The following is a 72,089-nucleotide window of genomic DNA, read 5'->3' on the forward strand; positions in this document are numbered from 1 at the left end:
GATGAACAACTCCCAGCAGCAGCAACAGCACTAGGAGGAAGTGGTTCTTGATCTTTCCCTATTTTATTTTTATCAGAGAAAGTTTGGTCCTCCATTTATGTTATATTGATATATACGTGTGGCTAAGACACACACAAACACAGAAAATATTTTTTTATTTTTGCTGGAGAGTAGTGCACTTTGTGTGTTACACCACCCTTTAAGAAATGAGCCAGCCGGCTCTTTACATATGGGACACAGGCGCACGCTTGGCGCTGCTCCTTTTTTGATGCACATGCAGCCACAGTGCACACAATTCACAAATACAGAAAATATTTTTTTATTTTGTTTGGAGTGTACCTTGAGGGTTACAGCACCCTTTAACAGTCAAGCCAGCCGGCCCTTTACTTATGACACAGGCGCACGCTTGGCGCTGCTCCTTTGTTGATGCATGTGCGGCTACTGCGCACACAATTCACAAACACAGAAAATATTTTTTTATTATGTTTGGAGTGTACTTTGGGGGTTACAGCACCCTTTAACGGTCAAGCCAGCCGGCCCTTTACTTATGACACAGGCGCACGCTTGGCACTACTTTGTTGATGCACATGCGGCTACTGCGCACACAATTCACAAACACAGAAAATATTTTTTTAATTTGTTTGGAGTGTACTTTGGGGGTTACAGCACCCTTTAACAGTCAAGCCAGCCGGCCCTTTACTTATGACACAGGCGCACGCTTGGCACTACTTTGTTGATGCACGTGCGGCTACTGCGCACACAATTCTCAAACACAGAAAATATATTTTTTTTTTTAGCACTTGGGGGGAGCACCCCTGACGGACAGAGCACCCCCTGGACAACACTACAGCACCCCTTTAGGACTGGGACACTGCACAGGACTTTGGAGTGGACACAGCCCCTATGGACAACTGACTGCACAACACAGTCCAGCCAGCCCCTATGGACTTTGAAGTAGTGGACACAGCCCCTATGGACAACAGCAGCACAGCACAACACACCCAGCCCCTATGGACTTTGAAGTAGTGGACACAGCCCCCATGGACAACAGCAGCACAGCACAGCACGCTACTCTGCACTACACTACACTACACAGCCCAGCCAGCCCTAACTCCCACCCTCCCTCTTCACTGTCCACAGTCAAGTGAGAAAATGGCGCCGACGCGGGTACCTTATATAGGATCCAAAACCCGCAAGACCCGGAAGGCGGGATGATGACGTTTTGCCTCGATTTCAGATCCGAATCAGGCGGGAAAAGTCGAGCCTGACTTGGATCGGCCTCGGATCGGGGGGGCTCGGGGGGGTTCGGATTTCAGAAATCCGAACCCGCTCACCCCTAATATATATATATATATATATAATATATATATATTATATATACAGTATATATATATTATATATACAGTGTAGATATTGCTAATTACGCATATGTTTGTGTGTCTGGCAGTATGTATTAGTTTATTGATGAAGCATTGTTATGTTTCTGTGTAGTCATGGTGATGGACACTTTTTCGATGACGGATCACGCTGCGTGATGACGTCATCTTTATGCCGCTGCAAAGGGAGTGCGGTCCCGGACCTGGATATGGCCTCCACATGGTGTTATGAACATGTATAAGGTAGGACACTGTTTGTATGTTCTTTAGCCTGATGACGGTGCCTGTTGAGCACTGAAACGTTGCTGTAGCTGTTTGCTTTGTCCACATTAAAGCGATTTGATTCCAGACCCTGAGTGACGCTCCTTTGGACTATATATATATATATATATATATATATATATATTAGGGGTGAGCGGGTTCGGTTTTACTCGGTTTTACTCGGATCTTTTTATTGGCTATCGCCGAACAAGTGTTTTGGATAGCGAATAAAATCGAGCCGAATTTGCGGTAAAGTGGCGATGAGAACCGAGTAAAACCGAGTAAAACCGAACCCGCTCACCCCTAATATATATATATAAGCCATTTTACTGTGGTCCTTGCTCTCTGCATGAACCCTGAGGAATGATGTATAGAGGTTAGGGAGAATATTGCTAACTTAACCTAAAGTTTGCATAAGAACCAGAAAGTACTTCACACAGAATGATTTCTCACTGTGAAGTAAAATGTGAGGTCATTTGTCACTGTTGTTATTTATGATTAATGCTGTGTGTGGTAATATTCTGGTGACAGTGGACCTTGTCACCAAGGATGAGGGAATAACAGCTCAGTTATGAGTCAGCCAGGTCATCATGTACTGACAATAGGTGTCTCGGTGCCCAGAGATGGGCAGCATTTGATTTATCAAAATGACAGTCTCACTGGGGTCTCCTCCCATTTCTCACCACTTGATCCACAGCTCACACAGCACTTTCGCCCTCTTGCTACACCGCGCTGTCTGTCAGATGGCTAAATGCAAGTTCCTGGGGTTCTGGAGACCATTTAGTTGCCTCCACCAACTGTTTAGAGAGAAACAACTCCCTAGGGCAGGGGTGGGGAACCTTTTTTCTGCCGAGGGCCATTTTGATATATATAACATTATTCGTGGGTCCGTTGCAGTCCACGCCACCTCCGTGTGATGTCACACGAGGGCGGGACCACAACCGCCGGTGATTACAGCAATGCCTGGAGCATCTGAGGAGGCACCAGGAAGTTGTAAGGGCAGTGGTGTGACCATCTGAAGTGTCCTAAGGACACTCCAGGCGGCACTGATACATAGATTCTGTCCGCAGGGTGCCATTATAGGAACCCTGCTATCCAGAAGAGGCTAGCAGAAAAAAGGTCCGAGGGCCAGCCCAATTGATTCCGGGGGCCATGTACGGCCCCCGGGCCTGAGGTTCCCCATCCCTGCCCTAGGGGGCTTGAAATTAAGAATAGCCTGACCAGGGCTGGCTCTAGGGATGTTCGACCAGTGCGGTCAAACAGGGGCGCCACCAATAGAGGGCGTACCCCTCCCCAACATCCCGATTATAGCAGGACAGTACTGTCCCCGCTGTTCCACCCGTGGGCCGAAGCGGCCCGCGGGTGGTCAAATTGTGAGGTTGGGGACTCCCACCACCGCAGCTGTGCAGCAGTGTCGAACATCCATTCAGTAACGGTAGAGGGGCTGGAGGAAGCCCAGCAAGTGAGGCTCCCCCCAGCCTGACGTTATTTGGAGGTGTGCCATGCAGGCACACCTCCTAATAACATCATGCAGGGGTGTGGCCTATGGTAATTAGGCCACTCCCCCATTTTCAGCAGCCATGATGAGGAGCTCTGTATAGGGCCGTCACAGGGTGCTCCGACCCCTGGAGCCGGCCCTGAGCCTGACTATTGGAAAACTTGAAACATTTTACTATTGGGATCATGATCTTAATTGGGGGCTACTTAATGTGATCTTTGCCCTTTGCGTACTAATGTCTTAAAACAGCCTTGAAAACATAATGATTACAAGTCTGGTATTGACTTGGGATCCCCCGTGATAATCCAGCTCCTGCTTTGTTTATCATGTCCTGCCTCTGGCACCATGAACAGTAGGATAATCCGTAAGAGAAAACAGCAGATGAAAGTAGAGACCTTTCCTAGTTGGTCACTGTCTGCAAACCACTGTTTCTCAGCAAAAATGGATATGAGCAATGGCCTATCTTTAACAAAAATGCAATAGCTGTTGCTCTTTACTACTTCTGCTATTACAAATGTAACGCTTTTAGTAAATATAGTACATGTAAAAGAAGATTTATATTTTGTGTTTTGTGAAGTTTGATCCACTAATATAGATATACGTGTATTTATATTTGTATATATTGTAAAGGATGAGACATGCCCCCAGGATAGGTGATTACACACACCCCACATACAGTAGTACATAGGGACATGGAGGATATTCTAGAAGGGACATGTGGAGTAAGGAGACAGAGCCGTGCAGACAAGTTAGAGGGCATACAGTAAGTACCTCTGTAACTGCTGTAACTGAGTGACAAGGAAGTCCCGTCATGGCTAAGGAGGGGTGGCGACTCATGTAGGCCGGCCCACTGAGGGAGAGGCTGATTCTGCTAGACTGACAGGAGGTGGGACAAGAGGCGGGTCAGGAGGCGGGCCTGATGATATAAGCTGACATGGTTCCCTGCTACTGAATCAGCTGTTGGAAACTGAGCAGCTCAAGAGTCTGATGTCGTGGTGGTGGTGAGCCTTAAAACACCCCAGACTTTGGTATACTGCCCATTTCAGTGTCTACAATTATATATATGAAAGACAGTGATGTAACTGATGAATGAGGAGGAAAGTGAAGCCCTCGTAGTACCACATATCTACTATCATCATTAACACTTATTTGTAATAATATTAAAGCAATAATATGGCTACAGGGAAAATTACACACAGAGAGTTAAGCTATGGAAAAGTGAGATTTAACTGAAACTGTACAAGAGACCTAAAGTGGATCAATTGTTAGGTTCAAAGTTTTGCACTAGCCATACCCATGTCCCGGAGTTGTGCTTCAAGTAAAAGATATTTACTAGGCATCATAATTGATCGCCTGTGAATCAAGGTTTTTTGCACTGGTTATCAGTCCCTTTAATGATTATAAAGACACAGGATAGAAAGTATTTAGCCAGGAACATCTATATCTACCTTACTTGGATGTCTACAGGATTTATATTTTAAAGCAGAACTACAGGAACTACCATGTTCAATCTCTCTTTATGAACTAGACAATAGGACACTGTCCGACAGACCATAGACTAACGGATAATAACTATTTATAGACTCCATTTTAATTGAATTTAGCATTGCATAATCTTCAACTGTATTTATTTGGGTGGTATTTGCTCATGATTTAAGTGAAATACTTCTTTATGGTTTAATGAACCACTTGCTACCGTGTTTCCCCGATAATAAGACCTACCCCAAAAATAAGCCCTACCCTTAATTTTGTAACCCGGTCCAAATTAAGCCCTTCCCCGAAAATAAGACCTACCTGAATCTCATTTTGAGCTGGGAACGCTGCAGAGACCAGTGTTCCCAGTCATGCAGTGCGTGGGTGACATCATGACGTCAACCGCGCGCTGAGGATCCTGTGCGGCCGCGCCTGCTGGATCATGTTAGATCCAGTCAGCGCGCAACTGAGAGCGACATCCCGGATGGTGGCGAGTCAGGTAAGTGCACTGCAATAAGGGACACTGCTACAGGGGGGGGGGTTGCATAAGCGGCACTTCTACAAGGGGGCCTGCAAGGGGGGGCATGCATAAGCGGCACTTCTACAAGGGGGCCTGCAAGGGGGTAGCCTGCATAAGGGGCACTTGTACAAGGGGGCCTGCAAGGGAGGGCCTGCATAAGGGGCACTTCTACAAGGGGGCCTGCATAAGGGGCACTGCTGTCAATGTTAATTAATATAAGACCTACCCCGAAAATAATCCCTATGGTGTTTTTTTGAACAAAAAAAAATAAGACAGTGTCTTATCGGGGAAACATGGTACATGATTTAAAAAGAAAAGTGTTACAGATTTGTTTTAATCTGTAGAATTATATGTATAGAATTGAATGTATTGTTATCTATCTATGTTACAACTACCTTTGTTATTATATTGAATTTTTATGAAATATACTAGATAAATGGTGAATACTTTATTGTGTGGTAACTTACCTATTACCAGGAACCTCGATGACTGGCATCTGTGAAGTAGAAACAGAAACTTACAGTATAAGCTTTGCATGTGTGGTAAGTAGGGGTGAGCGGGTTCGGATTTCTGAAATCCAAACCCCCCCGAGCCCCCCCGATCCGAGGCCGATCCGAGTCAGGCTCGACTTTTCCCGCCTGACTCGGATCTGAAATCGAGGCAAAACGTCATCATCCCGCCTTCCGGGTCTCGCGGGTTTTGGATCCTATATAAGGTACCCGCGTCTGCGCCATTTTCTCACTCGGCTGTGGACAGTGAAGAGGGAGGGTGGGAGTTAGGGCTGGCTGGGCTGTGTAGTGTAGTGCAGTGTAGTGTTGTGCTGCGCTGTGCTGCTGTTGTCCATAAGGGCTGTGTCCACTCCTCCAAAGTCCATAGGGGCTGGCTGTGTTGTGCTGTGCTGCTGTTGTCCATAGGGGCTGTGTCCACTCCTCCAAAGTCCATACGGGCTGGCTGTGTTGTGCTGTGCTGCTGTTGTCCATAGGGGCTGTGTCCACTCCTCCAAAGTCCATAGGGGCTGGCTGGACTGTGTTGTGCAGTCAGTTGTCCATAGGGGCTGTGTCCACTCCAAAGTCCTGTGCAGAGTCCCAGTCCTAAAGGGGTGCTGTAGTGTTGTCCAGGGGGTGCTCTGTCCATCAGGGGTGCTCCCCCCAAGTGCAAAAAAAATAAAATATTTTCTGTGTTTGTGAATTGTATGCGCAGTAGCCGCACGTGCATCAACAAAGTAGTGCCAAGCATGCGCCTGTGTCATAAGTAAAGGGCCGGCTGGCTTGACCGTTAAAGGCTGCTGTAACCCCCAAAGTACACTCCAAACAAAATAAAAAATATATTTTCTGTGTTTGTGAATTGTGTGCGCAGTAGCCGCACGTGCATCAACAAAGTAGTGCCAAGCGTGCGCCTGTGTCATAAGTAAAGGGCCGGCTGGCTTGACCGTTAAAGGGTGCTGTAACCCCCAAAGTACACTTCAAACAAAATAAAAAAATATTTTCTGTGTTTGTGAATTGTGTGCGCAGTAGCCGCACGTGCATCAACAAAGTAGTGCCAAGCGTGCGCCTGTGTCCCATAAGTAAAGGGCCGGCTGGATTGACCGCTAAAGGGTGCTGTAACCCCCAAAGGGCACTCCAAACAAAATAAAAAAATATATTTTTTTGTGTTTGTGAATTGTGTGCGCAGTAGCCGCACGTGCATCAACAAAGTAGTGCCAAGCGGGCGCCTGTGTCCCATAAATAAAGGGCCGGCTGGATTGACCGCTAAAGGGTGCTGTAAATCTCAAAGGGCACTCCAAACAAAATAATTTTTTTTTTCTGTGTTTGTGAATTGTGTGCACTGTGGCTGCACGTGCATCAACAAAGGAGCAGCGCCAAGCGTGCGCCTGTGTCCCATAAGTAAAAGGCCGGCTGGCTTGTCCGTTAAAGGGTGCTGTAACTCCCAAAGGGCACCCCAAACAAAATAAAAAAAAATATTTTTTTGTGTTTGTGAATTGTGTGCGCAGTAGCCGCACGTGCATCAACAAAGTAGTGCCAAGCGTGCGCCTGTGTCCCATAAATAAAGGGCTGGCTGGATTAACCGCTAAAGGGTGCTGTAACCCCCAAAGGGCACTCCAAACAAAATAAAAAAAATATTTCTGTGTTTGTGAATTGTGTGCACTGTGGCTGCACGTGCATCAACAAAGGAGCAGCACCAAGCGTGCGCCTGTGTCCCATAAGTAAAGGGCCGGCTGGCTCATTTCTTAAAGGGTGGTGTAACCCACAAAGTGCACTACTCTCCAGCAAATATAAAAAAATATTTTCTGTGTTTGTGTGCGCCTTAGCCGCACGTATATAATATATATCAATATATCAATATAACATAAATGGAGCACCAAACTTTCTCCGATAAAAATAAAATAGGGAAAGATCAAGAACCACTTCCTCCTAGTGCTGAAGCTGCTGCCACTAGTCATGACATAGACGATAACATGCCATCAACGTCGTCTGCCAAGGCCGATGCTCAATGTCATAGTAGAGTGCACATACAATCCCAAATGACAAAGTTCAGGAAAATGACCTTGAAAAAAACATTTAAATCATCTGAAGAGAAACGTAAACTTGCCAATATGCCATTTACGACACGGAGTGGCAAGGAACGTCTAAGGTCTTTCTCTATGTTCATGACTAGTGGTTCAGCTTCACATGACGATGGAAGCCCTCCTCCCTCTAAAAAAATCAAACGAGTTAAGCTGGCAAAAGCACAGCGAAGAACTGTGCGTTCTAAGAAGATATCACAAATCCCCAAGGAGAGTCCAAGTGTGGAGGCGGTTGCGATGCCTGACCTTCCCAGCACTGGACGGGAAGAGGTGGCTCTTTCCACCATTTGCACGCCCCCTGCAAGTGCTGAAAGGAGCACCCACAGTCCACTTGCTGATATGCAAATTGAAGATGTCACTGTTGAAGTACAACAGGATGAGGATACTGGTGTAGCTGGCGCTGAGGAGGAAGTTGGCGAGGAGGATTCTGATGTGGTTTGTTTAAATCAGGCTCCGGGGGAGACAGTTGTTGTCCGTGGGATGAAAAAGCCCATCACGGTCATGCCTGGGCAGAAGACCAAACATTCCACCTCTTTGGTCTGGCAATATTTCTATCCAAATCCGGACAACAACTGTCTTGCCATATGTACCATATGTAAAGGTGAAATAAGTTGGGGTAGGGACGTTAACCACCTAGGAACATCCTCCCTTATACGGCACCTGCAGCGCGTTCATAAAAAGTTACTGTCAAGTTCAGAAACTTTGGCTAAGACCGTAAGCAGTCCAGGGACACCTAAATCCCTTTTTCCTGTTTTATCCAAGGAATCGGTGGATGAGGACGACATCTTGCCTCCGTAGAGCCAGTTTGTGCAGGGACAGATTAATTGCCAGCTTGTTTTGTGGGGTCCCAAACGAACCAATCATTTCAGCCACAGTCATGTGGCAGACCCTGGCACTGAAATGATTGGTTTGTTAAGTGTGCATGTCCTATTTATACAACATAAGGGTGGGTGGGAGGGCCCAAGGACAATTCCATCTTGCACCCTTTTTTTTCTTTGCATTATGTACTGTTTGGGGCCTAGTTTTTCAAACTGCCATCCTGTCTGCCACTGCAGTGTCACTCCTAGATAGGCCACGTGTTTGTGCCGCCCACTCGTGTCGCTTAGCATAGTTATCCAGCTACCTCGGTGCAACCTTTTGGCCATAAAAACAATATTGTGAGGTGTGAGGTGTTCAGAATAGACTGGAAATGAGTGGAAATGAAGGTTATTGAGGTTAATAATAGCATAGGAGCAGAAAAACCCACACATTCTGTGATTTTAGCTGTTTTTATGCTTTTTTTAAAAAAAAATACAGATCCAAAACACAAAACCCAGAACCCAAAACACGGAAGGGTGGTTTTGGCAAAACCAATCCAGATCCAAAACACGAAGAAAGATCCAGATCCAAAACCAAAACACGAAAAGTGTCCGGTGCACACCCCTAGTGGTAAGTGATTATCACATATATACACTGTTATACCAATAGTTATCAAGTGGGTGATACCCAAGCAAACCCACTTGGCATACTCTCATAGTATCTAGCTTGGGTGGAGGCACTGCGCATAGACACCCTAGAGTAAATATAGGATCCTGCTTTGTTTATAATGTCCTGCCTCTGGCACCATGAGCAGTGGGTTAATCCGTAAGAGAAAGTAGTAAACAGCAGATGAAAGTAGAGCCCTTTCCTAGTTGGTCACTGTCTGTAAACTACTGTTTCACAGTAAAAATGGATATGAGCAATGGCCTATTTTTAACAAAAATGCAATAGTTGTTGCTCTTTACTACTTCTGCAATTACAAATATCAATTGAAGCAGTCCAGTAATACATCTAAAGTCAGTAGTGTATCTATAATGGTAATGGGTTCCCCCTCCGAAATCTAGGGAGCCCCGCACCACACAGCCTGCGTCCTTTTCAGCTACCTGGTCCACGTCTGCACACTGCATTCTTATGACGATATCTCTGGAAATATGGCGCTAGCGCTATATTTCTAAAGTAACCACAATATAATACCAGACACGCAGATGCGCAAAAGACTCTGGCACAGTCTGCTGTCTATACAAGGCACCCTCCAGTCTTAGAACTCCCCTGTCTAAAATAGTCCACTATCATATCTAAAATAAAATGTTGCTAGAAATGAATATAAGAAATATGTGGTTACACTTCAGATCATACTTGCCTACTTTTGAAAAAGCATTTCAGGGAGATTGTGAAAGCAGCACCTATGAGTGTGGTGGTAAAGTGGGCGTGTACTGGTACATCCGAGAGGTGTCATAAAAAAGTAATAAAACTGACCACCATCCAAATATAAACGAGCCCAACAGCAGTCAGTAAGATCTATTTGTTGATGAAAACACACTGATACTTTTCAGATAATGCATGTAACCATAGGGATCATTGTGCTTTATAACCAATACAGGGAAATGACACTAATGATCCCATTTGAATGTATATATCTATGACTTTTTTTATATAACAGCTACATAATGGGGGTAAGGTGCAATCAGGGAGATTGCTGGACTCTTCCAGGAGACAGGGAGATTGCTACTATTTCAGGGAGTCTCCCTGACAATGAGGGAGAGTTGGCAAGTATGCTTCAGATCCTTCGCAATTCCTGTGCACAAAATAAAATGTATCACAAGCTAAAATTAACATTGTTAAGCTCATATTTGTGACTATATACTGTACACATATTGTAGGCAATGGAACAGGGGGGGCAAGGGGGTGACTTGCCCCTTCCCCCAACGGGCACACTGAGTGCAATGCATTACTGGGAGCTTAGTGAGTCCCATGAGACACCACAAAAGGTCAGAGAGGCATGTGCTGCGCTCTGATTGGTGGAGCTCATCACGTGCTTCTTTGACCTGTGGAGCAGCAGTCTCATGGGAATGATTCATCAGAGCCAGGCAGCAGTTCCTGCTGGGCATGTGTTTGCTGGATGCTAAGTAAAGTTGGCCATACACGGTGCGATATGCATTGTGCAACGTGACGGGGGGGTCCCCACACATGGTGCGATCAGGTGGCCGAGCGCCCGATATGCTGGCTCCCCCACCCGCATAGCTCTGTATGGGATCGCACATCGCATCCCCTGATCGACTGAACCAGCAGTAAGATCTGGGTTACAGACCCCACGGGTGCGCGCACCATCCATTATCATGCCCATACACAGTACGATAGAGCAGCCAAATCGCACCAATCCGTCGGATCGGCTGATTTATCGCACCGTGTATGGGCACCTTAAGATTGGAGCTCCCTGTAATGAAAAGAAGCAGTGAGGTAATTACTATGTTGGATACACATACACCCTGTATGTAACATGTTTGACTTATTAGATGATAAAGTTTAGGGAAAATTTTTTGTATATTTGTTTATTTTTGACTATATTAGCCAACTCACAATATATACTATTGACACATCCTATAGTGTTTGAACTTTTTGCGATTGTTGGTTTTTGGTCAATATAAAGTGAAGTCTGAGCATGTCTTCCATCCTCTGGGTATGTGATACCCCTAAGTTTGGGGTCTCCCATTTCCTTTTTAGGATCTACTTTGCCCAAAAGCACCAGTTTTTTTTTCTTCACTTTACTTATGTTTAGGGGACCATATTAGGTATTCTAATAAATGTATTACAGACTTTAGTGAACTTAGTTTGACCCTGCTCTCCTCAGTCTCTTCTGGGTATGTGCAACCCAGGGGAAAAATCGTTCCTTCAGCCAGCAACCCTTTAGTCCTGGAAAATACCTGGGGACTCATTGGTGGGGCAGGTTGTAGGGCAGAGGGACCAGGGGTTGGGCTGTAGCTGGGGCCCCTGAGCCAGTTAGGAAGCGGGTAGCTGACGTGGGCCAGCCAGCCACTGTTATAAAGGAGGGCATCATGAGGCAGGTGTGAGATCTTGGATGGGAAAGGACAGAGCCACTGCATCAAACATGTAGCCGGGGAAGAGTTGAGTGAATCAGCAGAGGGGGAAGCGGCTGAGGGCACAGGGAGCTGCCACAGTGTAATACTATCCCGGCTGCATTAGCTGACGCAAAAACCCCTCCTCTCCTGCCGGCACCGTGGCTGTCATAGGCTGCTGCTGCTGATACGGCTGCTAGGAAATCCTGCAGTGTTATTGGAAAGTGCTGCTGGGACAGAGCAAAGTTAAGCAGCAGAGTATCAATTACCCCGCTTTGGACACCACCACTGACCCCACGTCTGCTATCTAAGAAAGAGGGATTGAAGTGACAGCTGGGACCTGTACCTGGAGCCAGAGGCCGAGGCGATGCGGACTCCAAGGATACTGCCCACTTTAAAGGAGGCTGCTGCTGACTGGTGAGGGACAGGGCTGCAGCTGAGCTGGGTATGAGGAGCATTGCTGCAGGCCCCAAGGACACTACTGACCAAAGCAAAAGATACTGAGGTGACGGTGATCCCCACTGTGCAGTGGGGAGGAGCGCTGGTGCCGCCGGAGTGATCCCTGCACACCCTCTTTTGTATCCCTGCTCCGGGGAAGGCTGCTGCCATGCTGCCCTGTTGTAGGAAGAGACAGATGCCGGGACAGAGCGGATGGACCATGGAGGAGGACCCCATCGGCTTAGGTCCGTCTGGAGGAGTGCCCGCGGACCAGGAGACCAGCGTCGAGGAGCATCTGCAGGACCGGAGGGAGTGAGTCCATGTCAAGAGGTTGCCCACAGCTGCTGTGACTGGAGGGACCACGGTGAGGAGGAAGATGCTGTCTAGGAGACCGTGAGAGAGCATCCGACAGTAGCAAGCTAAAGAGGGTACAGCCCCTGAAGAGAGCCTGCGAGGACCCCTGTAGGCAAGCAGGGCACCGGAAGAGACAGAGTGCCCGGATCCAGGGATTATATGGTTGTGCCTGGCGACGACTGCCCTGGAGGAGGGAGCAGCAGTGGAGTATCCGGATCCTAGTCCCACTTAGCGTAGCCTGGTGCGGTGATTAACATTAATACAAGGTATCTTAAGGTGTGTACACATGTAACAATTTTTTGAACGATTTGTCATTAACGACATCATTATCATTAAGTCGTTCAAAAAATCGTCCAGATGAGAGTTATAACGATGAACGAAAACTACCAATGCGAGCTCCCATTTGTAGTTGGTAGTTTTCGTTCATCGTCCCTTCTGACTGTCCTACATGATGATTTTCATTAAGGAGTTCATCGTTCATTGTTGTTAAAATCGTTGATAAAATCGTTCATTACACTTCAAAAAATCGTTATATCTATTATAAGGGAAAATCTGAACGAAAATCGTTGATTACAAAATCATTACGTGTGTATGCACCTTTAGCCTCTGCTAGGTGTCCCTTAGGCACTTGAGGGGTGGAGTTAATGGAGTAGAAGTGAATCCTAATTTAATTGAAGTTTTATATTACATTTAAATGCTGTGCAAGTGTCATATCTGTGCTCATGCTGATTGTTAACTGTATTGATGTTGTTGGCAAATGCTCCTCAGTGGGGTTCTGAAGTGTAAACAGTTATCATATTAAAACAGTTTTTGGTGAGATGCTGCGCGCCGTGGCATTCACTGTTTTATATGCTCAGTTGATTTAACTTAGCTTTGTCTGGCTGCCATTGTACATGTACATTCATCTGAAGATTTCACAAGTTAAAAATAGGGATGTGCGCCGGACCATTTTTGTCGGATTTGGTTCCAATTCGTCGTCCGGCTTTGGATTTGCCAAACTGCGGTAACTGGCTTTGGATTTGGATTTTTTTTACAAAAATTTACGAAAAAAGCTAAAATCACATAAATTGGTCTTTTTTTTCTTCTTAGAGTATCATTAACCTCAATAACATTAATTTCCAGTCATTTATAGTCAATTTAGACCACCTCACAGCTTATAATATTGTTTTCAACATTATTGGCCAAAGGTTGCAGTGAGCTGACTGGTTACCAAGCGACAAAGCAGCGGCGCAGTGGCACAGACACCACAATTTAAAGTACATCTATGAAACATTGCCACACAGCAGTGGCAGAAATGAAAAGTAGTGCACCCACCCAGTGGGGTACGGCCAGCAGAATCACAGTACTTGTATACACAGTGGGCTACGGCACAAGGAGTCACAGTGCACAATCTTATTCACATTACACAACACATAGTGTCCCTGATTCACATTACACCATAAAGTAGTGTCTCTTATTTATGTTACGACACACAGTAGTGCCCCTTTTACACAATGCCCACAGTAGTGCCCCTTTTATGCAATGCCCACAGTAGTGACCCTTTTACACAATTCCCACAGTAGTGACCCTTATACACAAAGCCCACAGTAGTAATGCCCCTTATACAATGTCCACAGTAGTAGTGCCACTTATACAATGCCCCCAGCAGTGGTGTCCCTTACACAATGGCCCCAGTAGTGGTGCCCCCTATGCAGTGCCCCCAGTAGTAGTATGCCCCCCATTAGCATGCCCCCAGTAGTATGCCCCCCAGTAGTATGCCCCCCAGTAGCAGTGCCCCCATTAGCAGGCCCCCAGTAGTAGAGCCCCCATTAGCAGGCCCCAAGTAGTATGCCCCCCAGTAGCAGTGACCCCGGTAGTAGTGCCCCAGTAGTAGTGCCCCAGTAGCAGTACCCCCATTAACATGCCCCCAGTAGTAGTGCCCCCATTAACATGCCCCCAGTAGTGGTATGCCCCCCCTTAGCAGCCCCCCAGTAGTAGTATGCCCCCCCTTAGCAGGCCCCCAGTAGTAGTATGCCCCCCCTTAGCAGGCCCCCAGTAGTAGTATGTCCCCCCCCCTTAGCAGGCCCCCAGTAGTAGTATGCCCCCCTGAGCAGGCCCCCAGTAGTAGTATGCCCCCCATTAGCAGGCCCCCAGTAGTAGTATGCCCCCCCTGAGCAGGCCCCCAGTAGTAGTATGCCCCCTATTAGCAGGCCCCCAGTAGTATGCCCCCCCCTTAGCAGGCCCCCAGTAGTAGTAGTGCCCCCATTAGCAGGCCCCCAGTAGTAGTATGCCCCCCTTAGCAGGCCCCCAGTAGTAGTATGCCCCCCCCTTAGCAGGCCCCCAGTAGTAGTATGCCCCCCACTAGCAGGCCCCCAGTAGTAGTAGTGCCCCCCCCCTTAGCAGGCCCCCACTTAGCAGGCCCTCAATAGCAGACCCCCACTTAGCAGGCCCCCAGTAGTAGCATGCCTCCCAGTAATGCCCCCTCACACACACACACATAACAAAAAAAAAACTTACCTGAATCCCCGCTCCTGCCGCCGACCGCTCTGCTCTGCTGTATAACGCGCGGAGGGAGCCGGAAGACGGAGCTCACGAATGAGCTCCAACCGGCTCTCTCAGTGCAGCAGCCAATGAGAGTCTGTGTGACTCTCATTGGCTGCTATTACAAACACACAGCTGCCGCTGGCGGCTGTGTGTTTGATCTGTGTAGGTCTGCCCTACACTAGAGGAGCCCTGACGTCGGATTCTCTCGCGAGAATCCGACATCAGGAGGCTGCGGCTCGGCCTCGAACGGGTATCCGAGTCAGGCAAGGAACACCCGAACAGCGTTCGGGTGGCCTCGGATCCGCCAATGTTCGGAGCGGTTCGGATTCCACAGAATCCGAACGGCTCATCTATAGTTATAAATGCTTCCCTGATTTTATTCTGCAAACTTAATTCGCAAACTATATGCTAGTCTCTATTTCTCTCTAATGCTGGACTGTGTTTGCTTAAAGCCTCAAAAGTGTATTCAAATCCTTATTTTTTGCGTAATGCAACATGGTGTTTATTATAACCAGAAGTGTGGTAGCTGTGCAGAAACTAGTTGTTTTAACTGAGTTTCAAGTGTTGTAACAAGTCACGTATAAGGAAAGCTGAGCTAATATACCAAATGTACTGTTATGTGTCATTATTTTCTTGCATAATAAAATTGTGTTGTACCCTGATAAATATAAAAAGGGCAACACATTGCTTGCCTCTCTGATGATATTCAAACCTGGTCCCTAGTAAAAATGGGACATTACAGGTATAACCAGCCTGGCATAGTGTGTGCAGTGGTGTCTGATAATTCCCGTGTGTGGCATGGATGCAATGTGTACTGCACCTATTGTGCTAAACTTATGCTTTATCAGTAGTTGCATGAATTGGAGGATTGGGAGTCCCTATGTCTCTATTTGAGCAAAGTTTGCGGCGTTTGTTATGTGCAGTATACTGTATTTGTTTTTCATCATTTAATTTTTACTTGTTCTCTACCTACAGATTATTACCAGTAAAAGTGGAAATAATCCTTATATAGCGCAGTTAGCAGTAATATGCAGCAGACTGAGGGCCTGATTCAGAGCCGGATGCTCTGAACGAGCGCCCGCTCTGAATCAGGGCGTGTTTTTTTTTTTGCAAAGCGGCCTTTTGGACGCTCGCATAGCTGTGGGTTACCAACCACAGTTTATGCGAGCATTCATGATGATGGTCGCGATGGTCAAGACCATCGCGACCATCGGGCTTGCAACGAGACCCTTGCGGTAGGGTCTCGCTGCTGCAAGCCCTTGAGTGATTTTGGCTCTATCAGAGCCAAAATCACTCCCACTGACATCACTAGTGATGTCAGTGGGGCCGGACCCAGACGGTAGGCGTTCCCATGGGAACGCCTCCATCTGGCAGCCACGCCCCCGGCACGCCCACCAAAGGGGGCGTGCTGTCACTCACCATCGACAGCACGTCCCCTTTGGTGCAAGACCCATAACGACGGCTACCCCGTCGTTATTCGGGTCTCGCGCATGCGCATGACGGAGGCACCTCCGTCGTGCACATGCGCATTTGGGCAACTCGCGAGCGGGTCTGAATGAGACCCTGAATACACAATTAAGTAAAACACCAATACTTCAATAATGCACAATAAATAGAAGTGTTTTCTATACAGCGCTCATTACTGTCTGAAAATTGGCTGTTACCACCTTGTTTATACTCCACCAGCCAGCCATGGTATGATCAAGGAACTCCCTCATTCTTATGTTATTTGAATGTTTTAATGATTATTATTGATTGCGTGTTTCTGACACATTTGTTTCTTTCTAAAGCTGGCCATACACGCTACAATTATCGGGGCGATCTACCCGATATCCACGGATCGCCCCGATAGTTGTAGTGTGTGGGGGGGTGACTGAGGGTTAAATATTGCTCAGTCTGGCATGCCGGATTGTCCAGCATGCCCGTCCGATGCAATATTTACTGGTAAACTGTCAGCCGCATCGGGCAGTGTATGCCCAGCCGTGGATACAGACAGACATTTCCTGTGTTCCTTCCCATGGAAGGAACAGGGAAATGTCTCCTCCCCCGGGGGCGGAGCGCAGATGTCGGCTAATACACTATGAGAGAAATCTCACAGTGTATGCCGCGGACATCTGCGGCTGGCAGGCTGCCAGATAAGATGTCTGTCGGTCTGACAGACATTTTATCTGGCCGTGTATGCCCAGCTTAATAAATGTGATTGTTCACAAACTTCACCTGGTCCCAATATATTTTTGGGTAATTATCTGGTTTAATTATTTCCATTTAATTGGTTATTATGAACATCTAACAGTAATGAGCGCTGTATAGAATTCACTTCTATTTTTTGTGTACCTACAGAGTATTTGCAATGGTGTTTGTTTATAGTACAGGGAATAGCTGGAGGCATACACTGGGCTCAATCCTATTGTGTGCGAGTAGGGTTCTGCGAGCCGTTCTCACAGCAAACTTGCGTTGCGTGATGGTCTCTGTAAGTCTAGAGTGAGGCTCAGTGCACTGTAGCATAAGCTCCTAAGCCTACACCAAACTGCAACTCCCGGCACCACGTGGTTAACCATCCTCCACCTCTCCTGGTGCCGGTTCAATAAATTGTATGAACAGGGACGTGTTTTTGTCTGCATTTGCTCCAGGTGCTGTGCAGTAGTGTAGTGGTTGTGAATGAGGAGGCAGAGAGAGAGTAGTGATATCCGTATACAGAGGGTAAATCAGCAATAACAAAGACCCCTCAGGTTTACTGATCTCTGTCATCAGGTAGGTGGTGTTGTGCGGTACTCCAGCTGCCCCTAAGGGGGCGACATTCAGCAATTTAGGGGAGCCAAAATGAAATTATATCTTGGTCCCTCCCCAACCTAAAAACGTTGTGGCACCCCTGACTGTACATTCATTCTAGTTGCAATGACAACATTTTGAAGGCAAAAGTACTGATCTTTTCCAGAGCAGATAAGGATGAAATATTTGTCAAAACATTTATTTTTAAAGAATTAAATTACAGCAGTAGAAATATCTTTTTTTTTAAATCTTACAATCATATCTAAGTGACAGAGCTTCTGTGGTCCAAAGATGAGCTTAAATTGCTTCCTTCTCCATGAGAACTTATGATTCAAGAGTACATATGGGGCCTGATTCAGAGCCGGACGCTATTAGCGCTCGCTCGTTCAGAAAAAGGGGGTGGCTATTCAAATGAACCGTTCGCTCTTTGCGGTCTGTTGACGCCTCTATGCCTGAACGAGCGAACAAAACATGCGGTCGTTTATTTGAAAAATACGCCCCCTGGCCGCTCGCATCATACGTCATGTCCGCTATTTATTAGATTAATCGAGTACATCGATCAGCGTATGAACTGCTCGCTATTCTTTTGGCTGGTTTTTCCTACCACTATATTGCGAGCAGTTCTGACTATAAAACAACCAAGTGACGTGCTCAATGACGCTGCTGTATTAATTATGCACACCCATAAAACGCCCGTTTTGACCTTTAAGCACGCCTGCGTTCTGAATTCAAGCACCTTCCCCTGTTACCACCCACATACGCCTCCTCCTGTCACTCAAAATAGCAGGCATTCGCTATATAGTGAGCAAACGATTTTCGGCCGGACTGACTGGTTCGCGCATGCGTATTACAAACCGTACGCATGTGCAGATGGGCGAACATCGCTCGGAACTAGTGTACGGCCGCTTACGACCGGCTCTGAATGAGGTCCATAGAGCAGACTCGGTCCTCAGGACCCCAAACCGGTCACGTTTTCCAGGTCACCTAGCAGGTGCACAGGTGTATTCATTACTAACTGACACATTTTAAAAGTTCCACAGCTGGATATAATTATTTCACTTGTGATTCTGTGAGGAGACCTGGAACACATGCCTTGTTTGGGGTCCTGAGGACCGAGTTTGAGAACCTGTGATATAGACCATTTACCCAGTTATGTTGAATATTTAATGCTGCGCCCATAGCAGAGTGAAGACTGGAGAGAATTGCAGAGCAATGTAAATCAAATAACAATTTTATTGACTTGGTTCATACAGAAAACTGGTTTACAGATGTTCAAGCAAAAACCTGTCATTTCCTTCAGACATTATCAGATTCATCTTGTCTGGCACAGGTGGGTCAACTAAAAGAATGTAAAGACCAAAATGGGTCTCAGTCTGTGCTAGGATTATACACATCAGAAAAAAGATGTTAGATCAAATATTTATATACTTGTGAAGTTGCTCATGGATTTATTAATCTTTTTGTGATCATCTCTTCTCATGTACCCCAGTGTTAGCTCATTTAATCCAAACGTGTGTCAGCTGCTTTCCTAGGAGTTTTATGGCTATATACTTGGCGACTACCTCACCTTTAAAAAGCAATGTGCAGGTGAGCATTAAGCCAGGAGGCATATTTAAAGTTTGATTCTGATATGGTAAAAGCTACCAAGTTTATGATTTGGAGTGTGTGTGTGTATAGTATATATATATATATATACTAGCTGAGATACCCGGCGTTGCCCGGGTCGAAGTCTGGACCCTGAAATACACCTGCAGCCTTCATTTGTTTACATTGTCATCGCCTATAACCCCATTCCATTGCTACTGAAAAGTACCCCACTGTTTGCTAACATGCATGCAGTGACGTAACTGCCGTGGGTGCAAGGAGTGCGGCTGCTATGGTGCCAAAGCTGCCTCTGTGGGCTGCCGCTCCCCCTGCACCCAGTCACACAGACAAGGTGGGCCAGTCCAGTCAGGGCTGCCGAGGGGGGCCCTAGTGTCAGCGATGTTCATTTGGTGCCGGCTCGCCACCGAATTACAGCTGTAGACATGTAGAGACAGCGCCACAGTTCATGGGGAAATCAGAGCTCGCCTTCTGGCAGCCAATCAGCAGTGGCTGCCGGTCCTCAAGCTCTGATTGGCTTGCGACCGGCACCAGATTCAAATTGCGTCAGCAGTGTCTGTCCATGTCTGCCACTGCCTGCCGGTGCGCCAGCTGTAATTAGCTTGAGGCTCGGTACCAAATGCACACCTGCTGGCTGCAGATGGCACACAGGGGGAGGTGAGAGGCTGCTGGAGGGACACACTGGGAGTTGAGTTGCTGGAGGGGGACCATAATGTGTAAGGGGCATTACTGTGTGGCATAAGGTTATTAGGGGCTCTACTATGGTGTGGAATAATGTGTTATATGTGGCACTACTACTATGTAGCATAATCTGCAAAGGGCATTACTGTGAGATATAATGTGTAAGGGGCATTACTGTGTGTCATCATGTACAAGGGGCACTACAACTCTGTGGCATAATGTCTATAAGGGGTACTACTGTGTGGCATAACCTGAATTGGCTCTGTGTGGCATAGCATGAATGGGCTCTGTGTGGGGGCAAATGTATGTTTTTTTTTTTACCTCTGGAGTTCTTTTAAGATCTTGCTATATGGCTCATAAAGTTCTGGTTATGCCTTGGCATGCAAACACAGAGGGCTGACTAATATATATGGTCTCTTTAAAAAAGGACTAACTCTGGATTTAATATGAACTTGGATGAGTCATAAAATTTGCACAGACTGCGAGGGTAAAAGGATACTTTTGTAGCTTTCACACAGGTTTTTGTCAGACTGCTAATTTCCACTGGAGCCAGCCCCAGAACCTTGTAATTTAAGAATGTCCCAATTTTTAGGGATTGTATGACAGTGTGTGGCCCTGATAAAGTTCAAACCTAGGCAAAAACCTAATCTTGGTCAAACTACACCACCATGCCAAATGTGGTGGAGCTAGGTCCAAAACTCTGGCTGTTCATAAAGGACAAACAGACAGACTCGCTTTCTCACTTATTTTATAGCTATATATGTACCTGTAATTAAATAAATATATATCTGTATATTTATCTTTCAAAGATATATATATATATATATATATATATATATATATATATATTTATATATCTATCTCAATTAAGCAATAAAAACTGCTAAGGACACACTTTAAAATGTGAGTAACGTACAGGAATTTATATAAAATAATAACTCCTGCAGAAACACTGACACAAACACAGGTAGAATTACACAGTACACTGAGAATTCTGGCATATTACCCCAAGACACATCAGCAGCATGTGAGTGTAACAGGAGCGGCAGGTCCAGAGAGATGATTTTGAGGAAACTGCGCAGCAGCAGCTGCCAAAAAGGATTCTCTCTCCCAGAGAATAACCTCCTCTAAATCCTCCCTCTACTGATATAATGCTGTAGGGGCTTACCTCAAGGTGGACCACACCTTCCTTTGGTTGCCCTCTAGTCTTACCTCCATAGATGGAACCTCCTTACCAGAGGATCTCCCCAGTCATGTTAAGCCCCTTTCCCACCATCATCAGCCTGTGCTCTCAGTGCAAGCACTGAGTTGAACACCTTTGCACCCTAATGTAATAAATAAAATTTAAAATATCCTACACATAAGAGAAAACTGTGCTCTACTCCATGCGCATAAAATTAAATACCGAAGTCCTTCCAAGGGAAGGACAGAGGGGGGTTGAGTCAGACAGCAACAAGTCTGTAGTGATGTTGTGTCTTATTCCAGCACTAGCACTCTCTATACTGCAAGGTATTGCAGTGTCCTCCAATATGGTTAAAAGATTTTAGTTGCTTGACCACTAACATATTGTGTTACTGTATGTCCACAACACAGAAGGATTTCATCGTCGTCATACATTATCATACATGTACTAATCCTGTCACTTATATAAGCTGTATTTGAAAAGTGACAGGAGCTGATTGATTGGTACTTTATCTCTGTCCACGTTATATATCTCTCTCCAAGGTTTAGTACATCTACCCCAATGTCTTGTGATATTTATTTACGACAGACTTACTGTACATGCAGATTGTGATATGGTAATGGAAAGGATTTCAGTTGTTGTCACAGATTAAACCTAAACTATCTTACATGTCCTCCTTCCTGTTCTAACCAATCTGATTTGTTGCCCTACTAGCACTTAAATATTACTCAGGTATAATAAATTAACTTTAACAAATGTATATCCTGGGCCACAACATTATCATGTTGTTTTGAGTGCAGGACTAATAAACTAGCCCCATATTTTTATCAAGAAATAACATTGTACTCTTAAAACTCAGTACTATTATATTTCATCCCATACTCCAAATAGACACTCCAACACTCTGCACCCCAGAAAGAGAAGGCTCTATTCGAATCCCTTTTCATCAAAGCAACACAGATGGTTACAATCACTAGTTGCATGACTCTAGTTACAGTTATTATTAATAATGTCAGTTACAGTAATTTAAAAACTAGATTTTGATAACATGTATTACGGACTTGCCAAATAGAAAGTTGTCGCAAAAACTACTGAACTGATTTTTATGAACAAGGCATCATTTTGTAGTGGAAAAGTCTAGAATCACCTGCTCTTTGTTTCATCTCGATCCGTCAAGTTAAAGCTGAGCAATAACTACAACAAAAACAAAATGTATTTCATCAATGCAAGAGATAGGTGTGGCATCATGTGGATGGCCGGTAAGGGGTGGGGGAGAGGTGCTTTGGGCCCAAGGTCACTTGAATAAGATAGGCTACATAGCAGTCTGTGCACAGGGCACACAGTGACATTGGTGTGAGTGGTGGGTGAATAGGATAGGCTACATAGCAGTCTGTGCACAGGGCACACAGTGACATTGGTGTGAGTGGTGGGTGAATAGGATAGGCTACATAGCAGTCTGTGCACAGGGCACACAGTGACATTGGTGTGAGTGGTGGGTGAATAGGATAGGCTACATAGCAGTCTGTGCACGGGGCACACAGTGACATTGGTGTGAGTGATGGGTGAATAGGATAGGCTACATAGCAGTCTGTGCACAGGGCACACAGTGACATTGGTGTGAGTGATGGGTGAATAGTATAGACTACATAGCAGTCTGTGCACAGGGCACACAGTGACATTGGTGTGAGTGGTGGGTGAATAGGATAGGCTACATAGCAGTCTGTGCACAGGGCACACAGTGACATTGGTGTGAGTGATGGGTGAATAGGATAGGCTACATAGCAGTCTGTGCACAGGGCACACAGTGACATTGGTGTGAGTGATGGGTGAATAGGATAGACTACATAGCAGTCTGTGTACAGGACACACAGTGACATTGGTGTGAGTGGTGGGTGATTAGGATAGGCTACATAGCAGTCTGTGCACAGGGCACACAGTGACATTGGTGTGAGTGGTGGGTGAATAGGACAGGCTACATAGCAGTCTGTGCACAGGGCACACAGTGACATTGGTGTGAGTGGTGGGTGAATAGGATAGGCTACATAGCAGTCTGTGCACAGGGCACACAGTGACATTGGTGTGAGTGGTGGGTGTATAGGATAGGCTACATAGTCTGTGCACAGGGTCACAGTGACATTGGTGTGAGTGGTGGGTGTATAGGATAGGCTACATAGCAGTCTGTGCACAGGGCACACAGTGACATTGGTGTGAGTGGTGGGTGAAGTCACTGCTGCCACCAGTCTGTATAGCGCTGCTGGTCACATGGGCCACTCCCACAACAGGGCACCTATGCAAAGTAATACAACTAGAACACCTCAAATAAAAAATGTTGGCAGAAGCGATTTCAGCCACAAGCAACAGTTAGTTACAATAAAATAAATTTTAATTGTAATGAGAATAAAAGTGAAAAATGCATGACTCAACACAGCTAGTTAAACAATTGGAAAAGCACAGTTCATTAGCTACCTATCAATAACTTGCTAAAAGTTAATACTTGCCTTGATTGCAAATAACCCCTATGAAAAAATGTAAAAACACACTAACACTAAAATAAAGAAGCATATCATTGTTGTTTATTCAAGGAATGAAAAAAATCAGAATATAAGGATACAAAAAGATTAATTCATTTTGCAAATTTGCAGCCAGTAATTATACAGTTTTTGTTATGAAGTATTCAGTGCAATATTGTAGGTCTCTAGGCATAGGATATTCCCCCATACAGTACATATATCCTGACATTTTGGTTACCATTGCCCAGGCTTCAAAGTAGTTTCTTACAATAAACTTTATTAGAATCTAAACTGAACACTGACGTGTGATTTAGCTCAGGGCTGTGTCATTCTGAACAGTGAAGTCCTAACAAGCCAGATTTGAGGAATACCTTGATTAATCACAAGTGTGCAAGAGTGTCAAATAAGTAATTTTGATTAATCAGGCATATCCATAAAATAATAAGCACAAAATCAAAGCCCTACGTTGTTCAGCCTTATTCTAGCACCAAATAACTCCACATGAATACAGAAACAATAGTACATTACTATTAAACAGCCTGATAACTGGTGCATGATTGTCAATGTAATATACAGTACAGAGATAATAACTGTGTATGAAAAAACTTCCTTTATTCATCTCATGAAAAAACACAATGGCTGTAAACATTCAAATGGTTAACACACATGTGCAGATCTCTTGCTATCATTTAGCTCATATTTGAATGTCTGGATGACTCTTGTATTAGGGGGAGAACTTCTATAGAGCATGCAACTCTCTCAGAAGGTGGGTGCGAAAAGGCTGCAATAATGCAAATCAGTGGACAAAGGGGGTCACTGTATTTTTTTTTTTTTTTTTTGCAAATGGAAAAAATACTGCCTGCGTTTGCACTAGTATACAATGGGATTTAATGCTGCCATAGCAATATTCTCTTCCCAACTCTAAATCTTCCCCAAATTTGAAATGTGCACCCCCTGCAGCGTAACACAATTTAGACAGCCCATTTCTTGGTTCAAATGGCATCATCAAGTCGCTCCCACATGTTTCTGAGAAACTGACAAGAAAATTGGGGAACTATGAATTAATTTTACCATAAGGCTTAGGTGGGGCTTTGCATAAGGCAGCACTGTTCAGTGGGCAGCTAATAAGTTGCATTATGTTTCTTTCCTCTTAAGTTGCTACCTAGTTTTATTTGTTTCCTTCAATTTAATATTTTGTAGTCTAAATAATAAAGTAAATGATTGTATGTGAGCAGGGCAAAGCTAAACTGCAATCTGGCTCTATCTCCTGGAGATGTTTGGATCTATATAACTGTGGTAACAATTTAGATTTGTGCTAATAGAGGCATTTAGAAATAAGCCCTACAGATACTTGAACATAAAAGTAGAATTGCTAATACAGAATGATCTGACAGTAAAGTCATACATCTTTGTAAGCAGGAGGTACATTTAAGGGGTGTTATAAACGTGAAAGCCTCTCAGATTTAACTTCTGTAGCTTAATTGGCTGGACACAAATCTAGCACCGCCACCGCCACCACCCCCACCACCGGATGACATGCCATATCCTGAGGAGCTGGATGAGCTATATCCGCCACCTCCCCCAGAGAAGAAGCCTCCGGCAGACCCTCCTCCTCCTCCTCCTCCTCCTCCTCCAGAGCTAAAGCTGTAGCTTCCGCCTGCTCCTCCTCCACCACCTCCTCCTCCTCCGCCCAGGGATGTCTTTCCACTGATCACAGCTGTTAAAACCAGAAGTGTTAAATAATTAGGGAAGAACGTACACAAATGTAAACTCCTGAAAAGAATGCACATATACACAGGGAATTCTCATGTCATTGCATATAATGTGTGAGTTCTGATGTCATCACTTCAGTGCTCTCTTGGAGAACTTGTCTATTGCAGGGAATAATTCACCCCCTAGTGTAAATAATTACAGATATTAGAAGTCACTTTGGACTTCTGTCACCTGTATAAAAGAACTACAGTGCCTTTCCTAAAAGCACAGATTGCTAAAGGCACTTCTTCTAATATCTTCATAACTTACAGTAGGAAGGCCATTGTGTAATATATCATTTTATTATACTTCTAGAACATGCACACATTGCCAAACGTAAATGGAGGTAATTTCTTATTTGAGTAATCAGAAATATATTGGTGAAATTGAGACAAGAAATTATTGTATATCGTCTCTCTTGCAATTTTCCATAGCACATATTTAGGTAACTCATTGCTATTCCGTACTCTCATGTTTAGTTTTTAGTGCTCTACCTTATATACACAGGGGCTCATGCTGAGTTGGATGCTATTGCAGTCAAAAAGACCTGAAAAAAATCTACACCCATATTCTGAGTCATAGGCATCTCAAGATACATTCAGCTCTGCAGTAATCGCAGAGCCGTAACTAAGGATCGCGGCACCCGATGCAGGCCACCCCCCTCCATATGATGTCACACGGAGGGGGCGGGCTTACAAACACCGATAATTACAGCAATGCCCGGAGCATTCTAAGGATAATACAGGAGGCCTTTTATCATGTTGGGGCCACTGAAAACAGATCACATTTCAAACTGCTTTGAAATTTTCAAATGTATTACAGAAACCCCCAATACTTACAGATGCTGACATTGCTGTCTGTAGTCAACCTGAAATTTTGAGAAAAAAAAAAAAATCAGTTCTAAGACAGAATGAAGAGATTAATAAGTAAATTATTTGATTTATGTAGATTTAGGTGTACATGTTATTGTCATATTAGGGTGGAAGGTTGGATACAATGGGCCTGATTCAGTGATGTACGGATTTGCAGAGCCGTCCATTTCAGATGCAAATGTAGAAGGAGGTGTCTGACAGCACTTTGCTGCATTTGCGATCCCAGCACTGTGACCGCAGCCTGACCGGGTGCTGGTCACATAAGAGGCCAGGAATCTGCGTCCCTCTTGGAAAACAAGGACGTCACGCCCCCCGTTTTCAAGGACTGTGACCAGGCACACCCCAAACCCCGCAGCATGTCAATCAGTTTATTTTACTAGAGCTGATGGGTAGGAAATGAAAGAGTACATTTGTGACAAGGTCATTTTCACTTATACAGTTAGTTCAGTCAGAAGCGTTACTAGACATTTGTGTGACCCATGCCAAAATTATACCATTTTGGCATGGGTCACACCATCCAATACATGGTACCATCAATACATTAAAAACACTTATAGATAGATGTGCACATTTCCACATGGCAAAGAGCCCCCCAGCTGCGGACCCTGTAACAGCTTGGGGGTGTTCTAACCAGGGGCGTAGGGAGGGCAGTTCTAGTGGAGCGCAAGCTCCAGGCACCGAAGGTGTCCAGAGGTGCCACACGCTGTGTACCCGGCAGCTGTCTATGCTGACAGCCTGCCAGGTGCCAGCATTGAACTGTGAACGCTGGCCTCTGAAGTGATTGGAGGCTAAGGAAGCCAGCGTTCCCAGTGATGCCACCCACACTCTGAGGAACCTGCACGGCCGCGCCTGCTGGATCTAGTTAGATCCAGTCAGGGCAGCCGCGGCAACGACAGCCTGGACGATGGCAACGATGGAACAGGTAATTACTGGGGGTGGGGGAAGGGGGCAGGACTACAGGGGGGGAAAGAACTACATGGGCACTACTTTAAGGGGCACCACCACAGGGGGCACTGCATATGGGCACCACTACAAGGGGCACTGCATATGGGCACCACTACAGGGGGCAATGCATATGGGCACCATTACAGGGGGCACTGCATATGGGCACTACTACAGGGGACACAGCATGGGGAGGCACTACTTTAAGGGGCAGAACTACAAGGACCCTACTTTAAGGGGCACAACTACAGGGGGCACTGTATATGGGCACCACAACAGGGGGCATTGCATATGGGCACCACTACAGGGGGCACTGCATATGAGCACTATTACAGGGGGCACTGTAAAAAGGGGGCACTATTTTAAGGGGCAGAACTACAGGGGCACTACTTTAAGGGGTACAACTACTGGGGGTGCTGCATATAGTGGGCACTGCATATGGGCACCACTACAGGGGCACTGCATATGGGCACCACTACAGGGGGCATTCCATGTAGGCTCAACTACAGGGGGCACTGCATATAGGCACCACAACAGGGGGCATTGCATATGGGCACTACTACAGGGGGCACTGCATATGGGCACCACTACAGGGGGCTGCCCCTAATCTTTATTTTTACTTCTCTTTACTTTAATCCCATATGGACTCGCCTCGTCCCTGAAACACTTGAGGGCGGGGTGGTGTCATAGCACACACATTGCTATGGACACCCTGGCTACACGCTACTCCTCTGCTTCTACCTTTATTATACTACATTACTGTAATCAGGGGCGGATTGGGATGGAAAACCAGCTTGGAACATTTCTGGAAGCAGTCCTGATGGAGGCGGAGTCTGAGGGGGTGGGGTTTGTTTAATCGGCAGGATTGAGCTTCATAGGGCCGAACAAATAGCAAGTGGATGGGAGGCACTCTGGGTGGCTCAAATAAATACAATAGAGCAAAATTATATCGGGCTCTACTGTATTCATTTAAACCACGTAGAGTGCCGCCCATCCACTTGCTATGTGTGTCTAAAATATATTATTATTATTATTATTATCATTTATTTATATGGCGCCACAAGTGTTCCGCAGCGCCTTACAAAGCACATGAATAACTAAGTAACTAGTGACTTACAATACAAAGCAGGACATGGACACGTATAATAAACATTGCTATATTAGCGACCTTTACGCCCACATAAGCAGCCGAGTGTTGGTTGCCCTAGTGGGGAGTAAGAGATAAATAAAATTTTATATATATATATATATATATATATATATATATATAGAAACAAGAAAGACCGGCACTCACTGTGTGATGAATCGTGTTGCTGAGGTGCACACCATGAGGTTAAACACCCCTCCACATAGATCCACAAAAAAGCGGCATTCTCAGACTGTAATGTGCAAAAGATATACTTTACTGCATCAACGTTTCAGGGTCCTGAAGACGGGGGTTGGACCCCGAAACGTTGATGCAGTAAAGTATATCTTTTGCACATTACAGTCTAAATATGTATGTATGTGTATATATATATATATATATATATATATACATACATATTTATATAGATATAGTCATATATATATATATATAGTTTTATATATATATATATATATATATATATATATACAATGCTGTGCACCCGCACTCCCGCACCATGTTGTCCTGAGGAAGGGGTGGATCACCTCGAAACGTTGACTATTAAATCCCTCTGGTGAGGGTATTGGATTTACTGAGACTCTGAGTGCCGCCTGACTTTTGTTACTAATATATATATATATATATATATATATATATATATATATATATATAATATACAGCTCCGGCACTCACAGTAACTGTTGGACTGTCTGGTGCCCTCACAGAAATCAAGTTAATATATCCACCAAGGTGCAGCACTAGCGGCATCTAATCACTATAACAGCATCAGAATATGGTCAATGTTTCAGTGCTCATTTAATAGGCCTATTAAACAGCATTGACCGTATTCTGATGCTGTTACAGTGATTTATTGCCGCACCTTGGTTGATATATAGATATATACACAGGCAGATATATACATAATATATACAACACAGACAGGGCAATCCTATAATACAAAGTATGTATCATGGTTTACTTACTGACTGTCACACTACTTGTGTGACGCAGTCAGAATTGGCAGGATCACGCTCCTTTTCTTCTTCTTGGCTGCTGCTGCTGTCGGCTGCTCATTGTAGCAGACAGAGGGGACAGGGGAGTAGTAGATGGACTGCGGACCATGAGTGACTCACAAACTGGAAGCGGCGCCGTCAGTGGTGACTGATGGCTCCGCAAAGGCTTATGGGAGGAGCTGCTGCAGCTGGTCATGCGCATCAGCTCCCCCATCGGCCATCCTTCTTTTGCTTCAGTAAACAGAATCTGTTTGCTGCTGCCGATAGGAGCTAAGCTCCGAAGGTTAGGTCTAGACTATAGAGCACCGATGGACCTGTGATGTCACACCCACGTGACCCGGCCTAAAAGGGGGAGGGGCGGGGATGCTAATGGGGGACCAAAAGTGTCCCATTGCGGGCTCGCTACGCTCGCCACGCTTCGGGCAATATTTATTCCCCCTCTATGCCCTAGTGGATGGTAACACCGCAGCAGTCCAGCCTCCTACAGTGGTCACGTGGTGGATACGTCACAGAGGTCCTTTAGCCACATAGGAAATAGCAGCAACCAAGCTCTGAATGCAGCAGCCGGCCCAGCGGAGAGAGTGAGTGAAGGGCGGCCGTTGAGGGGACAACAGGACTGGAACAGCTGGAACCAGTCTGGCATCCTGACGGCCCAATCCGTCCCAGACTGTAATAATGCAGGAGCAGAAACCTGGGAACTTACCGGATTTCCTCTCCTTCCAGCAGTTTCCTGTAGGTGGCAATTTCAACATCCAAAGCCAGTTTGACATTCATCAGTTCCTGGTATTCTCGTAACTGGCGAGCCATCTCCTGCTTGGCATTCTGTAGGGCAGCTTCCAGTTCAGCCAATTTTCCATGGGCATCTTTCAGCACAAGCTCACCGCGGTCTTCTGCTTCAGCGATGGCTGTCTGAAGCTTTGCATTCTGCAGGTAACATACAGGTAAACCATTACATACTCAGGTATGGAACTTTCATGGATATGCAAGCTCATAAAGTTCACATTTTGTAGCGATTTTGCAGTTTGAAAATTCAGCCTAAGCATTCACTAGAACCAGTGATATCAAAAATATCTAAAAAGGAACTGACTAATAATCCTCAGGTGCTGATTCCTACGAAATTGATTTGCTGCATACTTCTGAAAAGTAATTCAGCACCCAAAATTGTGTAAGTAGCAAGTGCACTTTACTGATTTGTATCAATATAACATTTTACTAAATGTTTTATTTTACTCTTCGGTTATGCAGTAAACTCACTGGAATTGATGAGAAAAAAAAATTGCCCACTTTTAGTCCTAAAAAGTAGACATACAGTAACTCTGTAATACCCTGCTTTGTCAGCGTACCTGTTTTTTCACATTTTCGATTTCAGCTCGCAGCCTCTGGAGTTTGCGGTTTAGCTCAGAGATCTCATTCTTGGTGTTGCGCAGGGTATCTCCTTGTTGGCCAGCAGAAGCTTGCAGCTCTTTCACCTGTCATTAAAGATATAATGCCACATCTAACTTTTGAAGACTGTACATGTATTACTTGTCTAAAATTTTACTCTGTTCAATAAATGTTAAGTGTAGTTTCTCATCATCAATCTCTTTCATAAAACTTAAAATGTTACCCATAGTGCACTTTGCGCATTACCCTCAATGCACTTACCTTGCCTGAGTAAACAGATTCGGCCTCTGTTCTGCTCTTTTTGGCGATGTCTTCATACTGAGCCTTCACCTCAGCAATGATGCTGTCCAGGTCCAAAGCTCTGTTGTTGTCCATAGATAGAATGACAGAGGTGTCGGAGACTTGAGCTTGAATTTGAGCCATTTCCTGGGAAACATACCAATGACATCGTTATAGTGTTATACCATGAGAATGCAGTTGCAATTGTTTATTTAGGAAGTGTAACACTGCTAAATTATTCCAATGTGTCAGTGCTCTTGAGATCACATCATCATCATCATTATATATTGTAAGAATGCCTCCAAAAGTAAAGTCATATATTGATCATTTATCTGTGCATACTATTCCCCGCAGAACCTTGCCGTCTTGATTACTAGGATACTGTAACTGACATTTAGAAAGTATTTTATTATTCAGTTTATGCACAAGTTGATTTATCTTGTGTTTCTTTAATAATATTTAAATTGCCTTAATGAGGCTGTTGTAACATTGTGCAGATAGTTTAGTTGTTGCAACATTGTGTAGACAATGCAGTAGAACAGACCATAAGACATTAAAGTTTGCACTACCTGTTCGTAGAGGGCCCTGAGGAAGTTTATTTCATCAGTTAAGGCATCAACCTTGGCCTCCAGCTCCACCTTGTTCATGTAGGCAGCATCCACATCCTATAATACAGTAAAAAAAGGTTCTTATTATCAATTCATTAAAATGGGACAGATGTTTTTGGTTTAATTGAAATGTGTTAGTTGTCTGGAGAATTGTAATTTACAGATTAGAAATTTACAGTGGGAGTGATACGATCAGAAGTTTACAGTGAAGAAGAGAGAAGTTTAATGATGATGAATTCAGAATTTCAGTGTTGCAGGTCACAAACTCAATGTGAGCCAGTCAGAATAGATGGAAACCTCAGAGGAGTAAGATTAAAATCTGTCTGATAGGGTCAGAACCTCAGAGTGATCAGGTCAAACCTCAGGGTGATTGGGTCCGAATCTGAAGATAATCGCGGTCAGAAGCTCAAGATGATCTGATCAGAAGCCCAGGGTGATCAGATCAGAAGCTCAGAGCAATCAGGTCAGAAGCTCAGAGCGATCAGGTCAGAAGCTCAGAGTGATCAGGTCAGAAGCTCAGAGGGAGCAGGTCAGAAGCTCAGAGGGATCAGGTCAGAAGCTCAGAGGTATCAGGTCAGAAGCTCAGAGCGATCAGGTCAGAAGCTCAGAGCGATCAGGGCAGCAGCTCAGAGTAATCAGAGCAGAAGCTCAGAGTGATCAGGTCAGAAGCTCAGAGGGAGCAGGTCAGAAGCTCAGAGGGATCAGGTCAGAAGCTCAGAGGTATCAGGTCAGAAGCTCAGAGCGATCAGGTCAGAAGCTCAGAGCGATCAGGGCAGCAGCTCAGAGTAATCAGAGCAGAAGCTCAGAGTGATCAGTTTAGAAGCTCAAAGTAATCAGGGCAGAAGCTCAGAGTGATCAGGTTAGAAGCTCAGGGTGATATAGTTAGAAGTTAAGAGTGAAGAAACCAGAACTGCAGAATGATCCCTCCAGAATTTCAGTAGGGTCAGGGCAGAATATGTATGTTCAAGTCAAAATTTCAGATTGAACAGATCAGAGCATCATTGTGATCAGAACACAACTTCAATATGAGCAGGATTGCTAAAGTCAGTTCAGCAGTATGAGCAGGTAAATACTTTATAGTGATCATATCGGAACATTGGTGGGATAAGGTGAACAAATAAGTATTAGCAGGTAAAAACTTTAGGTTATCACGTGAGAACTTCTGTGAGCAGTCACAACCTTAATATAATATTATATGCTTTTTTGGACCAGCTATACTACAAAATGACCTATAAGTTAAATGTTTTCTGCCGGGAAGATAAAACTTGAATTTCTCTCTTTAAATTGCTGCATCAATGAGAAACTGCAAATACACTCTGTGTCTAGTATGGACTATTTGACACTCCACTTCTGTAGCTTTAATAAGCTGCAATAGGACTTTAAGTTGTTGTCTCCCATTGCATGGCTGGTGGCTACCACCCTAAGAGCTGTACCCTTCACGTATGTCAAATATGTTGATGTTTCTCAAGTCCCGTCATCAGGCAGCACTGACTGCATGTTTACCAGGTTGCACCATAGACTCACAACTGACATATTTAGTAGCACCTGAGGATTCTTTAAAATATGTCAGTCGGAAATGAATACACCTGTGCTCCAGCTGGGCAAGATAGGAAACATCCACTGTTAGTGATCCCTGGGGACCAGTTATGATAAACCCTTTATTTTTGTTCTTGATGTTGTTCTTATGGGGTCTATTTACTAAGCAGTGTTAAGAGACAAAGTGAAATGAGATAAGGTACCAGCCAATCAGCTCCTAACTGCCATGTCACAGGCTGTGTTTGAAAAATGACAGTTGGGAGCTGATTGGCTGATACCTAATCTCATTTCACTTTGTCTCTTAACACTGCTAAGTAAATAGACCCCTAAGTAATTTAAGTGTACTCTAAGCAAACTATGCTATTATTAGAATTATTATTATGCTTTACCTATATAGCACCAAAAACGTTGGAGTGGTGTGAAATCTGAGAACTGTGTTTACCATTTAACTTGCACTATACCACTGTAGTTATAAATCATTTATAACGGAGCAAGCTTTCACATTTCATTTCCTACAGTACTTACCTTTTTAATCACAACAAACTCATTCTCTGCTGATGTCCTCTTGTTAATTTCATCTTCATATCTGTGTCCAAGAAAAGAGGCAGAGTTATAGACTGGTGTGTAGCAAATGATAAACCGACCTTTTTAAAGGGGAAATTTATTTCCATTACTATTTTACCACTAACAAAAACATTACTTTGAAAATTGTTAAATTGAAAAGTAAAATGTATCTAAATGCAGCCTGTCTACTTGTGTGTTGGAGCTTTCCACTGTTATGTGAGCTCCCAAATCCCACTCAGTTCTCTACGCACTACAAAAGAACTTACAGCTGCTGTTAGATTTTTACATTGCTGAAACAATGTTGCTGCTTTTTTTTTTAAAACAGAATCTTATATGTTTAAATGTGTTTTTTTCCAATCAAACTAAAAGGAATAACAATATTTGCCGATCATCTTATCAAAGAGCCAATATGATATGTGGACATTTATTTTTTTTATAACATTGCGACAATATACATTACTCGACCACACCCTGTCACTTTGTAACATAAAAGGGGTGTGTATCTATGGCGTTAAAATGAACATTACTCACTTGTTTTTAAAATCATCCACCAAATCTTGCATGTTCCTAAGTTCTCCATCCAGCCTGTACTTGTCATTTTGCAGGGCATCCATCTGCCTCTTCAAGCTGCTGATATAGGCTTCAAAAATAGACTCTATGTTTCCTTTGCTACTTCTGCCACCTTTGACCTGACCTCCTTGTTCTTGTAGGAGGGTCCATTTTGTTTCAAGCACTTTGTTTTGTTGCTCAAGGAAACGAACCTAGCATCAATCATACACAAGTATTAATGTACTTTCTTCTTCAGAAAGTCTATTAGGATTTAATTTACAATACACATGCAATGTAATTTATTTATTTTTTGCTAATAACAAAAACAGCAGAAGGATCAACACAATCCAAAAAAAAGGAAAAAAAGTAGTAAGTTATTAACATAAACAAAAAGTCTAATATGAATATTGTACTGTACTTATTGCCATACAGTTAAACATTATTATTATTATTATTATTATTAATAATAATATTATTATTCAAGGTAGAACCAAACTATTGCAAATCTTTACAGATTTTCAAGCTATGCACATGACTATATTTCAACAAATATAGACTCAATTGTGTAAACTATATATATAATTATATATACACACATAGTGTATGTCAATATACAATGCAATGGTGGATGCTAATTGCTGGAATAGATAAAAATAAATGAATATTAGTGTGTATTCCTTTCCTAAAAGCTCAGAATATGACTGCACTAATGAAAGTCTGGTGCAATAGGCAGATTAATCAATGTGCACATATTGTGGACCACACCCTATGTACAATTGAAGTCTGATCAATATATATTACACACTATAAATACAATAGTAGTAGAGTATCACATTAAAATCTTACCTTGTCAATGAAGGAAGCAAATTTATTGTTCAATGTTTTGATCTGTTCTCTTTCTTGGACTCTGACCTTCTGTATGTTAGGGTCAATCTCCAAATTCAATGGTGCCAAAAGACTTTGGTTGATTGTAACTTCTTGAATACCAGCTTGGGCTCCACCAGCAAAACCACCACCTCCAAATGAGCCAAATCCTCCTGCTCCACCACCAAAGCCACCTCCACCACCACCACCTCCTACACCAAAACCCCCTGCTCCACCTCCATATGCTTGACCACCTGCAGTACTGATGGTAATGGTCTTCCTATTTCCTATATTATACAGGCTTCTGCTACCAAAGCCACCCCCACCACCTCCACCACCTCCACCTGCTCCACCAGCACCTCCAAAGCTTCCACTGCTTCTGGACACAGAGAAGGAGCTGAAGCCCTTACTTTGGGCTCCACCACCAAATTGCTTAAAGTTACTCATTTTGGCTTAGAAAAAGTTGAAAAGACAAAAATGTGAAGAAGCAGAAAAAATAGAAGAGGGAATGAGACAGGACGCCTCTGTGTCCAGGCTTGCGAACAGCCACATTTATATACTCTAGGTCCTGTCCGTATTGGTGGAAGGATATCAATTTACAGGATTAATATGCTTGACATGCCTGGAAGCAAGAAGGGAAAAAAGTGTGTGTCTTTTTTTTTTTTTTTTTTAAGTTTTCTCTAAAATAAAATGTTAGGAATGACAATGCTCCCAGGCTATAATGATGCAGAGATAACTTTCCACAGTAGCAGGTGAAAGCAAAATGTAACAAGAATTGCCAGAACACTGGTTTAGTGGTCACTATCATGTAATGCAGTACTGATGTACAGTACTACTAAATAACTGTACTACAGCCTATTTAATATTGTTACTGTTCTTTTATTAATTTAGTGATATCTAATGAAAGTCAAGTGAAACATTGTGGATCTGTGTTACATTTTGCTATTAAGCACAAGGTTTTGATTGAGTTCCTTGCACAAAGTTATCTTAAATAAGACTTGCCACCAACTTGGGTCTTCTTGCCAAGTTCGGAACTGGGATCTAAGGCCCTGATTCACATACGTGTAAGTCACATTCTGCATGCATCGCGATTGCTTTGAGATTACCAGTAGCGGCTCCAGGCACGGGCAAGCCGGTCCATCGCCCGGAGCGCTACTGTTTCCGGAGGGCGCAGGAAACGCCCACCTCCCTCCCAGGGCTACAGGAGATATTTAAGCTCAGGGGGAGGGAGCGGAGGAGGGAAGGGGTGGCACAGGACAGCACTGGGTGTCAGCACAGCCTAGCGCCGGCCCTGGAGATTACGTATGCACAGAGGATCCATTTGCAAAGTGAATGTCATGTGGTCAGCGTATGAAGGAGGTAACGTGAGGGTTAGGTAAACACAGGGGTGTCTGACTGTTTATACATCGTTTCATGGGCGTGCATACATTAGCCATTGCAATTGCATTCACAGTGTAAGAGCTGTCTGCGTGCGAGGAGAGCTGCATTATTTGCGGCTGGTCAGACTTGCCGTACAATCTGCATGCCTGCTTGATGTGCGTCGATGGTACTGATGTTTACGCAGGAGTGCGATATTGGACGTATATGAGAAGGAAGCAGGGGACGTCTTTAGGCCGGCTGTACATTGGCAGGCATTAGCATATTTTCGCAGCTGTGTGCCATGCAAAAACACCGCTGTAATCACATTAGTGTCCACTGCTGAATCAAGCCCTAAAAACCAGATCTTGCATATTTAGATTGCATATAAGTCCCTCCCTTATGAATTCAGGTGCTGTGAGGTGGTCACAATTGACTGGAAATGGCTGGAAATTAAGGTTATTGATGTAAATAGTACTATAGCAACACAAACAGGTCTGACTTACATGATTTCAGCTATTTTAATCAATTTTCAAAGAAATCCACAACCGAAACAAAACACTAGAGGGTGGTTTTGCCAAAATCAAAAATACAACAATGATTTAGAACCAAAACCAAAACATGGGACCTGCATACATCTCTAGTTGATATCACATTGAATTGTAAAGATGGCGCGTATATAGATGGCACAGTGCCAGAGGTTTTGCTATCTGGTAACATGGCACCGTCGGTAGCAGTTATGTAGGGGAGGGGGCACACTGCATGGCACAGAGAAATAATTATTTTTTGGTGAGCCCATTATAGATACATCACTTTGTTTCCAGATCTAGATAGGTAATGCCGCAAATTACAAGTACAAATGTGCTTTGTGCCAGACAGTGAATAAATAAGAGTACACTGGTTCATATCACAGTGTACTGCCTGGTAATTTGTACATTTATATAACTAATGAAGCTCAGACAAGTATCCCAAAAAAATGGTGTTTTTTATAGGTGTTTACGAGGTGCTAGTAATACAGAGTTAACCTATATTTAAAAATGATATGTAATTTGAACATTTATATATGTATAAATGTATGTGCACAAATACCAATGTAATAAAGTAAATCAACTATATTAGTATTTATTTATTAACATTTATTTATTATAGCACCAGCATATTCTGTTGCACTTTACAATGGTTATACAACTTTGCAGCCCTGCAATAATGTCTGAACAAAGTATCTCACAGATACTGTACTTTAATTCAGCAACAATAAACCTACAAATCAAAGAACCTTTTAGAATGGAAATTAATTTGTCAGTATGATGTCTATAGAGTTGCATTACCACCTAGGGAGGAACAAAACATTATTACCTTAGCACCTAACCAGAGATTGGGGCAAGCTTTAGGCAGCCATTTTTTTTCCTGTGCTCCATTGTTAGACTCACAGGTGAAATTTGGAGGTACAGTAAGTATGACCAATGAAGAAGCAGTCATTGAGGCATCTCATTGGTCCTCCCGCTCACACTTCTGTCTGCAGCCATTTTAGGTTAGTTGCTTTAGGTGGTATGCAGCTTTAGGATTGGAGAAAGATGTTAAACTTTAAATATGTGGTTAAAGGCGGGGTGTATTACATCTAAAAATAAATAAATCCATAGAAAATCAGCGTTTTCGGAGGTTTACTGCAATACATATGGCAGGGCCGTAGGGAGGGTGGTGCGGCCTGGCCTCCGCACAGGGCGCAATCCTCCAGCGGCACCGGCCACACACTTTTCTGCACCGGAGGTCTGCAGGAAGAGACCTCCGGCAGTGGTGCGAGCTGCACAGTGAATGTCGGCGCAGGATCCCGCCCTCCCTTCTCCCCTCGGAAGTAAGGGTAAGCACTCTGGGGGGGAGGAGAGGCGCGGTGAGGTAGTGAGAGGGGCGGCAGTGCTGCACAGGGCGCACTGCCGTCTAGCTACGGCTCTGACATATGGATTCCCAGCAGATATCAGAGATGTGCCCAGATATCAGAGGGTGCCCATTGCCAACACCCTCAATAGACAGTGTTTTCAATAGAAGACTATGGAGTTTGTATTGCAAAATCCTCCATAGAGGGATCCAATCGACCCCACTCTATTCCATGCAGCTTGTGCCGAGTGCCACAAGTGCACATTTTATATCAGGGCTGTCCTGGTGAGTTAGTAATAATCCCGCATACTGAAGATCTAAAATGCTGGTGTGCAGGCGCATAGGGGGGAGATGTATTGCAATTTATTTGCAAAACCTTATACAGTACATCTCCCCAATTTATGAAAATTGTCAGAGTTATAACCATGTATTACCTTGTAACTGTGAAAATACTACAAGGTGGTAAATTATATTTTTCAAAATACATATTCATAAACTTAGAGGGAAGCAGAAAGCTGTGACGTAAGTTGTGGACATACAGCGCCTTATTTAGAGAGAGACATAGGACCGTATTCTGATTCAGATGATGCAGCGTCTGTGCGTGCATCTATTGTATATGCGAATTTATGCTAATACCACTGCAAGCCCTTCCCTGGTGTGACGCTGAAATACCACTTGGTGCATCTTTAAACACAACTTTCAGTTGCACCATCAAAACTCGCACCAGCCCCACTCTAGATGCAGAATTTCCGTCAGAGTATGGCCTCCAATCTGAGCGAGTAAGCATCTGAGCTTGCAACCAGTTCAGAGACCTATCCTCGGCACTCTAATAACATGCCCATAAGACGGACCATCTTTGTGTGTCTGAATAGATTCCTTCCAGTCACCGCTCAGCACATTTCCAATACACTTTGGATACTGTGTGTCTAAATCACTGCTGCACCTCTGTGCATACACAACATGGGATGCATTCGCCTTTTTAGCGACTTAGAGGTATGCGCAGTTGAAAAACATTGACCATTTGCGCCAATATTAGCATTGCATGTGACTCAGACCCAGACCCTTAAATGGGATTTGTTGATTTTTTTGGCCACAAGTCCATTTTTTAAAATGAGCAAGCAAAAAATTCCACGATTCGCGTTTCCGTGTTTATACAGTGACTTTATCCTGAAGTGTACACTCAGTTTACCCAAATAAGGAATCCTTCATACTCATTGTGGATAGGGGAAGCCTGCACATATATTTTTACATGGTATCATTAAAAAAAATGCAATTTTCTATTTGCTTCTGCTTTGCTTCATATTGTACATGATCCAAGCGATCTATCTGACCATTAACTGTAATATGTTTGCATTGTGAACTGCAATTTTTTAGCAATTTCAGAACGCCATGTCAAGCGGAAGGAGTTGCAGCCAAGGGGAAGGAGTCACAGTCAAGGGGAGGGAGTCGCAGCCAAGGGGAGGGAGTCACAGCCAAGGAGAAGGAGTCACGGCCAAGGGGAGGAAGCTGCAGCCCAGGGGAGGGAGCAACAGCTGAGGGGAGGGAGTCGCAGCCAAGGGGAGGGAGTCACAGCCAAGGGGAAGGAGTCACGGCCAAGGGGAAGGAGCTGCAGCCCAGGGGAGGGAGCTGCAGCCCAGGGGAGGGAGTAACAGCCAAGGGGAAGGAGTCGCAGCCAAGGGGAGGGAGCCGCAGCCAAGCGGAAGGAGCTGCAGCCAAGGGGAGGTAGTCACAGCCAAGGGGAGGGAGTTGCAGCCAAGGGGAGGTAGTCACAGCCAAGGGGAGGGAGTTGCAGCCAATGGGAGGTAGTCACAGCCAAGGGGAGGGAGTCGCAGCCAAGGGGAAGGAGTCGCAGCCAAGGGAAGGGAGCCACAGCCAAGGGGAAGGAGTTGAAGCCAAGGGGAGGGAGTCTCAGCCAAGGGGAGGGAGTCGCAGCCAAGGGAAGGGAGTCGCAGCCAAGGGGAAGGAGTTGCAGCCAAGAGGAGGGAGTCACAGCCAAGGAGAGGGAGCCGCAGCCAAGGGAAGGGAGCCGCACCAAAGGGGAAGGAGCCGCAGGTAAGGGGAGGGAGCCACAGCCAAGGGAAGGGAGCCGCAGCCCAGGGAAGGGAGCAGCAGGCCAGGGGAGGGAGCCGCAGCCCAGGGGAGGGAGCCGCAGCTAAAGACTTGCATATGCACCCAACTCTAAATAGTTTGCAAAGATGCACTTTTATTTTGCAAATGCTAGTTGCAGTTATGTTTGCTTGCAATTCTGAATATGGCCCACAGCGATATCTTGTCCCATTTCTTCACTTCTATATAAGTATGCTATATTTTGCACTGTGTATGTCAATGCTAATGATCGCTACAATGATAAAAAAAACTATTATCTTATTTGATTGAAAGGAATAACAAGTTGGCCAAATTTCTTGATTATCACACTGGTCAGCATTCTCTCTCTCTCTCTCTCTCTCTCTCTCTCTCTCTCCCGGTCTCTCGTCTAAAATCTAGAATGTAAATATATTCTAGGCATGATGGTCACTTATAGCCATTTTAGTTTTTGTATTTCCCTAAGTCTGTGTAACACTGTTATCTGAGGTGTTTCCTCAGGGTATGAGATTTCATCTGAGCAGATTGGTGTCCGGGGATTTGTTTGCACATGTGAGGTTCCGTAGAAGCAGAAATATGCAGCCTACCACTTTTACACATTTATAGCACATTCTTATTCCAAACAGACCAAAATTAGAGAAAGTTGTTGCCCATGACCATATTTAAAATATTTGACTAAACAATAAAGAATCTCTGAATGGAGTCTGGATGAGAGCAACGCTATAGGAGTAGAAAAGATCTGATGTTACCCTCATATATACAGAATAAGGATTTCCCTTTTTTATTATATGCTACTAGCTGAGGTATCCGGCATTGCCAGAGTTTAAATCTTTAAGTTATCAATGAGTTGGATGTAACTGGCACAATTTACTTTCAAGAATATGATTAAGTGGTTGATTATTTCGTAAAAAATTGTTAAGAATGTTTAATCTTAGTGTATTTGAGAATACAAAATACGCTTCAATAGCTGCAAAACAAAATTTGTATCAAACATTTCTTGATGCTAATAATTTATCTATAAAATGGGCTGAAGATAATGACTTAACATTGATTGAATACCTATAATTAAGATATTACTTTAACTGTAATATATTTTATATTAAATTACATTTGTTTTAAGATTATGTGATGTCATCCAAATCCATCCAGTGAAAGGCCCAGAACAGGCACCCTGTGTCAAAGTTCTGCATACATCAATGGTCTTTCTTGCTATTTAGGAAGCTGGAGTTGCAGGGTAAGTTTGTTTTTTGCCTTCTAGGTGTCATGATGTGCTGCTTCTTTCTAAAGGTCCAATGATGGATCAAGACGTCGACATCATCATGTATGTGTAAGAGAGTAAAGAACATTCTGTTTCTATTCTATGAACCCTGGTGAGTGCCCCTCATTGCACATTTCTATTTATTTGACTATTTCAGGATTTGCTATAGATTTTTATTTGATGTGATTGCTGCCTATCTACAGTATGTATATATTATATATATATATATGAGGCACTACTCCTTTGCTTTTTGATAATGTGTTATGCAGACACTTAACTCAAAGTATCTTGAAATGTAGCATTTGGTCATTGGGATTGACTGGGATTTTCTTTTTTCTTCTGAAGTGATAAGTACAGTACCTGGCCATAAAGGGAATTGTACAGATCACCCTATTTCTACTTCAAACTGTCAGGTTTCCAGCCCCTAGAAGAAAGGATAAGTGGCTACTATCACATTCCAAGTGTCTGTTCATGATGGTATATGACTGCATAGTTAACATACTGACGTTTTTCCAACACGTTCCTTCTTGCTGCGTTCACAAGGGAATGTTGTGTTATTTATCACTTGAAAATAAAATATAGTAAATCGTGACTTAAATGTCCTCTGGTTATATAGTCAATATTGCAAAAAACAAAAATACAACTATCAGTCCCTGCATTTTTGTGGAATATGCGTATCTGCAATAATCAGTGTATTATGATTCTAAATCTTATAATTAATAACTAGTGATGTCACATTATATGTGTGCAGTCCCTGTCCCTTTTGTCTATATAGCCCACATCTAAAGGACCAAGAGAAAGCCAAGCAGATGTGTATTTATTAAAAAAAAATTAACAATACATTTTTTTATATTTTGCATTATGTTTTTTTTTTTGTAGCTTTCCACAGCACAATTATCTTTAGTTCAGATAATAAAATCCTATAGTAATCCATGTTATTAAATGTGTTTTCCATCCTTTCTTCCATCTCACACCATCTTTACTTTCTACAAACTGGTCTCTCTTTTGGTTTCTTTACCACTATTCCTCCACCAATCTCACCAGCTAACCGCCCACACCTTTCTAATCCCTATCCTCCAACCAGCAGAACCTTTTCCCTATCCACCTCTTATTGGCCTCTTGGCGCCACTGTTTGTCAGTCGACCCCATCAGCAACATTCATCAGATTTGTTGGCTGAAAAGGAAGTTGCCATATGATCCTTGTGATCACTGATCTTCATTACACAGTTGCACCCACTTGCAAGACTGCAGGCTATGCACCACATTAATAGAAACACCAAATTCCATTTTACACTACACCAATATTATACATGACATAACCTTTTCACCTCACTGTAGGCTACAGATTTACTTAACAAGCTAGATTCTTGTCTTATCTCTTCCAATCATTTTTTTACAGTAGCTGCAGTAGTAGAATGACATAATTGATATTGTCTCATAAAATTACTGGAGCTGATTGCTTTCTTTTCATATTCTCTTCAAAGAGCATCTACATAAAACTGTGCATGTTATTACACATAAAAGAATATACGTGCACACCTCATTGATCAGTCATGCACTATTTGTCCTGTCATAGGGCCTAGTTCAGAGATGTATGCAAACCTGATGGTTTATGTACATATACAGTTTGTACAGTTTAATGTGCTCTGAAATTATAGATCAGAACAAACAAATAATTGGAGAAAAAAAACATTGTTTTATTTAAAAAAAAAAAAATGGTTTCACTTTTGATATGAAAGTAGCCACCTTTTGCAGATATAACCAACATAATAGGGATGTCATTCTGTCATTCTTTGTACAATGGAAATAAAATAATGTTCGGGAAGTTGTCCCCAACAATGCTGAAGATGTTCCCACAAATGTGTTGCACTTGTAGGTTGCTTTGTTTTCACCATTCTCTCTGGTTCATCTCAGACCAGCTTGATGGGGTTTAAGTCTGGAGATGTGCTGGCCATTCCATTATTTGAAGTCTACCATTTTGTTATTTTCTTTTAAGGTAGTTCTAATATAGCCTGGAGATATGTTTGGGGTCATTATCTTTCTGTAGGATTCACCCTTGACCACCTTGGCATAGACCAGAGGGTATTGCATGGCACTGCAAAATGCTGTAGTAGCATTTTTGCTTCAAGGTGCCAGTAAAGGACAATACTGTATCTAGTATTTTTACACAATCAACACTGCACCCACCGCCAAGGGGTGCGCAAGACAGCCCCAGGCTATCAGCCCCGGCCTGGGGTACCCTGGAGAGGGGTTACCCCTTTATTGGGTGGTCCACATCTCCCCAGAGATCTCCAGCCTGGGCTGACTAGTGTGGGGTGAATAATGCTTTGGCCACGGAATGGACCCCGTGAAGCATGTCCCTTGGCTGTGGCAATACACCCCCGCTAGTTAAAGCCCAGTGATGGTCGTGGATAATACGGTGGACTCCTACTCACTTTGTCCCCCATATTTCCACAACCAGGAGTGGCCCACAGAGCCTGGTGCTGGTTGATGAAAATACGGGGAAGCCCTATGTCTACCCGTATTTCCACAACCAGTACCAGCTCACACAGCCCAGTGCTGGTTGTGTTTTTTGGGTGGGACATCCCATTTTTTTTATTGTAACACTTTCCTTTCTTTTTACACAGTGAAGCCTACACATATCTCACTGATCTGTGTGGGCTTTTGCAAAACTTGCACCTTGTAATGAAATTTGCCTTACAAGTTACAAGTTTTCCCCAGAAAAACTGTCACTCATTCGCATTACACACTCGCATCCTTCAACTTGCACTTTGTTACATAGGGCTCTATTTACTACAATCCGCATATTGAATGCAGATTGTAATGTAATATTAACGACTGAATTCACATTGCGAATCAGGCAATATCACAGGGATTTACTACAAATCCCTTGCAGGGACAGAGCTTGTGATAAAGCTCTGTCCTTGTGAATCCCCTCCGCACACTAGTCACGGTATTTTCGCAAACAAATACCGTGACAAAGTGCCCGCGCATGCGCCGACCGGCCGCCGCTGCTACCCCACCGGTGCTAAGCCCCGCCCCTAAGCCCCGCCCCCCGCGATTGCAGACCCCCCGCGACCCCCCTCCCCCCTGTGACCCCCCCTCCCTTAATAGCACTTACCTGCATGATCCGGGCCTCCGGTGATGTCCTCCATGCGTCCGGTCCGGTGATATCCCATACTGCACTGGGACCCGATCACCAGATGACCGGGCCGCAGTGCACTATGGGAGACCAGGTTGGAGTAGAATTTTACGAATTCTACTCTAATTGCCCTGTAATAACTATAGGTGATACTAAAATAATGTGAAAAGGGTGTGAAAACACCCTTTTTCACTTTATTTTAGTCAAAATAATGTTAATAAATAGAGCCCCTAGTGTGAGATTCAGTAGTTTCATTACAAACTCACGTCATACTCGCTGTGAGATGATGTGACTTTGTAACTCACACCCTATTACATTTAGCCCCATATGTCTACTGTGCCTGACTTGTCACATGTCTGAGTCACCAGACTTAAAGGTCAACCCAATTAGCCTGAAGGTGCAAGACCTATTTACATGGTTCTCTAAAAGGGTCTGTATGTGCCCAAGCCTGTGAATTGGAGCCTGACAGTGCTGTAGAGCCCAAGATAGATTATTACTAGAGATGTACACTGACCCCCATGTTTTGGTTTTGAATCTGGATCTCCCTTGGTTTTGGATCTGGATTGGTTTTGCCAAAACCTCACCTCTGTGTTTTATTTTTTTGTTTTGGATCTGGATTTTTAATTAAAAAATCATGAAAACCACTTAAATCATATAAAATTGGCCTTTTTTTTGTTCCTACAGTGTTACTAACCTCAATAACATTTATTTCCACTTGTTTCCAGTCAATTTTGACCACCTCACAGCTCACTATATTGTTTTCATCCAGTTTAGGCCCAAAATTTGCACCAAGCTAACTGTCTGACTAAACTAAGCAGCAGCAGTGGGCGGCACAAACACATGGCAGTTCAACTTCAAATATGGCACATCAGGAAACACTTTTATTTTTGAAGAGAGTGTTGAGGCAGTTGGAGTATGTATGTAGTTGAAGGCAGGGCAGGGACAGGAAGGTTTGATTAGTAGTAAATTTAACTTAATTTTTTGATTCCGAAGAAAATTTATGAGGGAGAAGGGGAGGGGAGGAGGCATTTACAAAAAATTTTTTATACATTCACATCAGTCCTTGCCACAGAATAATCCTTGAGCATGGTAGCTGCTGCTGCTGGGAGTGGATTTTTAGAAGTGCTTTACATATGAAAAAGCATTTCCAAACCTGTACAGGGACATTAAAAAAAACAGAGTTAGTTAGTGGCCTCAAGCGTAAGATCTATGATTTAAGGCAAGGATAGCCAAACCTGTGAGCTACCAACAGTGCATGTTTTCCAGGTCCAGAATAATAACTGTAATAATTATCTCAACCTGTGGATCTTTCCAAATGTATTGATGAGTAATGAATACACCTGTTCACCAGCTATGTGGTCTGGAAAAAATGAACTGTTAGCAGCTTTTGAGGACCGAGGTTGGCTACCCCTGATTTAGGCCTCACGTTGTGTCTTTCTTGAGAATCTTGCGCCTGCTTCTGTGGCTAGGAGTGGATTTTCATCCCAGAAGGGGACCAGGAAGAGTGCTTCCAAAAACAATTGATTTAAATAATCCTTTGGCGGAAGTAAAGGCATTTCACAACCTGTACAGGGATATTAAAAAAACAGAGTTAGTTAGTGGCCTTCAAACTGCCATTGTTCACACTGTCCTCTTAACCATATTACTTAGATATGTGAACAAGCGGGACAGAGCATTAAATGCAACATTTCAGTTGAAGGTTTAAGTGTTACATTGTGTCTTTCTTGGGAATTCTTGAGCGCCATGCCTGCTTGCTGGGAGTGGATTTTTATCCCAGAAGGGATGAAGACATTGTTTTTTCTCCCCCAATGGACACAGTTCTGAAGAAAAAGAGATAAATGTAAATAACTACTGGCAGGAAAAAGAGGCAATTTGGGGGAAAGTTTAGTTTTACTAAAGTTTCTAAAAATTAAAAGTGTTCATGTTGCCCATAGCAACCAATCAGATTGTAGTTATCATTTCTCTATTGCATTCTACAAAATGATAGACACGATCTGATTGGTTGCTATGGGCATCATGAACACTTTTCATATTTAGAAACTTTAGTAAATAAATATACCCCTTGGAGGCCCTTACACAAACAAACTGCCTTTGCTTTACTTGAGCTGCCCACCTTCCATTGTGAACCTTGGTAGTGATCAGCCTGAGAGTCTGAGACTACTTCCCCAAAATGTGGAAAAGATGATGTCCATCAAAATTAAATACAAATTCTACGAGAAAGACTTTTACCGTTAATTACGTGCAAAAACTACAGAGGCACCTGTAATGGTGGATTCCAGTGGGGACAAATTAATATTGTGTGAAGAAGATGATGTATACATCACTCCAGATTATACCATTACGGAAGCCTATATCGTCATCCTATCCTGTGTTGTGTATAAATTACAGCTGCGCACCCTATTAGATTGGGGATTCATTGTCCACTTTAGTGGATGTGAGCTCCATTTTAGTTCATATCATCACCACACCCCCTACACATCTTCTGACCTGGGGTACAGGAGGACCTGCTGCACTCTTGAATACGGTTACATGGAGTTGACCCTCTGACTCACTGAAAGTCAGGTAGAGGAGCCATGGGTAGGGAGTAGGGACGCTATAATCAGAGAACACAGTTTTAGCTGCTTTATTCCATTTTTTAATCCATATCCTCTATTTTCACCTTTGAAAATGTTTATGCAAATCTCAGCTGAGGCGTTGGTGATGCCATGGCTAACACACACACAGAAAAAAAAACACATTAAAAACACATTGATTGAATTAATTTTTGGGGGGCACTTGGGAGAGCACCCAAATGAGGCAACAGCCTCTTGATAAACGACACAGGCAGCACAGCACCCCTGCGCACCTACGCCGATGACAGGTGTGGCTAACACGCACACAAAAAAAATTGTGTTTGTTTTTTTTTCAACACTGGGGTGAACCCCTGATAGAGGCAGCAGCCCATTAACAGACAGCAACACAGCACCCCTGCGCTGATGACAAATGTGGCTAACACTGGGGGTAAGTGAAGAGCACCCCTGAAGGACAGAACACCTCCTGGACAACACAGCACTACAACCAGCCATCCCCTATGGAAAGGACAACAGCCAGCCAGCCCCTTTATAGACAACAGCCAGCCCTTATGTACAGGACAACAGCCAGCCCTTATGTACAGGACAACAGCCAGCCCTTATGTACAGGACAACAGCCAGCCCTTATGGATAGGACAACAGCCAGCCCCTATATGGACAACAGTAGCCAGCCCCTATGCACAGCATCACTGTGCAACAGCACAGATCCTAGCTCCCTCCCTCCTCACTCTTCACTCTCCACAGCCGGAATGAAAAAATGGCGGCGATCACGGGACCTATATAGAATACAAAACCCGTGAGAATCCGGGCAGTGGGATGATGACGTTTTGCCTTGTTTTCAGATCCGGGTCAGGCGGGAAAACCCGAGCCGACTCGGATCTGCCTCGGATCCATGTAGTTTTGGTGGGTTCAGTTCTCAGGAAACCGAACCTGCTCATCCCTAATTAATACCTATCGTATTGACTGCTGTTTATCTTCTATTACATGTATCCTATTATCTTCAATAAATCCTACTCTGGTTTGGAAGCAATGTATGTACTAACCTCCTTGTTCATATCCACTATGCAACTTCCAACTTGTAGGCATTTGCCAATAAGTAGGGCTTCATCTGGGGTAAGCTCGTCAACTACGAAGAGACACAACCAGGACAGCTCCTATGAACAGCAGGATTGGTGCACTCCTGTCCATTTATGTGCAAGAGGCTTCAGTGACAAGGTAACAAGCTCTGGTGGACAGTGACATGTGGTGAGGTCAATGGCTGGGGAGGCACACATGGAGATGGGTCTGAATGCCGGGTGCCTTTCTCACCCCTACTCACTAACTCTCCCCTCACAACACTAAGCTTCAGTGTCCATTGATTCTCCTGCCTGCATCACTGTGTCTTCTCTTGCTGCTGCTGACTGAGCTCTGATCTCTAAACACTTTATGGTCACATGACACATCCAAGGTGTCCAACAGTGCACACCTCCATACTCAGTGGCATGCCTCTATTAGCTCTCTTTCTGTGCATCTTATTGCCTGTGGTGTGGCCCCCCACCCCCAGCTCTGTAAGCAGTGTCTGACTATGCAGAAGCGAGGCTGAGCTGTGGCTGCCTCATCTCCCTGCAGTCTCAGGTAGCTCCACAAAGCTGGTGAGTGTTAACTATAAAAATTACTACAATAAACAAAGAAGATGTCTATAAGTTATACTGTAAATATCTTCTTTGTATTATTCTTATCATTATTATATCAAATCTCAGGAGTATGACAGAGGAGGGTCTGCCTACCCTGACTGCACATAAAATTGTTACCCCACATCCTAAGGGTCCCCTTTTCTGCTAGAAATTTGAGCATGTAAATACATATTAGGCTGATTGGTTTGGAATACAAAGCCCATCATCCAGTCTGCATGGCAGGTCTCATCTGATAAATTGCTGCTGTGTATAGTGACATCATCATAATCTTACATTTTCTTTTTAAATCTCTACCAACAATTACTACATCACATATACCTAGAGGTATTTACATACATTTTATTAATTCCCTTTAATCTCATGGCAATACAATAAATAACATCATATTGGGATATGAGAAGATCTAATAAATTGATAAAAAAGATGTATTATCTAAAATATTTACTATTTATGAGCTTGCAAAATAAAAAATAAAAAGTACTAATAATATACATACTGCCAGAAAACAATTAATCATATTGTCTTAATCTACTTTGATGAGCTAAAGGGAATGTTTGACTAGAAGGTATAAATTTTAAACTAAGTTGTTCATACTAATTTGTGCAGGTTGCAACGGTTGTGTAAATGATTAATTGATTGCTTGAATGACAATTACAATGTGATAACATTCATCATCATATAATATTATAGACTCACTGTTTTAAATATATGAGCTGTAGTATAAACAGCAGGAGGCAGATAAAAAATATAAAATGCATAAAATAAAAACTATATAGTACTTCACATCCTCATTTGAGTGCATATCCCCCCATTCCATATGTATTATCAGCTGTCATTACTGCACTCATGTTATGCAAAACCAGGATCTAGACCACAAGTACGGAGGACCAGCTGGAGGAGGAGCATACTGTTATAGAAGAACCTCAGCCAGCAGAGGAGACACCAGCAGACACAGTTGAGTCCACACAGGAGCCACAACAGGACTTTTAATGTTGTCTATGTACAGCCCACAGGATGAGTTCAGGCAGCTGCAATCCACTTTAAACACTGCAATGTAATAGTATACCATCACACCTAAAGAAAAATGACATGAGCAGCCCCAGCTCCCCGTACCAAGATTGCAGCGACACAAGCAGTTCAGGAACACACTCAGACTAAAGTCATGCTTGATAGGGACCAACAAGCACAAACCCTAACCTACCTATTGTCTGTACCTCAACTACAAGCAACAGAAACACCACAAATGTCTGCACATCAACAACTCCACCTAGTTGGAGTGTGAAGACTTGTGGAGTACAGAGGTTGAGAACCCATGTAAAAAAAAATAAAACAAAAAGATTGTGTTTATTACAATTATTTGTGAGCAATAAACATTTAAATAAGAGCCTTATGTCTACATATAAAACAAAGTTTAGGACTGATTTTCATCTCGCAAATTTACTAAAGGCCAGGTCGAGTGAGTAATGCTGCCCATCCACTTGCAGACCTCAAAACGACTGCATGATTACGACATTGTAATCGTGCAGCAGTTTGGCAGTCTGTGATGTGTCTACACCAAACGAGCAGTCGTTCAGTGCAGGATCATCAATCATCTGCAAACATGCTGAACCTGACATTATCGTCATGTTGTCCAGCATGTTTGTCCAGCATGATGATAGAGGTCTAAAACGACCAGTGGGAGCATGCATTGCTGATCGTTTTAGACATTTTTCTAAACAATTTGCAAACGATTAATGAACGATTGAATGATAACGTTATCATTCAATTTAATAGCCTAGTGGATGGGCACCTTTAGAAGGAGATTTCTCTCTTCTCACTCATAAAACTCCGGTGAGATAGCAAACTTGAATCAACTCACCATTGGAACAACTCAGAAGTAATTTTCACCTAAAAGATACATCTCTCAAATTTACCAAGAATTGGGATGACAAGCTTGGATGAGATGATAACAAACTCTCTGCCAGTCTCACTTTTCAAACGCACTACCTACTGAGCTGCAAGTTTGTCAGAAACATATGTTTCTGCCTGTAAATAGTTAAAATAGAGTTAAATTTTGTTTTAAATTACATAGGGTCTCCCCCCCAAAGCCTAACCAGCCCCGGACTTGTCAGCCAGTCCCGTTTCCAAAAATTATGGGGAACAAAATGAGTATGGTTTCAACATAATTTAGGAAGCAGCACCAGGCTGCAGGGCCAGTCCTGGTTTTAAATATAGGGGGAAAAAATTGTGTAGGGTTCCCCCTATATTTCAAGTATGGTCGCCATAATATAGTGATCTGATTTCAAGAGATTGATGACCCTTGGATCCTGGCAAGGCGAGTTAAGGACTTGATCTACAAGTCCAACATACTTAGCAGAATCCCTCCATTTCAGCTCCTCCTTCAGTTTCTCCAGCTGCTTTTGCAAAAGTCTGATTAGGGGAATGACATGACTCAAGCTGGCAGTGTCTGAACTAACTTCACATGTGGCAAGTTCAAAGGGTTTGAGAACCTTGCACAACACGGAAATTATTCTCCACTGCGCTTGACTAAGGTGTATTCCAGCTCCTCTCCCTATGTCATAGGCCGTAGTGTAGCCTTTTGCTGCTCCTCCATCCGCTGAAGCATATAGAGGGTAGAATTCCACCTAGTTACTTATTCCACCTATTCCACTTATTCTCACCTGCATATAGAGGGTAGAATTCCACCTAGTTACTTCAGCTGATGGCAGGGCAAATTCAACAGTTCTTGCTGATTCTGCAATCTTTGACACACAGTTGCTGAATCTTTTGGGCCACCGAGAGCATCTCCTGCACACCCCTGTAATTTTTTAATAAAAAATGTTGCACCACCAAATTAATTGTGTGAGCAAAACATGGGATGTGTTTAAATTTTCCCACATGTAATGCTCGCACAATATTGCTGCCATTTTCAGAAATCACAAATCCCAACGAGAGTCCAAATGGGGTAAGCCATTTTGCAATGATTTCTCTGAGTTTTTCTAAGATGTTCTCAGCAGTATGCCTCTTAGAGAAACCGGTGATACACAGAGTAGCCTGCCTCTGAATGAGCTGGCACTTGCTAGATGATGCTGCTGTTTGCACTGTGATAGGCAATACACCTACCCAGTAGGCTGTCACAGTCAAGTAATCTTTAGTTTGCCCTGTCCCACTTGTCCACATATCTGTGGTTAAATGGACAGTGGGCACAACGGCATTTCAGAGGACATTAATAATGTTTTTTTTAATGTCCTTATACCGATTGGGAATTGCTATTCTAGAGAAGTGGAATCTAGAAGGTACATGGTAACGGGGACAGACCTCCATTAACTGTGTAAAACCTACTGCATTAATGGTGGATACTGGATGCACATCTAATACCAGCATAGCTGTTATGGCGTCAGTAATCTGCTGTGCAACTGGATGTCTGCTGTCATACTTGTTCAGCATTGCAAAGGATTGTTTGACAGTCAATTATTTGTTTAAACTAAGTCTTCTTCCTGGTGCCCTTCTGGGATGAAGATCCACTGACAGCAACAGCAGCAGCAGACGTAGCACTCAAGGATCCTTCTGAGGAACCACGGAGTGGAGAGGAGTCAGTCACTCTAATGAAATTGGATGCAGTACTACTTCAGATCACGAATGAGAATGTTGATGAAGGTGTTGGTGGTGGAGCTTTCTGGTGCTTTGATCCAGATAGAAGGGAGCAGCTAGGTAACACTGGACTGATTGTTGTTTGGTTTTTCGTCCCCAAAGTTTCAGAATTTGAAAAACCCTTTACAATTTGATGAATGCGCTGCAAGTGATGTAACAGGGAGGAGGTTCCTAGATGGTTTAAGGTCCTTATCTCTACTCACTGTTACATGGCAATGGTTGTAAATGGCTTCACAAAGGTAGTCTGGATTTGGGTGGAAATATTTCCACACATGAAAAGTGTTTATTTTGGTCCTTTGCCTAGGCATGGCAACAATGGGATTTTTCTCACCATGGGCAACAACTGTTGCCTGATTTTTACAGTTTTTACACAAACATCCTCAGCATCAACATTCTCATCAACCTCATCATCCTTGTTATTGCCAACTACGTAAACATCCTCCTCATCCTCCTGGTGCAATTCCACAGAAGCATCCTCAATTTCTAAGTCAGCATGTTGACTTGTGCTGCTCAGACCCACATTTGAAGAGGGCACACGAATGGTGGAAGGAGGATCCTCCTCAAGTACAGCATTAGAAAGGTCAGGCTCACACATGGCAACCGCGGACACACTTGGACTCTCCTCGGGGATCTATGACTTTTCGGAGACAATTTTAATTTTTTTTGCACCTCTCCTACAAGCAGAAGGGATTGAATCATCACAACTAGAACCACCAGTCATAAATAATAAAGGCAAAGGCCTTATCCTTGCCATTTCGTGTAGTGAATGGCATATTGCCAATTTTTTGTTTCTCTAAAGCTGACTTAGCTTTAGATTTTTTATTCTTTAACAGGGTAAAAGTTGATTTGACATGGCCTGACTTAAGCTCTGGGGCATCGGCCTTCATAGATGACGTTGACGGCCTTGCATAGTCATCATGACTGCTGCCGGCAGCTACAAGACTGGCAGAGCTGTAACTAGACTTTTTGGTGCTCTGTGCCAGAGAGAGCATTGGTGCCCCCCTTCCCATTTTTTAATTAGGGATATAAGATAGTGCACCTGAACAAGGACCATGGCCTCATGGGGATGGACCATGGAAGAAATAGGGGAGGCCAGGAAATGCTGGGGATAATAGAAGTGAAAGCTACAATTGAGAATGATAATAAACAGGAAAATTGACAGGCCCGAACAGCGCCCCCTGCCCTGCGGTGCCCTGTGCCATGGCGCAGATCACACAACCCTAGTTACGGCCCTAAAGACTTTTATGTGGATCCTGCTCTCCTGTCATGTGACTGTCCTCCATACTCACTGCAGCCTTACAGCAGTGTCACCAAGCAATTATAGTGCAGCTAAGTTGCAGCTAATGCACACAACCACACATAAAAAAAATATTTTTAAAACTGGGGAAGAGCACCCCAGAACGAGGCAGCAGTCCCTTGATAAACGACACAGGCAGCACTCACGCAAAAGAAAAATATCCAAATAGGTATATACAGGCGCTGGAATGAGCTGTTAATCTAGCAGCTACTATAATAAAGGGACGTCACTCCCTATACAATAAAAAACAACAACACAGATAGCAGCACTACAGATGAATGATAAATACAGTTCGGTACCAATATAATAAGCAATAATTTAATAATTAAAATTACATGGTGTTCACCATGTTATAATGGAGTGTAAAACAAATATATAATAACAAACAATCTTACCCACACCCTTATATTTGGAAAGTCCTGATGATGACGGACAATTAGATAAGTTCTTGTAAATTTGGCCAATTGAAGAATGGAGATATTTAGAACGATGAAGTCCTCCTGGTATCCGCTAGAGGGATGTCCCTTAGTATATTCACTGGGTCATCAATATTGCAGTATCCATAGGGAACAGATTGATATCCAACCAAATGTATCTCCTTTATGGCTGAAGCCTTTACTTTAAAGAGCTCAATTGGTGCAAGGCAATGTGCTTTTGTAGACATCCGCTAGAGGAAGGTCCCTTTTGGTAACAAGTCAGTGTAGAAGGTCCTCAAAATGATGCGGCGTCCACATACAAGCAACGTGCCTTTACATGATAACAAGTCAGTGTGGTGGGTCCTCAAAATATTGTGGCGTCCACATACAAGCAACTGGCCTTTGATGATATGGAGCTCCTCCGTGTCCCAATATATAAGTCCAAGTTAAGGTGGGTGGTGAGAATGGTATTCAATGAGTCCTAACGCATTTCACTGCATCCAGGTAAACCTATTTTTTATAAAAACAACAGAATCAAATACTATATGATAGGACTTTCGGTTTTCCGGCATTTAGTCACATGATGTAAACATAGGCTAATCTACACTGCATCCTTCATTAAGTGACGATTGCAGCCATCTATTTTAATACTCTCCCTAAATGGAGTTAGAAACAGAATAATTTAATTGATTTACCCGTCTAGATTAAATTTTCATGACTCCCGTGGTCTGTCTACAGCGTTCGCGAGTCCAATCATGTGCCGCTGTCATGCATTCACGTCAGAGTAGACACATGGTATGCGATCATATGGCATATACGTCACCTAATTGTGACTCCCGAACTCTATTCACAGAGCTCGTGAGTCTTATCACGTGTCGCTATCATAAGTTTATGTCCAAACGCTTATATGACAAGCGATCATGTGATATATATACTGACCATTCATGAACGAGTGGGTGTGTATATTAGTCCCGATCATGTGTCAGTATCACGTGATCACCGTCAGTCTGTATCTGATAGTCACATGATTAGAATTAACATGTCAGAGCACGAGTAATTCCCAAGGATTCTGGGGATTGTAGTTGATTGCACATATATTATATATATGTACACAGCAAAGGGAACAGAAAAAAAGACAAAAGGACAAACAAAGTAAGATTTTTATATATATGGCTGAATTGACCATATTATAGTAATGAAACAAAAGAAAAAAAGGAGAAATCTAGTTATAGAAATAATAATATTAATATACCTATGTAGTCAACACCAAGCGTTGGCACATCCCCACAAATATGCATACATATATATGTATGCATAAATGTCATGCAATTATATCTCATTTATGACTATACTTGAATTTATCTCTCCATATCATGGTATTTTATTCTACTGTCATGATAGATATCAAGCAGAATTAATTTAATCCATGGTTACAATGAACCCTAGTATAGAGAAAATTATATATTAATAATACACAATATTTCTATAACCAAAGGAAAGAAGGGACAAGGAATATCAGATCCGTGTACTATACTCAGGATCTCTTCATTAACCTATACATATCAGAATCTCTCTACTGATAACTTAATTGATAATAGAATTTAATTCTATCGCCTCATTCAAGCCATCAGGATATATACAGTTCATTCTAAACATCCAGAGTACCTCCTGTTTACATAATTTTTTAAACCGATCACCACCCCGTTTTGTAACTGGAATATGCTCTAAACCTATAAATTTTAGGCATTTTGGGTCTCCATTATGGTGATCCAAAAAGTGTTTTGAAACACTATGTGTTACCACTCTATTTAAAATGTTCCTGCGGTGCTCAAGAAACCTACATTTGAGCATCCTGGTAGTTCTTCCAACGTAGCTCAAATCACAATCACATCTTAACATATAAATCACATAACTGCTGTTACAATTAATAAAGCTCTTTATTTCATAGGGATCTCCCATTTTGGTCCTAACACATAGTGTTCTATTCACAATATAGTTGCATGTAATGCATCTAGTATTCGCACATTTAAAAAATCCATTCGCCTTAGATTTAAGCCAAGGGATTTCCGAAGATCTTACCGATAGTTGACCAACAGGTGCTTTCAACATACTCGGTGCCAATAGGGTTTTGAGAGACTTGTTCTTACGAAAAATAAATACAGGTTTTGAGGCAATAAGATCACACAGGAGACGATCTTGTTTTAGGATGTTATAATTTTTTTGTACTATATTTTTCACTTTGAGATATTGTTTCTTAAAGGTAGAGATAAAAGTTACTTCCTTACTTAGATCTTTATCCCCTATCTCCTTCTTCTTATTCTGTTTCAAAAGATTATCTCTATTTATAATTCTAACCTCATTTAAGGCCCTATTTACAACTAAATCCGGATAGCCCTGTTGGTAAAAAGAATTAACCATACCTTCAGCCTGTTTTTCAAAAGCTTCAGTAGTCGAACAATTTCGTTTTAAGCAAAGTAATTGTCCTTTAGGTATGTTCCTTTTCCAAGGGGTATAGTGAGCACTATTATAATGTAAATAGGAATCGACCAACTTCTTTCGAAAAATTTGAGGTACAGATTTTATTATCATGAATCTCTAGGATCAAATCCAAGAAAGAGATCCATTTAGTGTCAAAACAATGAGTGAACTGTAAATTAAAAGAATTGGTGTTTAAAGAAGTGACAAAACGATGTGCTGAAGTGGCATCCCCATCCCAAATAAAAAATAAATCATCTATGAAGCGGCCATAGAGGACCAGGTGTGTGCCGAACCCGCCACCCTACACGAGGTGGTCCTCGACCTCCCCCATGTAGAGGTTGGCATAGCTCAGAGCAAACCTGGTCCCCATGGCCGTCCCCATAGTCTGTAAATAAAAAGTGTCTTGAAAAAGGAACTAGTTGTGTTGCAAAATAAATAAAATGGAATCAAGTATAAAAACTCTGTGTCTCTCAGTGAGATCATCATCCATATTTAATCTATTTGAGATTGCCTTTATTCCTAAATCATGTGGAATATTGGAGTACAAATTTTGTACATCCATAGTTAAAAATTCAAAAGACCCTCTCCATTCAATATTTTGTATTAATTGTAGAAAGTGGGTTGTATCCCTTATATGTGATCTCAATGTAGAGACACGGGGCTGTAAAAAAGAATCAACATAAAACGATAAATTTGATGAAAGGGAATCAATGTCAGAAATAATAGGTCGCCCGGGAGGTGATGTGAGGGATTTGTAAACAGGAGGTACTCTGGATGTTTAGAATGAACTGTATATATCCTGATGGCTTGAATGAGGCGATAGAATTAAATTCTATTATCAATTAAGTTATCAGTAGAGAGATTCTGATATGTATAGGTTAATGAAGAGATCCTGAGTATAGTACACGGATCTGATATTCCTTGTCCCTTTTTTCCTTTGGTTATAGAAATATTGTGTATTATTAATATATAATTTTCTCTATACTAGGGTTCATTGTAACCATGGATTAAATTAATTCTGCTTGATATCTATCATGACAGTAGGATAAAATACCATGACATGGTAGATATGGAGAGATACATTCAAGTATAGTAAAAAATGAGATATAATTGCATGACATTTATGCATACATATATATGTATGCATATTTGTGGGGATGTGCCAACACTTTGTGTTGACTACATAGGTATATTAATATTATTATTTCTATTACTAGATTTCTCCTTTTTTCTTTTGTTTCATTACTTTAATATGGTCAATTCAGCCCTATATATAAAAATCTTACTTTGTTTATTCTTTTGTCTTTTTTTCTGTTCCCTTTGCTGTGTACATATATATAATATATGTGCAATCAACTACAATCCCCAGAATCCTTGGGAATTACTCGTGCTCTGACAGGTTAATTCTAATCATGTGATTATCAGATACAGACTGACGGTGATCACGTGATACTGACACATGATCGGGACTAATATACACACCCACTCGTTCATGAATGGTCAGTATATATATCACGTGATTGCTTGTCATATAAGCGTTTGGACACGATCTTATGATAGTGACACGTGATAAGACTCACGAGCTCTGTGGATAGAGTTCAGGAGTCAAAATTAGGTGACGTATATGCCATATGATTGCATACCATGTGACTACTCTGACATGAATGCATGACAGCGGCACGTGATTGGACTCGCGAACGCTGTAGACAGACCACGGGAGTCATGAAAATTTAATCTAGACAGGTAAATCAATTAAATTATTCTGTTTCTAACTCCATTTAGGGAGAGTATTAAAATAGATGGCTGCGATCGTCACTTAATGAAGGATGCAGTGTAGATTAGCCTATGTTTACATCATGTGACTAAATGCTGGAAAACCGGAAATCCTATCATATAGTATTTGATTCTGTTGTTTTTATAAAAAATAGGTTTGCCTTCCAACTATGTATGTTTATATACATATATATTTATTTATTCATGCCTTCTGTATGTGATAATGTGAAATAGAAATGTTTGATATTTACTGATTGAAATCAGGTGCCAACCAAGAAACTCAATTAGGGGGGTATAAAAGCACTAGCTTTGGAATTGATGAGATACCTTTGATAAAGCTGCACCTGGATGCAGTGAAACGCGTTAAGACTCATTGAATACCATTCTCACCACCCACCTTAACTTGGACTTATCTTTTGGGACACGGAAGAGCTCCATATCATCTAAGGCCAGTTGCTTGTATGTGGACGCCGCAATATTTTGAGGACCCACCACACTGACTTGTTATCGTCTAAAGGCACGTTTCTTGCATGTGGATGCCGCATCATTTTGAGGATCTACTACACTGACTTGTTACCAAAAGGGACCTTCCTCTAGTGGATGTCTTCAAAAGCACATTGCCTTGGACAAATTGAGCTATTTAAAGTAAAGGCATCAGCCATAAAGGAGATACATTTGGTTGGATATCAATCTGTTCCCTATGGATACCGCAATATTGAGGACCCAGTGAATATACTAAGGGACATCCCTCTAGCGGATACCAGGAGGACTTCATTGTTCTAAATATCTCCTTTCTTCAATTGGCCAAATTTACAAGAAGTTATCTAATAGTCCGTCATCATCAGGACTTTCCAAATATAAAGGTGTGGGTGAGATTGTTTGTTATTATATATTTGTTTTAAACTCCATTATAACATGGTGAACACCATGTAATTTTAATTATTAAATTATTGCTTATTATATTGGTACCGAACTGAATTTATCATTCATCTGTAGCGCTGCTATCTGTGTTGTTGTTTTTTATTGTATAGGGAGTGACGTCCCTTTATTATAGTAGCTGCTAGATTAACAGCTCATTCCAGCGCCTGTATATACCTATTTGGGTATTTTTCTTTTGTTCTTACAGTCACTAACAGGCGGCAGTTATGAGCTGTTTTTCTAATTTTGAAGAACGTTTTAATAGAAGGCAAACCTATTTTTCAAAATGGGTCTCATCGGTAGAAGAAAATAGAAGTGAATCTAACCATGAGTTAAAAGAGGGATTCTATGAATTGGAAAACCTATTAAAGTCAGAATTAAAACATTGGCTGGATAGTACAAATTTACAAAAATACTTAGATAAAAAAATGATACCAAGAGGCCTTAGACTCTTTAAACCTTCTATCTTCCAAGAAACTGATGAGTTCCAAAATGAATGGGAGAGAATATTAGACAAATGCTCATTCTCCCTAATGGAATTAATTATTTCCTATAGGATGAAAAAAGTAAAAGTTTTGGAGGCAGAAATAGAGATACTAAAAACAAAGTTAGAACCTGCCAGCCATACAAGGGAATTTAAAGAAAGAGACCAAATAATAACAGAGAGGGTAAATAAATTGGAACAGAGGTTAATAGAGACAAAATGTAAGAAATTTAAATGTGATCAGGAAGACTATAAGAGTGATTCAGTAAGAACATATAAAATAGGAGGATATTTAACAACCAAAAAATCGACCAAAGGAGAATAGATTAGAAAATCCCCTCAACCATCTGCCCAAATTAAACCATCAGAAGTTTTTTTAGATCAGCGATCAAAAAGACGATACAGAGACCATATATTAAACAGAGAATGGGAAACAGGGACCCCAAAAAGAAGGAAAAATACAGATATAGGGGAAAAAGAGGGGAAAGAATCTTGAATTCAAAAAGAAAAAAGAAGTTAGAAAAGGGGAAAGAAAAAGATAAGAGTACTATAAAGAATAGCATTTTTAATTTATCATCTAAAAAGCTTACTGAAACAGAAATTTCCCTACTCAATAGAGGCCTCAAATTCTCCCCTTCTGCCATGCCAAATATCTTTGACTTGTTTATAGAACTAAACAGATTTGTAAGGACCCTTTGTCGTAAGCGTTTTTTTGCTAAACAAAATTTAAGCTAAAGATAAGAAGATGCCTTCCCGATAATGCTGGATGCTAATGATGACCCAGCAGTAGAAATTTTGACAAAACTATGGGAAGAAAGTATTAGTGATCCATCTTCTGAAACACAAATACTGTTTGATATAAATAAAACGAGTGGGAAAGGATTTAAGTTGAAATCTGAATTTTACCCCATCAAATCCAAAGGTTCCAGTATTGATAGTTTCTACAAAACAACGTTAGAGGATTTTAAGGCAATGTGTAAATCTAATCCTAAAGAAAAGAAATCAAACTTGAATAAGTGGGAAAGGAAAGCCATTAAAGATTTGATGAAAGACACATTGATTATAATTAAAGAGGTGGACAAACGGGGAGGAATAGTAGTGCAGGATAGAACTGATTATATTGCGGAGGCTATGAGACAACTAGATAATGACATATTCTATACTAAACTTCCAGCAGATCCAACTCAAAAGTTTCTAATGGAACTTCATACTTTATTGGATGAGGCGTTAATAGATGGGATCATCTCCAGGGAAGAGTTCCATTTTTTGTTTTCTTCTCACCCCACGACACCTATTTATTATCATTTACCGAAAATCCACAAATCCCTCTCATCACCTCCCGGGCGACCTATTATTCTGGCATTGATTCCCTTTCATCAAATTTATCGTTTTATGTTGATTCTTTTTTACAGCCCCGTGTCTCTACATTGAGATCACATATAAGGGATACAACCCATTTTCTACAATTAATACAAAATATTGAATGGAGAGGGTCTTTTGCATTTTTAACTATGGATGTACAAAGTTTGTACTCCAATATTCCACATGATTTAGGAATAAAGGCAATCTCAAATAGATTAAATATGGATGATGATCTCACTGAGAGACACAGAGTTTTTATACTTTATTCCATTTTATTTATTTTGCAACACAACTATTTCCTTTTTCAAGACACTTTTTATTTACAGACTATGGGGATGGCCATGGGGACCAGGTTTGCGCCGAGCTATGCCAACCTCTACATGGGGGAGGTCGAGGACCACCTCGTGTGGGGTGGCGGGTTCGGCGCACACCTGGTCCTCTATGGCTGCTTCATAGATGATTTATTTTTATTTGGGATGGGGATGCCACTTCACATCGTTTTTGTCACTTCTTTAAACACCAATTCTTTTAATTTACAGTTCACTCATTGTTTTGACACTAAACGGATCTCTTTCTTGGATTTGATCCTAGAGATTCATGATAATAAAATCTGTACCTCAAAATTTTCGAAAGAAGTTGGTCGAAATTCCTATTTACATTATAATAGTGCTCACTATCCCCCTTGGAAAAGGAACATACCCAAAGGACAATTACTTTGCTTAAAACGAAATTGTTCGACTACTGAAGATTTGGAAAAACAGGCTGAAGGTATGGTTAATTCTTTTTACCAACGGGGATATCCAGATTTAGTTGTAAATAGGGCCTTAAATGAGGTTAGAATTATAAATAGAGATAATCTTTTGAAACAGAATAAGAAGAAGGAGATAGGGGATAAAGATCTAAGTAAGGAAGTAACTTTTATCTCTACCTTTAATAAACAATATCTCAAAGTGAAAAATATAGTACAAAAAAATTATAACATCCTAAAACAAGATCGTCTCCTGTGTGATCTTATTCCCTCAAAACCTGTATTTATTTTTCGTATGAACAAGTCTCTCAAAACCCTATTGGCACCGAGTATGTTGAAAGCACCTGTTGGTCAACTATCAGTAAGATCTTCGGAAATCCCTTGGCTTAAATCTAAGCCGAATGGATTTTTTAAATGTGGGAATACTAGATGCATTACATGCAACTATATTGTGAATAGAACACTATGTGTTAGGACCAAAATGGGAGATCCCTATGAAATAAAGAGCTTTATTAATTGTAACAGCAGTTATGTGATTTATATGTTAAGATGTGATTGTGATTTGAGCTACGTTGGAAGAACTACCAGGATGCTCAAATGTAGGTTTCTTGAGCACCGCAGGAACATTTTAAATAGAGTGGTAACACATAGTGTATCGAAACACTTTTTGGATCACCATAATGGAGACCCAAAATGCCTAAAATTAATAGGTTTAGAACATATTCCAGTTACAAAACGGGGTGGTGATCGGTAAACAGGAGGTACTCTGGATGTTTAGAATGAACTGTATATATCCTGATGGCTTGAATGAGGCGATAGAATTAAATTCTATTATCAATTAAGTTATCAGTAGAGAGATTCTGATATGTATAGGTTAATGAAGAGATCCTGAGTATAGTACACGGATCTGATATTCCTTGTCCCTTCTTTCCTTTGGTTATAGAAATATTGTGCATTATTAATATATAATTTTCTCTATACTAGGGTTCATTGTAACCATGGATTAAATTAATTCTGCTTGATATCTATCATGACAGTAGAATAAAATACCATGATATGGAGAGATAAATTCAAGTATAGTCATAAATGAGATATAATTGCATGACATTTATGCATACATATATATGTATGCATATTTGTGGGGATGTGCCAACACTTTGTGTTGACTACATAGGTATATTAATATTTATATTTCTATAACTAGATTTCTCCTTTTTTCTTCTGTTTCATTACTATAATATGGTAAATTCAGCCCTATATATAAAAATCTACTCGTGCTCTGACATGTTAATTCTAATCATGTGATTATCAGATACAGACTGACGGTGATCACGTGATACTGACACATGATCAGGACTAATATACACACCCACTCATTCATGAATGGTCAGTATGTATATCACATGATCGCTTGTCATATAAGCGTTTGGACATGAACTTATGATAATGACACGTGATAAGACTCACGAGCTCTGTGGATAGAGTTCGGGAGTCACAATTAGGTGACGTATATGCCATATGATCGCATACCAAGTGACTACTCTGACATGAATGCATGACAGCGGCACGTGATTGGACTCGTGAAAGCTGCAGACAGACCACGGGAGTCATGAAAATTTAATCTAGACAGGTAAATCAATTAAATTATTCTGTTTCTAACTCCATTTAGGGAGAGTTTTAAAATAGATGGCTGCGATCGTCACTTAATGAAGGATGCAGTGTAGATTAGCCTATGTTTACATCATGTGACTAAATGCTGGAAAACCAGAAGTCCTATCATATAGTATTTGATTCTGTTGTTTTTATAAAAAATAGGTTTGCCTTCCAACTATGTATGTTTATATACATATATATTTATTTATTCATGCCTTCTGTATGTGATAATGTGAAATAGAAATGTTTGATATTTGCTGATTGAAATCAGGTGCCAACCAATAAACTCAATTAGGGGGGTATAAAAGCACTAGCTTTGGAATTGATGAGATACCTTTGATAAAGCTGCACCTGGATGCAGTGAAACGCGTTAGGACTCATTGAATACCATTCTCACCACCCACCTTAACTTGGACACTGACTTGTTACCAAAAGGGACTTTCCTCTAGCGGATGTCTACAAAAGCACATTGCCTTGCACCAATTGAGCTCTTTAAAGCAAAGGTATCAGCCATAAAGGAGATACATTTGGTTGGATATCAACCTGTTCCCTATGGATACTGCAATATTGAGGACCCAGTGAATATACTAAGGGACATCCCTCTAGCGGATACCAGGAGGACTTCATTGTTCTAAATATCTCCTTTCTTCAATTGGCCAAATTTACAAGAACTTATCAAATAGTCCGTCATCATCAGGACTTTCCAAATATAAGGGTGTGGGTGAGATTGTTTGTTATTATATATTTTTTTTACACTCCATTATAACATGGTGAACACCATGTAATTTTAATTATTAAATTATTGCTTATTATATTGGTACCAAACTGTATTTATCATTCATCTGTAGCACTCACACGCAGCTACGTTGCTGATAAGTGTGGCTAATGTGCGCACATACAGAATTTTTTTTTTTTGCACTTGGGGGGGGAGCACCCCTGAACAAGCCGGAACCCCCTTGATAAATGACACAGGCAGCACCCCTGCACAGCTACATTGCTGAGAAGTGTGTGTAAAGTGCACACACAGACTGGGGGTGAAGAGCACCCCTGATGGACAGAGCACCCCCTGGACAATACAGTAGCACCCCTTATGGACTGCAGTGACACAGGAGCCACTGAAGCCCCCTCTTCTGTCTGCAGCACAGCTCCTAGTATAGAGTAACACAGCCCTTATGGACAACAGGCACAGCCCAGCCCAGCACAGCAGCTAGCCCTAGCATGGACTAGTGGACAATAGTCAGCCAGCTCCTATGACAAGTGACAACAGCCAGCCCCTATGCAGTATGGACAATAAGCAGCCAGCCCCTGACAAGTGACAACAGTAGCCAGCCCCTATGCACACAAAGCAACAGCACATCACAGCGATCACAGCCCCCTCCTTCCTCTGCACTCTCCACAGCTGGAATGAAAATGGCAGCGATCGCAGGACCTTTTATACAATGCAAAACCCACGAGATGACGTTTTGCCTCATTTTAGATCATAGTCAGGCGGGAAAACCCAAGCCGATCTCGACTCGGATTGCTAAGTTCGGGTGGGTTCGACTCTCTGAGATCCAAACCGCTCCTCTCTACAGCATATACTTACAAATGTTCGACATGGTTAGGGTAAGTCGTTTTATTATTTTGCCAAGACCCAGGATGCTACGGAGAGCAGAGCCAGGATGGAGGCGTGTATAGGATCTTTTTTGCAGGTCATTCCACACGGATGTCTACATTGAAGAAGTGGACAGACCGGCTAGTACAGGTAATGTATGTGTGATTGAGGTATGTGTGTAATAAACTTATACTATCTAAGGTGTGTGTCTTATGTCTTTAACCATTTATTTTACAGTGGAGATATGGGTGCAGTCCGCCTGTTGGCACTTGTAGTTCCACAAGTGCCAAAGGTCAGGCATGCTAGCACCTGTAGTTCCACAGTAAAATACAATAGTTTACTTCTATTTTACATGTTATTACCCCCATACCCACAGCCCAGGGGTGTGGGGAAGAGCCCCGGGCTTCAGACCAAGCCTGGGGTTTGCGGGGGTCCCCACCTCCCCTGAGATGCCCTGCTTGGCCTGAGAGTTAGGCAGAGGGAAAACTCTGCAATTTTGGGTAATCTCCTGCAAATCGTGCTATTCGGGGGAGATATCTCATTCTGTTTCACCATCGGCCAACTTGATTTGCCTCAAATCGCCTGTTGGTAAATTTGAGAGCTCAAAAGTGAAAAAAATAACCGAGATCAGGCAAGTTACAGTGAGATTAATCTCTTTGCAATCTGGATGATCTCGATTCTTAGTAAATTTACCCCTAGATCTCACTTATTGAAAGGAGCCTCTGGCCATAAAGCGCAGGGCACACGATAATTTAAGTTTGTGCCAAGCAAAGGTTCTAATTCCTCTCTCACTTGCTCATGGAGGTTCAGGATTCAACCTAAACACCTGAACCAATTCCTGATCTGAGAGGGAGCTCAGGGCTATTTAAGATATAATGGTACATCTGGCACTTACCCTAAGTGGTCCCTGGTTCTGGTGCTATTCTTGTGCCTTCCTCCTATACTGCTACTCACTCAGGGCGGGATGTACTAAGATGAAAAATGCACTCAAACCCCTGAATATGTACTGCATTTCCCATATGTACTAAGCACCAGAATGCGATTCATTCTGCTGCTTCATCCCGATGGGTAACGACATCTTCAGTTCAGATGGCGTTACTAAATAGAAGTCTATGGGCTTCTTATCAGGACGCCCTCTGAGAGGGATCCAATTGAATCCCTCCCAGTTCCCCCCGCGGCATGTGCAGAAGGACGCCAGAGGGACTTCCTTCTAGCTGAGGCTATTGCAAAGGACAGCTCTTATCGGGAGAACTGTCCTTTGTCATTTAAAATTGCATTCCTAAGTACATACTGCAGTAATCAACCCCATTATGTTCCCGATAACAGTGGGATGTGCCGCATCACTGATGCAATGCTTAGTACATCCCTACCTCAGATTGAGATGACCAGCTTTAAACAGCTCACTGACATTACGTGCTACAGCCATACACAAGGGCAATGACTTGTGGACAAGTTTATCTAGGCTAAAGCTGGGTACACAGTTATACAATCGTCGGGCCGTTCTTTCAATATCGAGAGAATGGTCGTTGGATTGTATAGGTGTGTACGCTGTCCTGATGCAGGTGCGTTAGCCAATAAACAGCTTTTAACGCTCCTGCAATGGTCAGGATTGGGAGGTCGCATTTTATATACTGTTTAATATTTATCGGTTCGAACTCCTGATCCCATAGAAGCCCGTACACACTGTGTTATGTCTGCACAGTGTATACGCGGCTCACAGGCAGCTGATGGGGTGACACTGGAGACAGACTGCACAGTTGATCGGGACAGTTTCACCCGATCAGCCTGCAATCGAATACCCAGCTTGTGTTGTAATAGGTCACATATGTGTGCTAAAAGTAGAGATGAGCGGTTCGGTTTCCTTGGAAACCGAAAACACCCAGAGTGGGATGCATGACGCATCGCACTCGTGATGCGATGCATACCACCGGTCATCGCATGCATGTCGACATTTGCAATGCCGGCATGCATGACAATCCCCACAAAGGACCGCTCTGTCGGTAAGAGCGGCCCTTTGCGGTGGAGGGACTTCCGGGCCTATGACCCAGAAGTCCCTCCAGCGTGCATGCACAGAAGGACCCACGTGTGCCGCGGGGAGTGCTGGGAGAGATCCGATTGGATACCTCTATCAGCACTCGGCGGAGAGAAGCCGCCGCAGCCAAGTCCCAGAGTGCATCACATTCCAGGGCTTGGAGGATATGGAAAATGCAGCCAAACTCGCATTTTCAGGGTTTAACCGCATTTATGCCCTTGATGCATCTTACCCCCAAACTTAAAGGTTACAAGTGAATTGCAATGCAAAACTTAATTTTCCCCTCAAAAATTTGGGATTGCATATAAAAGTCCCTCCCTTGTGATCATGTGCCATTCCACACAGGAGAGCAGAGGGAGAGGGTGTGGGAATTTTGGGCAGAAGCACTGTAGTAGAAGTAGGTAGAAGTACAGTACAAATAGTTTTTTTAAGTAGTCGCTGGAATAGGTACCTGTTGGAAAGGGACAGGGTGACTCAGGCATCGTCATTGTCAGTGTGTTTGTTTAATTTGTCAAACACACCGATTGCACATTCACACACTGCAGTGCAAACAAACAGGCTACTGTTTGAGACTGTGTTGTGTTGTTGATTTTTATTTGTTTGTTTGTTTAAGTGAACCTGCACCTATTTTATTCTCTATTTCATCTCTAGGAAATCTATATCTGCAGTATACTTTATACTGTATGTCATCTACTGTGTCTGAGACAGCTGCATACCACGTAGACCTTGTTTGAATTTTTTTCCAGTTATATAAACAAAGTTGCAAAACAAATACTGCATATATTTTTTCCTGTTGCCTAAAACAAAGGAAAACTGCAGTCTCTTCTAGTTGCATTTAAAAATGATATTGTGTATTTTCAAGAAGTGTGTGTTCAGATGAGTGATGCACAAGCTTGCCTACCCTCCCAATTTGGTCGGGAGCCACCCGAATATCGGGTGCCGCACCCGATCCCCCGAAAGGCAGGCAAGCCTCCCGGCTGCCGCCTGCCCCCCGACTACTAATAGAAACCCCCGCAGTGGGGAGGGCAGGGGGGCGGTGAATCTCGTTATCGTGGCCCCGCCCCCTGCTTCACAATGCCGGTTTTTCGGCATTGTGAAGAGGGGGCAGGGCCACAATGATACGATCACGTGGCCCTGCCTCCAAAGCGACATCATTACCTGGTCACGCACCCCGCTCTGCGCAGGCTTTCAGCTCCCGCCCGGAAGGGAGGGAGCTGAATGTCGGCAAGTATGGTGATGCAGTGTATATTTCTGTTCTGTGTGCAGTGGTATTCCCCCAGTATCTCAACCCCAAAACATTTCTCACAAAGACATGTTTCTCCAAGTGTGTGAAACAATTGTTAGTATTGTTTGTGTATAAAAAACAAAGGGCCTGATTCAGCTTGGATCACAGTTGCTAACTTCTGTAGGCAGGTCTTAGGCGAATATATGCTAATGCTGCATTCGCAATACCGTCGCACAGCTAACATACACCCACCCTCTGCCTACACTCACATTCATAACACCGCCCAAACCAGGCCAGAGATTGAACCCACACCCAGCATTGCGGCAGGTCATACCTTATTCACAAATTTCTAACTTTCCAGGTCACGTGGAAAGCTCAGGCTAATTTATGCACGCCCATGCAACGGCATTCAAATGCACAGGCACACCTGCATTTCCCAAACACCCCACCGTCACCACCCTCAAACGCTCTCTGCCTGTCAATCAATCTGGTAATGCCCTGCATGGAGTCCCTGGTGTCCGTGCATTCGCAATGGTGAGTTTGCGCACACGCACTGCAATGCATATGCTTGTGTAGTATGCAACAGTCGACCGATAGCATGCACATTAGCAACTGCGATCCAAGCTGAATCAGGCCCAAAGACATTAGTGCAAAAAGTGTGCATAGTGTGTTTTGCTTACAGTGTAAGCGTGGTGTGTACAGTGGTGCACCCCCATCATCTGCACCCAAAAACAATTCTCAAGTGTAAATAAATCATTTCTTGGCTGGTATGAAAAATTAATCCAATCATGGTTCAGTCGATAGAAGAGCAGGAGGTGCAACCCAGTACTAGTGCTGCCGCTGCTGCCGGTCATGATAGTTCTTCAACATCTACTTAAGGTGGTCAAGTGGAAAGAAGGTTTAGTAAAGGGCACCTGAAATGTAAACACTATTTCACAATGTTAAAGAAAAAATATCACCTCTAACAATAAAAGGAAAATTTACTGCCAAATATTTAAAATTGGCAACATGCTATACACCACACGTAGTGGCAATGAAGGCTCAGACCATCGCCTTGTGAGTGGTGGTCCTGCAACTGCTGTTTCATGCTCTATAATGCCTATTGAAGAAGCCGGGGCAAAACACAATCAGGCATCTTCTTTAACCTCATATGCAACACTTTCTTGCCCTGGGTCTAGATGTTTCACCTTTAAAAACAGACATATCAGTGCACAAAAAGAACACTAAGGCCCTGATTCAGAGCCGGTCGCTATTAGCGCTCGCTCGTTCAGTAAAAGGGGGTGGCTATTCAAATGAACCGTTCACTCTTTGTGGTCTGTTGCCGCCTCTATGTCTGAACGAGCGAACAAAACATGCGGTCGTTTTTTTGATAAAAACGCCCCCTGGTATTTATTAGATTAATCGAGTACATCGACCAGCGTATGAACTGCTCGCTATTCTTGTGGTTGGTTTTTCCTACCACAAATTTGCGAGCAGTTCTGACTATAAAATAACCCAGTGACATGGTCAGTAACGCTGCTGTATTAATTATGCACACCCATAAAATGCCCGTTTTGACCTTTAAGCACGCCTGCGTTCTGATCTCCACTCCCCGTTTTCAAGCACCTTCCCCTGTTACCACCCACATACGCCTCCTCCTGTCACTCATATTAGCAGGCATTTGCTATTTAGCGAACAAACGATTTTCGGCCGCACTGACTGGTTCACGCATGCGTATTACGATCCATCCGCATGCGCAGTTGGGCAAACATCACTCGGAACGAACGAGTGGCCGCTTACGAGCGTCTCTGAATCAGGCCCTAAGTCTGAAGAACAAACTGTGTTCCAAACTTTACAAATCCCTGAGGACAGTCTAAGGGTGCCCACGCGTGCTATGTGTGTGTCTGACATTTCTGACACTGTAATCCTAGCGAAACCTCCTTCCACCATGCAAATGTGAGTATGAGTAACAGTAAAAGTAAAGATGGTGATATAGAAATTGAGGATGCTACTGTAGAAGTGCAACAGGATGATAGTGATATTTTTGTATCTGATGCTAATGAGGATGTTGATGATGAATGTGTTGGACAAGAATAAGTTAAGGGAATTCAGGAGGAGAATGTTGTTTGTGTCAAAGTAAATCAGCCACTAATGGTAGCAGTTCGTGCCAGTGATAAGAAGAATTATTTTTGCCCAAATCCTGATAACATTTTGTCAAGCCATCTACACCGTTTGTAAAGACAAAGTCAGTAGAGGTAGCCATCTAGGCACCTCCTCCCTGTTACATGATTTTCAGTGAATACATGAAATTTATTTGGGAACAACTCAAAAATCCTATAAAATAACAACAAGCAGTCCAGCATCAGCTAGCAGCAGCATGGATAGATCCCAGCACATGCAATCTCTACCACCAACACCTTTATCTTCCTCACCTAACCAGGATTCTTTAGAAGAATCCTTGCATGCTAGGACTGCTGCTGCTGGGGGCGATTCTTAATCATAGAAAAGGACCAAGATGACTAGTAGTTTCAATCAATTGACTGTGAAACAATCATTTGCAAGAGAAACCAAGGATGAAAGTTGCCATCCAGTTGCACAGCGGATCACTGTAGCTATGGCGGGTATGCTAGCATTAGATCTGCATACAATATCTGCCATAAATGCATCTGGTTTAGGGCAGTTAGTTGAGGTCCTGTGTCCCCACTACCAAATTCCATCTCAATTCCATTTTACCAGAACAGCAATTCGTTACATGCATCAGGACGCTGAAAAAATATATTATTGTCCTAGAAAATGCAATTGTGCCGAGTATCCACTTAACCATCGATATGTGGACGAGCAGATTAGTGACGGTGTGTGACAAATGACACCCAAATCACCATGGGAGGAGTTTATATCGTATCCAAAACACGCAAGATCTGACACTGGGAAGATGACATTTTGCCTCATTTTGGAATCCGAAAATATAAAACAAATAAATATGATGGGCAAAGGGGCATGATGGGCAGAGGCAGCAAAATACACAGTGTGGGGGAGATAGTATAGTAGGAATAAAGATACAGTGCTATTAAGAGTTAACTGCTTTTAAAAATAAAATGGATTTTACCAATAAAAATATATAGATATTCAGTAAATATAATGGTGTGGCTGATAAGAGTAATAATTCAAAAAGCAATAAAATGTTCCACATAAAAGGTCAACATTTATAAAGCAAATCAGCATACATTCAAATATGCAAAGCAATATACTAGTGCAAAATAGGGAATTCAGGTCTGGTTTGTAACCATATAATTGAACTGCTAAAGTCCCAGCACTAAAAGGTATCAGTCCAGATAGGCCATTTCACTTTAGGATATTTACCAGTCCTTCGATTTTGAGTGGCAAATAGTCTTTAAGCAAGATAACTTGTGGTGGTCTTGGCTGTGGATCTGTGGCA

The 72,089-nt window shown here is 42.7% G+C and overlaps 1 protein-coding gene across 1 annotated transcript; it reads right to left on the reverse strand.

The window, feature by feature from the left end:
• Nucleotides 1-23,664: 23,664 nt before the first annotated feature.
• On the reverse strand, nucleotides 23,665-35,654 carry LOC148527336 (keratin, type II cytoskeletal cochleal-like). The gene is made up of 9 exons (XM_088469142.1): nucleotides 35,094-35,654; nucleotides 34,230-34,459; nucleotides 33,660-33,720; nucleotides 31,560-31,655; nucleotides 30,973-31,137; nucleotides 30,672-30,797; nucleotides 30,032-30,252; nucleotides 26,215-26,243; nucleotides 23,665-25,340 (listed from the first exon to the last, which is right to left on the reverse strand). Exons 1-9 carry the CDS (start codon nucleotides 35,556-35,558, stop codon nucleotides 25,087-25,089), a joined length of 1,647 nt encoding a protein of 548 aa, XP_088325268.1. The 5' UTR covers nucleotides 35,559-35,654; the 3' UTR covers nucleotides 23,665-25,086.
• Nucleotides 35,655-72,089: the final 36,435 nt, after the last annotated feature.

This window comes from Taudactylus pleione, unplaced genomic scaffold (genome assembly GCF_031769625.1).
Source record: "Taudactylus pleione unplaced genomic scaffold, aTauple2 ptg000089l, whole genome shotgun sequence".
NCBI classification, from domain to species: domain Eukaryota; kingdom Metazoa; phylum Chordata; class Amphibia; order Anura; family Myobatrachidae; genus Taudactylus; species Taudactylus pleione.

What these genes read in the sequence shown, in the direction of transcription:
- LOC148527336 (XM_088469142.1), bottom strand. Translation starts at nt 35,558, where the DNA reads ATGAGTAACTTTAAGCAATTTGGTGGTGGAGCCCAAAGTAAGGGCTTC. An exon ending in AGTTTGTTGTGATTAAAAAG is followed by an intron (nt 31,656 to 33,659) that starts GTAAGTACTGTA and finishes ACTGTATTATAG; the next exon opens with GATGTGGATGCTGCCTACAT. An exon ending in AGACAGCAATGTCAGCATCT is followed by an intron (nt 25,341 to 26,214) that starts GTAAGTATTGGG and finishes TGGTTTTAACAG; the next exon opens with CTGTGATCAGTGGAAAGACA.